We start from the raw sequence: 72089 nt of genomic DNA on the forward strand, positions 1-72089 counted from the left end.
TTCTTTGGAGGTAATACTTTCGTTCTTGGGCTGTATTCTCCTAGATTCTCATTTTGGGGTTGTGTGGGAAGCTTAGTTGTGTGACATCTTGAGTTTGAAGGATGGATCTGAGGTTGCTACCTCAGATCTGGAGTGGAGAAGATCTTAAGAGCATTAAAGCCCCTGTTCTTGTGTTGTTAATGGAGCTATCATGTCCCAAACCTTAGCCCTAATGTGTATTATGCCTAGATCTTCATGGAATCACGTAAAGTTTGCCACTTTACGTGATGGATGGGTTGTAGGAGGTTAGATCTATGTTTTGGATCAATTGCATGGCCTGGAGTGCTTCTGAATTGATTCAGACCGGTGATACTCGGCGAGTCACATGGGTGGACTCGACGAGTTGCTTGAAGATGGCCTGGAACTCGGCGAGTTGGAAGAACAACTCGGCGAGTAGGTTGAAGATAGCCTTAGACTCGGCGAGTCTGTTCTTGGACTCGGCGAGTCTTGTCAAAGAGTCCCGATATTTCTTGGTTGAGTCGAGAATCGGTGAGTCAAGGGATGACTCGGTGAGTTGGGTGCGAGTGGACTCAGAGTTGTTGGACTCGACGAGTCTTGGGGTGACTCGGCGAGTTGGGTCGCTGATTGAGGGAAGTTCTGAGCATAGGGACTCGGCGAGTCATCGGGTTCACTCGACGAGTAGGGTCAATCAGGGGTTGACTTTGACTTTGTCCAAGGTTGACCAGTTGTCTTCCAGGGGTATTTTGGTAATTAAGGGTATTTATTGAATTGAATGTTTCAGTGTTCAGTGGAGGAGTTCGTGTCAGGGTTGGAGCAGCGGGATCTTATCCTTTCAGCCGACAGTTTCGAGGTGAGTTATCCTCACTATATCAACAGGGTCTAAGGCACCAAGGCCGGCCCTTATCGGATTGAGATCCGGGTAGTTGTTATTATTTTGTTGTTGTGATATGCTTACATCCTGAGAGTTAGGACGGTATACGTTAGAGACCTGATTGATATCGGTATCCTGAGAGATAGGGAGATGTTATGCTAATGACCTGTTAGGTCGGTATCCTTCTTAGAGTATGTTATGCTATGTGATCTGCTAGATCGGCTTGTTTGAATGTGAACTGTTATATGATTATATGTTTATGTGTACATGGTTGCTTAGACTGGAGATGGGTTGAGGCGGTCCTGCTTTGTGCTGTAGGCCAAGATACTCAAGGCGGACCGGTTGTTCTGAAGGCCTAGCGAGCGGTCCGGATATGCTGTAGGGCCCACGCGGGCGGACCAGACGTGCCGAGGCTTGGAGAGTGGACCAGGCCGACTGAAGGCCCGATGCGGGCGGACCAGTCATACTGTAGACTTAGAGAGTGGACCAGGTGAGTTGAAGGCCCAGTGCGGGCGGACCAACCACACTGTAGACTCGAAGGACATGACTAGACTCGGAGGATACATCCGGTGGACTGAAGGCCGATACGGCGGACCAGTCACACAGTAGACCCGATATGCATGGCTGTTCTATATTTTGTTATGTTATGTATGTTTTATATGTTATGGGGCGGAAGGAAATATGTTTTGGACCGGAAGGTCGTAGCCTGGAAGGGCGTATATGTGGTTGGTGTTTTGGGGGTATCTTACTAAGCTTTCGGGCTTACAGTTGTGGTTTAATGTTTTGCAGGTTCTTCAGGAAACTGTAGCAAGGCGAAGGCGTGATCGTACCGCTCCTCAGGATTTTGTAGCAATGTGATTCTGGGAATACTCTAAATGATTTGTATTGAAAACCTTTTGTAAACAATTTAATGAAATCGGGTTGTTTTTGAAAAATTTAAATTGGTTGTATTTTTCGGTTGTTACAAGTTGGTATCAAAGCCTTGGTTTGAGTGAATTGGAGGAACACTTGTGTGACTCCAGTCTCAAATTGAGGAGGGTTTTCAAAAGAGAATTTAAAATGGTTTTCAAAATAAGTAAAGGAGGACGCGGAGGTACGATCAGCCGGAGCCAGTAAGTAACCCCAAAATACCATACATGACAATTGTTTTATTGAGCTTTGATAGAACAACATGCTAGAGTTAGGCTAGGGATCTTCAGGATTTCTTGATGTGTTGCCTGATTTATGATGCCTGCTAGCCTAGGGTTTCCTTGTGAGAGATTTCTAGTGTTCCTCTAGTTGTGAGGATAGAGCGTTGTTATGTATATTTGTCTCTAGGGTGTTGTGGAAGTACTTCATACAAATATGGGTAGGTGTGGAAGGTAGTATGGGCCCGTACTACTGAAAGCACATGACCCATACGCGTATCGGGGAAACCATGACCTCTAGGGTTGGGTTGGGAGTTGGTTCCCGGGATAGTGGGAAGTGTCTGAGATTTCTGGTGGTTTATTTTCAGTATGGAGACTTCAGGACACGCTGGGAGTGGATCCGGGTCAGGATCAGGAGCAGGAGAGGGAGTTCCGGGTGGGTCTGTACAGCCCGAGGTTGTCAGTCAGATGAGTACGCACGAGTTGGATGTGAGGATTCGTGAGATCCTGCATGATGAGGTTGCTGCATTGTTTCGGGCTGAGCTGTCGGAGTTGTTTGGGTCGATCAAGACCGCCATGGTGGAGTATTTTGATGAGCGCTATGCGGCTCTCACGGAGACGGCTGTCGTGGCGGCTACAGCAGCTGTAGCAGCGACAGGGGGAGGAGCTAGTACAGGTTTTCAGTATCGGGACTTCGATAATACGGAGCCTCCCACTTTTGATGGAGTTCAGGATCCGATCGTTGCCATGAGATGGTTATCAGATGTGGAGGGATGTTTCTTCACGTGTTCATGCCCTGCTGATCAGAGGGTGTCACACCCCCGAACCAGACGGCGGAAACGTCCGAGGGCTATCGTGACTCATTGAATACCATCACAATGCATATACATGAAACATAACATTATACATCACCAACATTTGGAATGATACAACTGGTAACGTTACATTCATTACATTGTTCAAAACATTACATTCTCAAAAAAATAACTGTTTGATACTACTTAAACCACAGCAAAACGTCATAGAGTACAAATCATCCTTCACCTTATCTGTTACCTGAGAATACAAGTATTTTGAAAACGTCAACATATGAAATGTTGGTGAGTTCATAAGTAGTGTTTGAAATCCAATGTATTGTTTGAAAACCATCAGAAAATCTGATATTTTCTAAAAATAGAATAGTGTAAAAATATGTGATGATCCATGAGTATGCTTGTTTGAATTCTATAGATGTAAGCGTAAGAGTTGTGAAATTCGACCGGTAATTCATAATTGTAATTGTTGAAAACCCTAGGAAAACCCGACGTTTTCCTATCACTTTGCTTTACTTAGTTTGTGTACCGTTGTTTCGTTGCGTTAGAGGAAACCATTGAGCTCCGGAGGCATTGAGAATACAGTGGGTGGTGAAGTGTTGTGACGTGCGTTAATGAAAACGTCCAATCGACAACCTTACAAGCGATCCCTTAGGCATCACTCGTAATTCTTCACACCACTCAATCCTCCCGGACTTGTGTAGTCCCACGACCGGAGGGAAGAAGAGAAGGTGCGAAACCCTCGGTATTTCCCCGCGTCGTTCAAGACCATTGCAATTGCGAAGGGCCCGAAGCCCAACCCGCAATCGTGAGTTACAGACTTTACTAGCAGCACTGAAGGACCCTCGGGGACCAGCAGCATGTTTGCCATTGAAAGTCCTTTTACGTTATGTCGGATCGGTAAAACCCAACACTTCGTAAGAGAGAGGTCTTCGGGCCTTAAGATCAGGTCATTGGGCTAGCTAGGCTCAACAAACAAGATTTTACACTTTTGGGGCCCAAAGATGGTGCGTAGACGTCTGTGCACACTCGCATGTATAGTGACTTCCCAATCGTTATTAGTTATGAATCGTAATGTCGTAATGTCATAGTGTCGTTGTGTTAGTAGTTTCAGATTGTTATTGGTTCGAGACCGAACCAATTCGTTTGACAACGACTTTTGGTATTGTAATGTATTGTATTTCGTCGATAGGCGTGGTACCATCATTTGGTCAAATTGCATGTATTGAACTAGCCTTGAGAATTTTCTGTTTTCAGTCCCTCCTTATTTGTAAAATTTACCCTTTTCACCCCTTTATTTAAAAACTTTCCGGTTTGGTCCTTAAATCAATTTTCTTGACATTTTAACACCAAAAATTATTGAAATAAGTATTTTCCAGCATATTTTTCATAGAAAACAGCTTAAGTCCTTGAAATTGCAGTTTTCTCGGTTATAACCCCTCTTTTTCGCAATTTTTACATTTTTGGCCCAATTTGGAAAATTTTTGCAACTTTGGTCCTTTTTAAATTTGAAAAGCATTTTAAACCTTTGAAAAGTACATGGAACACTTATAGTCCACTGTTTTACAGAAAAATGCAGTTTTGGTCCTCCAAATTAGAAAATTTCGCATATTGGGCCTCATTGGGCCGAAAATGTCATATTTAGCCCAATAAGCTTGGAATTTATGTTTTTAACCCTCCAAATAGTACATTTTCAGAAAATGCATTATGTAAACTGTTTTGACTCATCTCACCCATCAGATTTCGAAATATTTCATTTTAGACCCTTCAACTTTGTATTTTTAACATTTTATGTCAAAAAAATGAGTTTTTAGCCCAAAATAAGTGTTGTCAAGCCATTTGGCTATTTTTCTTAGTATACTTTGCATGTAATAGTATATTTTATGCTAGAATAAAATATATATCTCGGTTTTTAGTATTTCATCACTAGATCTAGCATCAAAATCATACAAAACATACATATAAGCATAGAAATCAACCACAACATACACATAATGATGGATCTACACCTTTGCTTGTATTCTCCCCCACAAAAACTTATAAAAACCGAAAATAAGGGGGTATGAAACTCACCTTGGGTGTTGATTCGGTTTTTGAAGAAAGAATGGAAGAAATGAAGTGATTTTTGGCCTTTGCACTCCTTGATGAAGTTTTCGAGTTTATGGGGTTTTCTAGAGTGCAAGATCACGATTTTTGCATGGATTAGGAAGAGATTTTTGATAAAACAAGGAATACAAGTCATAGATCCAAGCAAAACCTTACCTTAGATGATGATTTTTGTGGAAGAACTTCCTTGAATGTTTCCTAAATCTCGAGATTTTGGATGGAGAAGAAGAAAGAAGCCTTGAGTGATCTAGAGAGAGTTTGTGAGAGATGTGTGTGTGTGTGGGTGTTGTTCGGCCGAGAGTGAGTGGGAGAGGAGAAGAAGAGTGACTTTGAGGTGATGTATGCATGGGTATATGTGATATGTTGCATGGATGTCCTTTAGTTAATAGTGAGGTGGCATGAGAAAGTCAAACCTTTCTCTTGGGCTTGTTTTGGGCCGAAAACATGGAAGGAAAAAGGAAAATTTGGGCTTTTTGCTCCTAAGCCCAATATTAGAGTTAGTCTTAGGTATTTATTGGCCTATAAAATAAAATTGTGATTTTTATGTTTTAATAAGCTAGATTGGGTTAATCATGGATCAAAACTTTCAATTTATTTCATTCTAGGCCCAATATGGCCCATAATATTGAAATAAATGAATGTAGGTCCAATTAGAGCCCAATTAGGGTTCTAAACCCATGATAGTCCAATTGGAAGCTTGTTGGTCCATTTGGATCCAATAAGGAAGTTCTAGTCCAAAATGGACTTAACAAGAACTTCTAGGGTTTCCAATTGTTTGATTTAGTGAATTTGGGGTTTAGTTTTCCATTGAGTAAGCATCATACATGCTTTTGAGTTTTTGATTTCCACATTCACTTGAGTATATAGCTTATATGACACAAAATTTCTAGTTGTGACATCATCCCCCCGTTAGAGGGAATTTCGTCCCGAAATTCTGTTTGAAAGCTAGATTTGAGAAAGCTAGAATAGGTGAGGGTACTTTTGCTTCATTTGGTCTTCGCGTTCCCAAGTGAATTCTGGCCCACGCTTTGCGTTCCACCCTACTTTCACGATCGGGATGCGACTCTGCTTAGTACGCTTCACCTCCATGTCCATGATTTCGATTGGTTCTTCAACGAACAGGAGATTCTCATTGATTTTGATTTCGTCAAGGGGAATGACGAGTGTTTCATCTGAGAGACACTTCTTCAGATTAGAGACGTGAAACACGGGGTGTACACCGTTTAGCTCTATGGGTAGTTGCAGTCTGTATGCTACTGGACCAATTCGAGCGACGATTTCGAAAGGTCCAATGTATCGTGGATTTAGCTTTCCCCGTTTTCCGAAACGTATAACCCCTTTCCAGGGCGAGACTTTTAACAGTACTCGGTCACCGACTTGAAATTCTAAGGGCTTCCACCGTTTGTTAGCGTAGCTCTTTTATCGGTCACGCGATGCTTGCAGTCGAGCTCTGATTTGAACGATCTTTTCTGTGGTTTCACGGATGATCTCCGGTCCCGTTTGTTAGTGTTTTGTCCAACGTATGGGTTTTTGCTAGCTGGGTGTCACCTACTTCAGCCCAACATAGTGGTGATCTACATTTACGCCCGTACAGTGCTTCGAAAGGAGCCACCTTGATGCTCGAATGGTAACTATTGTTGTATGAGAACTCGATTAAGGGTAGGTGGGTATCCCAAGACTTTCCAAAGTCTATCACGCATGCGCGGAGCATATCTTCGAGCGTTTGGATGGTTCGCTCGCTTTGACCATCCGTTTGTGGATGATAAGCGGTGCTCATATCGAGGTTTGTTCCCATCGCCTTATGGAGTGATTGCCAAAATCGGGACGTGAACCTACTGTCCCTATCCGAGATGATAGATGTTGGTATTCCGTGGAGTCTCACGATCTCTCGAATGTATAAACGCGTCAATCTCTCCATCTTGTACGATTCTTTAATTGGCAGGAAATGGGCAGATTTCGTTAGTCGGTCGATTATTACCCATATAGTGTCTAATCCATCCGACGTTTTGGGTAGCTTGGTCACGAAATCCATAGAAATCCCCTCCCATTTCCACTCAGGGATTTCCGGTTGCTATAACAATCCTGAGGGTTTTTGGTATTCCACTTTTACTTTGGCGCACGTAAGGCACTTACTGACGTAGGTCGCGATTTCCGCCTTCATGTTAGGCCACCAATAGTGTTGCTTAATATCCAAATACATCTTATCAGAACCGGGATGAATGGAGTATCGCGTCTTGTGGGCTTCCTTCATGACAACATCTCTAAACCCTCCAAATTTAGGGACCCAAATACGGTTCATGAAATAGTATACTCCATTCTCCTTTGCCTCCAGGTTCTTTTCCATTCCGCGCAATACTTCGCTTGCTCTATTTTCTGTCTTCATGGCCTCTGACTGGGCTACTGCAATTTGAGTGGCCAGGTGTGATTGAATGGTTATCGAGAGAGTTTTCGTACAACGATTAGAGTACTCCTTCCGACTTAATGCATCAGCTACCACGTTGGCCTTGCTTGGGTGGTACTTAATCTCACACTCATAATCATTTAGCAACTCAACCCATCTTCGTTGCCTCATGTTTAACTCTTTTTGGTTCAAGATGTGTTGGAGAATCTTGTGATCCGTGAAGATGGTGCACTTTGTACCGTAAAGGTAATGCCTCCAAATTTTTAGGGCAAAGACTACAGCTCCCAACTCTAGGTCATGGGTCGTGTAGTTTACTTCATGCGTCTTTAGCTGGCGGGATGCATAGGCTATCACTCTCCCACGTTGCATGAGAACGCAACCTAAACCCTGATTTGACGCGTCGCAGTAGACTACAAAATCTTCCGTTCCTTCAGGCAGAGATAGTACAGGTGCGCTACAGAGAGCTTGTTTCAAGGTTCGAAACACGATCTCTTGTTTGTCTGTCCATTTGAATGGTACCCCCTTTTACGTAAGCGAGGTAAGTGGCTTGGCGATCTTAGAGAAGTTTTGAATGAACCTCCTATAGTAGCCTGCTAATCCCAAGAATTGACGAATTTCCGTGGGCGTTGTCGGGATTTCCCATCCTTCTACAGCTTTGACCTTAGAGGGATCCACATGGATTCCATCTTGGCTGACTACATGACCTAGGAAGTTCACGCTCCGCAGCCAGAACTCACACTTGGAGAGTTTGGCGTAAAGTTTTTCTGATCGTAGAGTTTCTAAGACTTGTCGAAGATGTTGGCCATGCTCTTCCTTGCTTCGAGAATAGACGAGGATGTCATCGATAAAAACAATGACAAAGTTGTCGAGAAACGGTCGGCAGATTCGATTCATTAGGTCCATAAATGCGGCAGGGGCATTCGTTAGACCGAAGGGCATTACGACAAATTCATAATGTCCGTAGCGAGTTCGGAAAGCGGTTTTTGGAATATCCTCTTCCCGAACTTTGAGTTGGTGGTATCCGGACCGTAGATCTATTTTAGAAAAATAACTAGCTCCTTGGAGCTGGTCAAATAGGTCATCGATTCGTGGGAGTGGGTAGCGGTTCTTGATTGTGAGTTTATTTAACTCTCTGTAATCGATACACATTCTAAAAGATCCGTCTTTCTTTTTGACAAAGAGCACCGGAGCTCCCCATGGCGAGTAACTAGGTCGAATAAATCCCTTATCCAAAAGTTCGCTGAGTTGGCTGGATAATTCCTGCATCTCGGCAGGAGCCAATCGATAGGGTGATTTAGCAAGAGGAGTTGCTCCTGGAATAAGGTCGATTCAAAATTCAACCTGTCTCTCTGGGGGTACTCCCGGAAGATCTTCAGGAAACACGTCCGGAAATTCACATACTACAGGAATGTCTCGAACATTAATCTCCTCCTTGGTTTTGTCCACCACGTGAGCTAGGAACGCCAGATTGTTCCTTCGTAGATATTTTTGTGCCTTGACACACGAAACGAGGCGAAGGTTCATGCTAGATTTGTCTCTGTAGATTACTAGGGTTTCGTGATTTGGAAGACGAAGACGGACGGCCTTCTCATGGCACATAATTTCGGCATGGTGGGGGCTTAACCAGTCCATGCCGATGATCACATCGAAGCTCCTAATTGACACTGGCATTAGATCTATTCGAAAAACGTGTTGATTAAGAGTTAGGGTACATCCGGTGTAGATTTCCCTAGTGGATTCGGTTTTCCCATTGTCCATTTCCACCGTATAGGCTTCATTTAGCTTTTGGGGAAGTTGTTTTAATAAGTGCTTAAACTTATTGCTTACGAAACTTCGCTCCGCTCCGGTGTCAAATAAGATGCATGCATATGCGTGGTTTAAGAGAAACGTACCGGTAACAACAGAAGGGTCTTGAATAGCCTCACTCTGACCCATGGTCAACATCCTTCCTGTTCCTCCATTTCTTAAATTGTTGTTGTTGGGACATTCTCGGCGGATGTGTCCAGTCTTCCCGCATCCGAAACAGGTGTAGCTAGGCCCTGCACTATTGCCGCTGGCATGGGCGTTGTTGTTGTTGCGAGGGTTGTTGTTGTTGATTCCCTGATTTTGGTTATGGGACGGGTAAGCCTTGCAGTACTTTGCGGTGTGACCCCTTCGGTTGCAAATGGTGCACTGAAAATCCTTGCATTCTCCATAGTGATGGAAACCACACTTGTTGCATTTGGGAAGATTACCGGAATAAGGTTTGGAAGCATTTGAAGTGGCTGAGGTTGGAGCATATGGTGCGGCTGGAACCGATGTGGTAACAGCATTAACCGCCACTTTCTGCTGCTTCTTGGAGGTGTCGGGGCCCTGGCGCCCCTTCCTCTTATTGTTCTTTCCCCTCTTGCCATCTCCTTCCTTCGTCTTCTCAGCCTCCACTGGCTTCTCTCCCTTTTTGTTGTTATGGTCGTACAACCTTTTTGCCAGTCTCTTTGCACTGTCAAATGTTTCGGGGTTTGCAGCTATCACATTCCCTTGAATTGGTGATGTGAGTCCCCAAATGAATCGTTCAATCTTCTTTCCTTCCGAGGCGATCATACCCGGGCACAGCAGAGATAGTTCGCTAAATCTCGATATGTAGGCATCGATATTCACGTTCTGCACAGTGAGGTTCCATAGCTCTTGTTCCATCTTCTGTATTTCGCCCCGTGGGCAGTACTCGGCCATTAACATTTCTTTCATCTCCGTCCACGGCATAGAGTTGGCTACAGGGAGTGTCATGGATTCTACATGTCCGTTCCACCAGGTGAGTGCTTGATCCACAAAAGTGCAGGCTGCGAACTTCACCTTCATGTGCTCAGGGCAGTCGCATATCTCGAATACCGACTCCACCTTTTCGATCCATCGCTTCAGAGTGATCACTCCTCCAGTGCCATTAAAAGTTCGTGGTTTGGCGTTTGTGAAGTCCTTGTAGGTACATGTCTTGGTGGGTCCTTGATTCATTCCATTGTTTGAACTTCCGGCTCCTTGCCCATTGACTCCTCCATTGTTCCCTTGTTGAATTTGCGCAATCGCTGCAGTGACTGCTGCAGATACAGCTGCCTGGAAGGCGGCTGAGTCAACTTCAGGTGGGGTTGGTCCTGGGTTTCCGCGAGTAGGTCGGAGAGGCATCTTTCTGTGACAAAACGGAAAGATGTTGAGGGTATGTGGTTTCGGTGAGGTCGTGATCCTACTGACTAGGTGCATGGTACGAACTTAAACACTACTACCATTGACCAATCAATAATAATATCTCAACACATAGCAATTTGCAATATCGTAATAAAACACGTAAAAATTTATTAATATTATCCGCATTTGATACATGAAAATTTGCTCGTAGGAGCATACATGAGTGATACTAGTTCGACAGCATAACGGCTCTATGAGTAGTGTAGTCACTTAAACATAGAGTCGGGGTACACAGCATATTTCCTAACGACCTACTATGATAAGTCTATCCCTAACCGCGATGAGTTGCGCCCGGAGGTGGTGCCGAGGATGTGGATGCTCCCTGCAGACGAGCCACCAAGCGTTTTGCGTCCCGAAGTCGAGACTCCCACCGAACCTGCCTCATGTGAAACTCTCGAAGGACGTCACGCGTCTCCTGCTCCGCACGCTCGACCCTAGTCCTCAACTGGCGCACCTGATCCGCAGTGTCCTGGGCAAGGTCGCCCGTATTCCGTAACCGTTTCACCATGACTGGAAGGGCTCGATCAGCCGGTCCTCCGTCTCTCAGGTCAAAGAACTCGCGTGACATGCCATACGGGGGTCGCTGTCCCTGCTGTCTGCTCCATCTCCAAAGATCAATACCCCAGGGAGGTGTAGGACCAGTGGGGCCTACGCGATAGGCAGGCACCCTGATCGGGTAAGGGGGGTTGATGACTTCGGACTCCGCATCCGAATCACCCCCTTCTCCATCATCAGCATCCTCCTCGAGGCTTCCTTCATCTTCCTCTGATTCGGCAGGCTCGCCCTCAACTTCGGCCTCCGGTTCCCCGTCAGATTCCTCTTCGGGGTCTTCCTCAGGCTCCTCCTCAGGCTCTTCCTCTAACCATCCCTTGTTCCCCTGGTTAGGGAAGTAGAGGTCTCCAGGGTGATGAAAACCAGCCATGTGGTCTGCGAGAGTGTGTAATTATGTTAACGTTATTCCTAGGATGCTACAATTATCGCATAGATCAAGTAGGCGTTCTCTTTTCGGTGGTAGGGGTATAGTTTTAGATTCCCTAGAAATCCCAATCTCATCAGGACGTGTGTTAGTTTTACTTTGGAGAGAATGTAGTTGATCAGGCTGCATTCACTCCTTGGAATCACTAAGAACAGTTCCCGAATTAACCGAGACACTAGTATTATTTTTGTTTGGTTCGGCGTTATGTTCCTATTCCTAGTGCAGACAAGGGTGTTTTATTTACTTGTTTTGTTCAGAGTTATGTTAGTCCCTCTTTTTGGTTTATAGTTGCATATCCATGTGTGGCTAGATATGCTAGTTCACTATAAACAAAGCTCTGATACCAACCTGTCACACCCCCGAACAAGACGGCGGAAACGTCCGAGGGCTATCGTGACTCATTGAATACCATCACAATGCATATACATGAAACATAACATTATACATCACCAACATTTGGAATGATACAACTAGTAACGTTACATTCATTACATTGTTCAAAACATTACATTCTCAAAAAAATAACTGTTTGATACTACTTAAACCACAACAAAACGTCATAGAGTACAAATCATCCTTCACCTTATCTGTTACCTGAGAATACAAGTATTTTGAAAACGTCAACATATGAAATGTTGGTGAGTTCATAAGTAGTGTTTGAAATCCAATGTATTGTTTGAAAACCATCAGAAAATCCGATATTTTCTAAAAATAGAATAGTGTAAAAATATGTGATGATCCATGAGTATGCTTGTTTGAATTCTATAGATGTAAGCGTAAGAGTTGTGAAATTCGACCGGTAATTCATAATTGTAATTGTTGAAAACCCTAGGAAAACCCGACGTTTTCCTATCACTTTGCTTTACTTAGTTTGTGTACCGTTGTTTCGTTGCGTTAGAGGAAACCATTGAGCTCCGGAGGCATTGAGAATACAGTGGGTGGTGAAGTGTTGTGACGTGCGTTAATGAAAACGCCCAATCGACAACCTTACAAGCGATCCCTTAGGCGTCACTCGTAATTCTTCACACCACTCAATCCTCCCGGACTTGTGTAGTCCCACGACCGGAGGGAAGAAGAGAAGGTGCGAAACCCTCGGTATTTCCCCGCGTCGTTCAAGACTATTGCAATTGCGAAGGGCCCGAAGCCCAACCCGCAATCGTGAGTTACAGACTTTACTAGCAGCACTGAAGGACCCTCGGGGACCAGCAGCATGTTTGCCATTGAAAGTCCTTTTACGTTATGTCGGATCGGTAAAACCCAACACTTCGTAAGAGAGAGGTCTTCGGGCCTTAAGATCAGGTCATTGGGCTAGCTAGGCTCAACAAACAAGATTTTAAACTTTTGGGGCCCAAAGATGGTGCGTAGACGTCTGTGCACACTCGCATGTATAGTGACTTCCCAATCGTTATTAGTTATGAATCGTAATGTCGTAATGTCATAGTGTCGTTGTGTTAGTAGTTTCGGATTGTTATTGGTTCGAGACCGAACCAATTCGTTTGACAACGACTTTTGGTATTGTAATGTATTGTATTTCGTCGATAGGCGTGGTACCATCATTTGGTCAAATTGCATGTATTGAACTAGCCTTGAGAATTTTCTGTTTTCAGTCCCTCCTTATTTGTAAAATTTACCCTTTTCACCCCTTTATTTAAAAACTTTCCGGTTTGGTCCTTAAATCAATTTTCTTGACATTTTAACACCAAAAATTATTGAAATAAGTATTTTCCAGCATATTTTTCATAGAAAACAGCTTAAGTCCTTGAAATTGCAGTTTTCTCGGTTATAACCCCTCTTTTTCGCAATTTTTACATTTTTGGCCCAATTTGGAAAATTTTTGCAACTTTGGTCCTTTTTAAATTTGAAAAGCATTTTAAACCTTTGAAAAGTACATGGAACACTTATAGTCCACTGTTTTACAGAAAAATGCAGTTTTGGTCCTCCAAATTAGAAAATTTCGCATATTGGGCCTCATTGGGCCGAAAATGTCATATTTAGCCCAATAAGCTTGGAATTTATGTTTTTAACCCTCCAAATAGTACATTTTCAGAAAATGCATTATGTAAACTGTTTTGACTCATCTCACCCATCAGATTTCGAAATATTTCATTTTAGACCCTTCAACTTTGTATTTTTAACATTTTATGTCAAAAAAATGAGTTTTTAGCCCAAAATAAGTGTTGTCAAGCCATTTGGCTATTTTTCTTAGTATACTTTGCATGTAATAGTATATTTTATGCTAGAATAAAATATATATCTCGGTTTTTAGTATTTCATCACTAGATCTAGCATCAAAATCATACAAAACATACATATAAGCATAGAAATCAACCACAACATACACATAATGATGGATCTACACCTTTGCTTGTATTCTCCCCCACAAAAACTTATAAAAACCGAAAATAAGGGGGTATGAAACTCACCTTGGGTGTTGATTCGGTTTTTGAAGAAAGAATGGAAGAAATGAAGTGATTTTTGGCCTTTGCACTCCTTGATGAAGTTTTCGAGTTTATGGGGTTTTCTAGAGTGCAAGATCACGATTTTTGCATGGATTAGGAAGAGATTTTTGATAAAACAAGGAATACAAGTCATAGATCCAAGCAAAACCTTACCTTAGATGATGATTTTTGTGGAAGAACTTCCTTGAATGCTTCCTAAATCTCGAGATTTTGGATGGAGAAGAAGAAAGAAGCCTTGAGTGATCTAGAGAGAGTTTGTGAGAGATGTGTGTGTGTGTGGGTGTTGTTCGGCCGAGAGTGAGTGGGAGAGGAGAAGAAGAGTGACTTTGAGGTGATGTATGCATGGGTATATGTGATATGTTGCATGGATGTCCTTTAGTTAATAGTGAGGTGGTATGAGAAAGTCAAACCTTTCTCTATGGCTTGTTTTGGGCCGAAAACATGGAAGGAAAAAGGAAAATTTGGGATTTTTGCTCCTAAGCCCAATATTAGAGTTAGTCTTAGGTATTTATTGGCCTATAAAATAAAATTGTGATTTTTATGTTTTAATAAGCTAGATTGGGTTAATCATGGATCAAAACTTTCAATTTATTTCATTCTAGGCCCAATATGGCCCATAATATTGAAATAAATGAATGTGGGTCCAATTAGAGCCCAATTAGGGTTCTAAACCCATGATAGTCCAATTGGAAGCTTGTTGGTCCATTTGGATCCAATAAGGAAGTTCTAGTCCAAAATGGACTTAACAAGAACTTCTAGGGTTTCCAATTGTTTGATGTAGTGAATTTGGGGTTTAGTTTTCCATTGAGTAAGCATCATACATGCTTTTGAGTTTTTGATTTCCACATTCACTTGAGTATATAGCTTATATGACACAAAATTTCTAGTTGTGACAGAGGGTGAGGTGCGCTCTAAACCTGTTAAGGCTCGGGGCAAAGGATTGGTGGAGATTGACCACGGGGATGTACTCGGATGCGCAGAGGGCTGCGATTTCATGGGATCAGTTTAGAGAGATGTTCAGCACTCGTTATGTTCCGCAAGTCGAGAGGGAGAGGTTGGCTCAGGAGTTCTTGGAGCTGAAACAGGATTCGGAGTCGGTGACGGAAATCACCAGGATGTTTACTGAGAGGGCGATGTTTTGCCCTGAGTTCGCTTCGGAGTAGGCTCAGATGTCCCGATATTTGAGTATGCTAAAGAGAGACATCAGGCAGTTTGTGTCTGCATAGAGGTGCGAGACCTTGCTGGAGTTGCAGGAGGCCGCCAGGCGGCGTGAGTTAGAGATTGAGTTGCAGATGCGTGAGCTGAGGCAATCTCCGGTTCAGTCGCAGCCGGCGACGAAACGGTCTAAGACCGTTGATTCCAGGATGGGAGATCAGGGTAGCCACGTCTGTGGAAAGTGTGGAAGGGGTCATGCCGGAGTTTGTCGGTCCGGTGGAGCATGCCGCAAGTGCGGAAAGGAGGGACACTATGCGAGGGATTGTCGGCAGTCAGTGTCGGTTCGGGATTTGAGGATATGCTATCATTGTCATAAGGTTGGACATTTGAGGGTCAACTATCCACGGCTTGCTGCAGGACCGGTGCAGGCTCCAGTACCGGCTACGTTGAGGATCACAGGTGGAGGTCAGGGTGGAGCGGAGCCCCCAAGGGCTTAGGGTCGTGCTTTTCAGCTTGCTGCTGCGGGTATGTTTCTTTCTGTTGTTTTGATTATTTATGATTATTGTGGAGTATCGTTATCTGCTAGTCTCGTTGGATGGTTATGGAATTGCGTTTCGGGTTTTCGTGTGGTATCCGTTGTTCCTTGAGGGTCTGGCGAGTTGTGTTCGAGATTTCGTTTTGGTATCCTTTGTTCCCTGAAGGATCGATATGGTTATGGATTAGTACTTCGAGCTATTGTGGATTATCTCTGTGAGGATTAGTGGCGGATGCGGCGTTGGTTTGAATGTCAGGTAGCCTCTGCAGTCTGAGGGGTGGATATTTGAAGATTGGGTTCCTTTCGAGCGGGTTGCTCAGTGTGGAAACATGATTTTTATGGAAGTTGTTAGCGCCGGGGAGAAACATTTTGCGTGTAAGTGTTGGTCTTCTGCAAGGTTGCTTTGGGAGATCGGTGATGGCGATCGGTGATTAATTGTCAGTGTCTTAAGTGGGGGAGAATTTGAAATTCTCCGGATGGTCGTTAGGCTTGAGAGGTTGCTTAGCTGCTTGGGGAATTCAACGGTATTTCTTTCAGCCGAGAGCAGGCTCATATGAGTGAGTAACAGGCATGCGGGGCGGAATACAGACCTAGGGCATTTGATTGTGGAAGGCTTGGGAGCAGGCCGGGATCGAGCATGTAAGATGGAGATAGAGTTTGGAACCCCTAGAGGGCTAGAACGATATGCATGGGAGGATTTCCCGAAGAGATAGATCGGAATGATGAATGCTTGTTAAGCGGTCCGGATAGACTGAAGGCCGGTAGGCGTACCAGTCAGGCCAAAGGCTCGGAGGACGGTCCAGTCAGATTGGCTGAAGGTTCTGAGAGTGGTCCAGATTGGTTGAAGGCCTGGGGAGGCGGTCCAGTCATGCTGAAGACTCTGCGAGTATTGTTGGATTGGTTCGAGGACATGTATTGCGTATGTGGCAGTGTGATTACATTGGGAGGTCTGGCCCCGGGTAGCGATCTTGAGCAGTGAAGGTAGTGCATGGGCTTGAGAGTCCCTGCGATGAGAGTCAGAGTAGTGGTGATGTATGGATGTCGGGTACGCTTTAAGGAGGTAGCGTAGCGTGGGGTGAGCACCATAGTACCTGTCATGGTGACAGGGCGGACGAGTGGTTTCCTTGGTAAGGAAAGAGGGAGGAATGAAATTCCGAAACGGAGTGCGAATTCACGGAAGTGAAAGCGGCAGTGTAGAGTTATGATTGGAGTGGTCCGTCGATGGTTTTTGAGTAGTGTGTTTGCGGTAGTGGAATAAAAGCTCATTCGACTTGAGATGTCTGCTCAGGGCGCAGAGGGAATTCCGTAGGCGTAGAGCCAGGGAGAGGGGTTCGGAAGGGATGCAGGGAGAGAGTCTTGGACTCTCAGTGAGATTCTAATCAGGGTTTTGGGTATGTATTAGTGGTTCATCCTGGAGGGATGTTTGAGGATATCATCAGTGTATCGGGTTTTCCAAACCTGAGGGTGCTAGAGCTAGATCACCATGTGTGTGTGATTGCAAGAGGAGAACTCGTGGGAGTTGCTCCGGGATTGAAGAATGGGTCTTTCTGTCGTCATGGAATGGATAGAGTAGGATTCGGATCGGGGATCCGATGGTTCATGGTTTTCTAGCCATATGAGTCAAGTGAATGATGAGAATTGGAGCAGTAAGGCATCATGGGTAATTCTCAGTTGTGAGTGCGACTATCGGAGGGTACAGCCGGTGCCCGGTTTGAGACGGTGGTCAGGACACCGTAAGAGAAGAGAGAGTGAGTTGAGTTTCGTGGGGTATGCTTGAGGGACCTGGTCCGGTTAAAGCCAGGTGGCGCATCGTGGGAGTATTTTTTTTTTGAGTTGAGTTGCCGTAAGCTTCGAGGACGAAGCCTAATTTAAGTGGGGGAGAATTGTAACATCCCGGAATAGCAAGAGTAGTGTTGAAGGGCTAAAAGTGTAAATCTTAAAGGGCAACTCGGTGAGTCCATGGATGGACTCGGCGAGTAGAGTCGCGACTTTGGTCGCGTGACAAGTGACCTACTCGGCGAGTCCAAAGATGGACTCAGCGAGTAGGTGCTGGGCGAAGAAAACCCTAAATCCGGGGAATGAGCCCTATATAAAGATCATTATGTTTCCTCCACAGCCTCCTTGATCCCCCTTGAGTCCCAGAAACCCTAATTTCGTAGAGGAACCCCATTGTTGAGCAAATTGGAGCTTGGAGAGGTGTTTGTTGAAGAAATCTTGAAGGAGAAGAGGCTTGGATCAAAGGGCTTTGCTTGGATTCGAGTTTCATTGCTGTTGGGGCAATCTTTGGAGGTAATACTTTCGTTCTTGGGCTGTGTTCTCCTAGATTCTCATTTTGGGGTTGTGTGGGAAGCTTAGTTGTGTGACATCTTGAGTTTGAAGGATGGATCTGAGGTTGCTACCTCAGATCTGGAGTGGAGAAGATCTTAAGAGCATTAAAGCCCCTGTTCTTGTGTTGTTAATGGAGCTATCATGTCCCAAACCTTAGCCCTAATGTGTATTATGCCTAGATCTTCATGGAATCATGTAAAGTTTGCCACTTTACGTGATGGATGGGTTGTAGGAGGTTAGATCTATGTTTTGGATCAATTGCATGGCCTGGAGTGCTTCTGAATTGATTCAGACCGGTGATACTCGGCGAGTCACATGGGTGGACTCGACGAGTTGCTTGAAGATGGCTTGGAACTCGGCGAGTTGGAAGAACAAGTCGGCGAGTAGGTTGAAGATAGCCTTAGACTCGGCGAGTCTTGTCGAAGAGTCCCGATATTTCCTGGTTGAGTCGAGAATCGGTGAGTCAAGGGATGACTCGGTGAGTTGGGTCGCTAATTGAGGGAAGTTCTGAGCATAGGGACTCGGCGAGTCATCGGGTTCACTCGGCGAGTAGGGTCAGTCAGGGGTTGACTTTGACTTTGTCCAAGGTTGACCAGTTGTCTTCCAGGGGTATTTTGGTAATTAAGGGTATTTATTGAATTGAATGTTTCGGTGTTCAGTGGAGGAGTTCGTGTCAGGGTTGGAGCAGCGGGATCTTATCCTTTCAGCCGGCAGTTTCGAGGTGAGTTATCCTCACTATATCAACAGGGTCTAAGGCACCAAGGCCGGCCCTTATCGGATTGAGATCCGGGTAGTTGTTATTATTTTGTTGTTGTGATATGCTTGCATCCTGAGAGTTAGGACGGTATACGTTAGAGACCTGATTGATATCGGTATCCTAAGAGATAGGGAGATGCTATGCTAATGACCTGTTAGGTCGGTATCCTTCTTAGAGTATGTTATGCTATGTGATCTGCTAGATCGGCTTGTTTGAATGTGAACTGTTATATGATTATATGTTTATGTGTACATGGTTGCTTGGACTGGAGATGGGTTGAGGCAGTTCAGCTTTGTGCTGTAGGCCAAGATACTCAGGGCGGATTGGTTGTTCCGAAGGCCCAGCGAGCGGTCCGGATATACTGTAGGCCCCACGCGGGCGGACCAGACGTGCCGAGGCTCGGAGAGTGGACCAGGCCGACTGAAGGCCCGATGCGGGTGGACCAAGCATACTGTAGACTCAGAGAGTGGACCAGGTGAGTTGAAGGCCCAGTGCGGGCGGACCAACCACACTGTAGACTCGAAGGACATGACTAGACTTGGAGGATGGATCCGGTGGACTGAAGGCCGATACGGCGGACCAGTCACACAGTAGACCCGATATGCATGGCTGTTCTATGTTCTGTTATGTTATGCATGTTTTATATGTTATGGGCCGGAAGGCAATATGTTTTGGACCGGAAGGTCGTAGCCTGGAAGGGCGTATATGTGGTTGGTGTTTTGGGGGTATCTCACTAAGCTTTCGGGCTTACAGTTGTGGTTTAATGTTTTTCAGGTTCTTCAGGAAACTGTAGCAAGGCGAAGGCGTGATCGTACCGCTCCTCAGGATTTTGTAGCAATGTGATTTTGGGAATACTCTAAATGATTTGTATTGAAAACCTTTTGTAAACAATTTAATGAAATCGGGTTGTTTTTGAAAAATTTAAATTGGTTGTATTTTTCGGTTGTTACAAAAAGTGTCAAAATGGGTAAAGAATGAGGAGCAAAGTTTCCAAAAAACATTTAAATTTACTATTCCTAACTTTGAAGCCCAACAATCACTACAAGAAGTATACTCTTTAGCGGCGACACTATTACCGGCGACAAGAGGCTTTATCGGCGACTTTAGATAAAGTCGCCGGTAATAGTGTCGCCGCTAAAGGGTTGTCACCCGAATCCACACTTTCCCCCTCTATTGCATCTCAACCGTTCGATGAGATATCCAATCCAACGGGTGGGGGTGCCTTATCCTGTCTAACCTAATATCGGCGACACAGATGTCGCCGCTAAAGGTTAAAAAAGTCGCCGCTAATAGTCCGCTAAAAATGATGCGGTACCCTTCCCTCCAGTTTGTCGCCGCTATTACTCATTGTCGCCGGTAAAGCCCCTGTTGTCGCCGCTAAAAGTGTCGCCGCTATTGGCTGTCGCAGATAAAAAAAAACGCATGCAGATAACCTCCCTTCTTCATTTTCCTTTCTGTTTACTTCCAATTTCCTTCACCATCTCGCCGATTTCCTCTTCAATCTGCTTCTTCCAAGCAAATTTCTCCCCACATTGTTCCAAGCAAGTGTCTCTAGGTGTGGTTAAAGCTTTGGGATCAATTTCTACCTCCATTTCTTGAAGAAAGGTAAGTTTTTTTTTGATGATTTCATTTTTATTTTGTATGAATTTCGATTTTGTAGCTTTATGTAGTGATTGAATGATAATAAATTGTTCATATTCTTGTTTTTTGTGGTGTTGTTTTGGATTAGAAACAAGTTATTCAATTTTTTGTTTGTGGTTATTGAATTGCAATTAGTTGTATAGCTTCAAGTTGTATTTATATGTGAAATTATGTGAAAATTAGATTGTATATTCCGTATTTGTTTGAATATATGTGAATTTGGTATATATATTCCAATGTATGTGTGTTTGATGTATATGTGGTATATTAGTATTTGGTAGAAATTATATGTATTTGTTATAAGTAGAATGTTATTGTGTGTATGTGAATGTATGTATGTTTGGTGTAAATGTGATATATGATTGTGAAACTTTTGTATTTGGTATAAATAGGATGTTATTATGTATGTATGTGAAATTATGTGTATTTGTTTTAAGTAGGATGTTATTTTGTGTGTATTTGTATTTGGTGTATATGTGGTATATGTATGTAAAAGTATGTGACTTTCACCTTCTTATGTATTATGTAAAACTATGTGGTTTTGGTATAAGTAGGATGCTATAATTGAAAAAAAAAAATAAACATACATTATTTTTATAATTTGAAAAAAAAACACAAAAAAACCTATAAAATTGTTTTAAAACTTATATACAAAAACTAGAAAGCTTCTAGTTTTTACCCAAGCTAACTCCAAATTAATTAACCAATAAGTTATATAGTTAACTTATAATTGGAAAAAAAAAAAACACAAAAAAAATTATAAAATTGTTTAAAAACTTATATATATTTTAATCTCGACGGTAAAAAAACAACACAACAACATAATATGTATGTAAAAGTATGTGACTTTCACCTTCTTATGTATTATGTAAAACTATGTGGTTTTGGTATAAGTAGGATCCTATAATTGAAAAAAAAAAAAAACATTATTTTTATAATTTAAAAAAAAAACACAAAAAAACTATAAAATTGTTTAAAAACTTATATACAAAAACTAGAAGGCTTCTAGTTTTTACCCAAGCTAACTCCAAATTACTTAACCAATAAGTTATATAGTTAACTTATAATTGGAAAAAAAACACAAAAAAAAAATTATAAAATTGTTTAAAAACTTATATATATTTTAATCTCGACGGTAAAAAAAAAAAAAAAAAAAAAAAAAAAAAAAAAAAACACAACATAATATGTATGTAAAAGTATGTGAATTTCACCTTCTTATGTATTATGTAAAATTATGTGGTTTTCTTATAAATAGGATGCTATAATTGAAAAAAAAATACATTATTTTTATAATTTGAAAAAAAAACACAAAAAAAACTATAAAATTGTTTAAAAACTTATGTACAAAAACTAGAAAGCTTCTACTTTTACCCAAGCTAACTCCAAATTAATTAACCAATAAGTTATATAGTTAACTTATAATTGGAAAAAAAAACACAAAAAAAAAATTATAAAATTGTTTAAAAACTTATATATATTTTAATCTCGACGGTAAAAAAAACAACACAACAACATAATATGTATGTATATAAAAAAAGAAAGTAATTTAAATTAAAATTAATTTAAAAAATGCATAAATAAAAATTTTTAATTTATTTTTTTCATTTCTTTATTACTTAATTTTTGTATTATTTTAGATCTAAAAAAAATGTGGATTGGAAAAAAAAAACAATGCTAATTCTGTATACTAAACTCTAAACCCAAAATTATGTTTCAGCAACATCATGTCTATTGATAAAAGCTGGACTACTAATCCATATCGAAACCATCCCGAGTTCCAAGCATGACTCAAAGCTTTTATTGAGAAGTCCAAGTCGCACCTTGATAGTAATGGTAAAATCAGATGTGCATGTGAAAAATGTGATAACCGTTACTTCAAGTACCCGACTGCAGTTGAACGCCATATATTTATAAATGGTTTCAGTAAGGCGTACAAAATTTGGATCTATCATGGTGAATATTTTATTCCTCCAGTCGTCTTGCCAAGTAACGAAATGGCCGATTTAATCAACGATGTGATGTGGGAGTCGAGAGAAAATGATACTCACCACATACAATCTGCCACCCTGGCTTTGTATGAAAGAGTCATCATTCATGTTGACTTTGTTGATTCCAGGACCGAAAGCTCCAGGTAAGGATATGGATGTTTTCCTTAGACCGTTGGTGGAAGAGCTTAAACAGTTGTGGAACTCAGGCGTACGTATTAAAGATGCGACACATTCTTCACGATGAGAGCTATATTGTTGTGGACAATAAACGATTGGCCAGCTCGTAGTAGTTTATCAGGTTGGAGTGGGCAAGGGTATAGAGCATCTGCTACTTGCAATGAAGACACTCATTCGTACCGTGCAACAAACAAAGTCGTATATATCGGTCATCGTCGTTTCCTAGATGCTAATGATCCGTTAAGAAAGAGGTTGGACTTTAACGGGATGGAAGAAACAAGACCCGCTCCGAGACACTTTAGTAATGATGACATACAAGAGCAACTAGGTTGTCTACTAACTCGTAAACCGGGTAAACATCCTGAGCATGGAGGCGGGGAGCCAAAGCGGCAAGATTATGAGTTGAACTGGTCGAAACGAAGCATTTTCTTCGAACTCGAGTATTGGTCTTCTCTACAGTTGAAACACAACATAGATGTCATGCATGTCCAGAAAAATATGGACGAGAGTTTGTTAGGTACTCTCCTAATGAACGATAAAAGCAAAGACACATCAAATGCACGAGAGGACTTGAGAATTCTAAACATTCGGAGAAATGAATGGTTGCAAAAGAATGGTGACAAGTTTCATAGACCCCAGGCAAGATACTCTTTCACGAAATCTAGTCGACAACTCTTTTGTCAATTTATAAAAGAGGTTAAACTGTCGGATGGGTTTGGTTCTAACATTAGTAAGAAAGTGAACGATACCAATACTAACATTATTGGGTTGAAATCGCATGACCACCACATTCTTATGCAACGTTTGATACCGATTGGAGTAAGAGGGTTGTTAGACAAAGATACTTCTACACCTATTGTAGACCTTTGTACGTTTTTCAAGCAACTTTGTTCCAGAACATTGAAGGTGGAGGATATGAGGAAAGCAAAAGTAGACATTATTGCAATCTTGTGCAAGTTAGAATTGATTTATCCTCCGGTGTTTTTTGACATTATGGTTCATTTACTTTTGCATTTACCTGATGAAGCAATTGCTGGAGGCCCGGTTTGTATGAGATGGATTTTTCCATTCAAGAGATATATGAAAAAACTAAAAAACTATGTCAGAAACAAGGCGAAGCCAGAAGGTTCTATAGCTGAGGGTTATGTTGCTGAAGAAGCTTTATCATTTTGTTCAATGTACCTTCGAGATGTAAAGAATCGTCCGGAAAGAAATGTAGATGTTGTCATTGAAAAAACAAAGTTTTGGATGTTTGAGTCTAAATGTCGACCGACCAGCACAACTCAAATCAAAACTCTTAATTTAACGGAAATGCATAACATGGAATGGTTTGTATTGAATAGCTGTGAAGAAGTCAGACAGTATATCAAGTAATTAATCTTATCTCTAACTTTCATTCTTAATTTTTTATTTTATCTTTTTAAATCTATATCTTTTGGTCATCAACATAGGAAATTCAAATCTGAGCATCCCCAAAGTGATGAAAAGAGAGAATTTCGTAATTGGTTTCGTGAAAAGGTAATATAAATTAATAAACAAATTTGTTTCATTGATCTAACGAATACATAATACATATTAATTTATAATTGTTAGGTTCATCAAATGAAAATAGAAAAATCTCTAGAATTCCACAAAGAGTTGTCGGTTCTTGCAATGGGCCCGCAAATGAATGTCTATTCTTACACCGCATGCATAGTCAATGGTGTTAGGTTTATGGTACTTAGTCGTGACACACAACGTACAACACAAAACTCTGGGGTTTTAGCGGTGGGTGAGAAAGGCGAGAAATATTATGGCCAGTTAGAAGAGATTATAGAGTTGAAGTATACACATGATTATTCAACTGTACTATTTCGTTGCAAGTGGTTTGATACACGAACAGGAGTTATTTCTAGTGATAGTTTCACCAGTATCGACACACGACGCGAAGCATACAAAGATGATCAACTCATATATGTGTCACAAGCCAAACAAGTGTTCTACATCAGAGAGCCAAACAATAACCATCGGTGTGTTGTCGAGCATGTTAATCATCGAAGTATTTGGGATCTACCATCGAACGATGACCTTGTTCAAAATGTTGGCAATGTCTCACACGAAAATGTAGACGATGTCGATGTACTTCAAAATATCTCTTCATCCGATGCTCCACTTTTTATCGATTTCAGCATGTACTTTCAAAACATTCCTAGAGTCATTGTTGATGTAGAAAGTGCATCTGAAGTTCCTCCGCCAACTGGTAGAGTCAATGATGTTTCTGATTGCAATACTGATTACGATGACACCGATTCTGACTATGATACCGAAAAAGACACTGAAGGATATGAGGAAGATTCTGATTAGAATAGTTCTTATGTAATGTGTATTTGTAATATGTGTTTGTAATATGAACTTTATTTGGATTTCTAGTTTAAATAGAAATGTTTATTCCTATCTAAATGTTTATTCCTATCTAAATGTTTATTTCTATGTAATGTGTATCTATAATAAAAATTGTATTTGTATATCTTATAATTTTTCAGGAAATGATGAGAGTGTGGCTGTTGTTTATGTTTACCATGGCTGCTGTCATGGGCCGTGGACATGGGGGAGACGGAGCTGAGGACCCACCTTTCCAAGGTGGTAGAGGTCCTGGCCAGCACGAGCAGGACGGTAAGTCTTATCATGAATTTTTATTTACTATTTGGCTTCTCAGACGTTTCTAATAATTTTTAATTACATTTGTAGTTGAGGAACGTGCCCGAAGGAAAGTTCGAGGAAAAGCAAAAAATATAAAGCTTGAAAAAGCAATCTTGCGTAACCAGGGGAAACCAATAGGCATGCAATATGATAGGGATATCACATTTAATCCCGTAGGAGAGGCAGGATACATGTTTTCCCGAGAAGTTGGGAAAACAATGTGGCAGATTGTCCCTTTCGACAAATGGAGTTGGAAAAGAGTTTCCCCTGATATAAAGGACACTGTATTACAACATTTAGCGGTAATTATTTATTTAAATATATTTTATAGGTTTAACTATAATTGTTTTTTACTTGGTTAACTTTTTTTTAATTGTAGACAAAGTTTGATCTCAATCAAATGTACCAGGATGCACAAGCTACTCTATTGACAGAGAGTTTTCAAGCAGCCTTGTTAAAAGGTTTTCGAGAGCGTAAAGCCGACGCAAAAGAATATTTCAAGATGGTCGGAGGGTATGAAGATATCCCGAGAGCATTGGCAAATCCTCCGGATGGTATGCTTGTTGATAACTGGGAGAAGACAGTTGAGTATTTTCAAACTGACGAACACAAAATTGCTTCAGAAAGGAACAAAAAAATCCGTGAAAAGCAAACAACTATGAATCGTGGGGGTTCGAGCTCGTATAGCAGTACTTGCTATAAGAAGGTACCATACGATACATGTAATTATTTATTTAAAATATAATCTAATTTTTAAACTTAAACAGAACCTTAAGAGAGTGGAAACATTTCGCAAAGCTCATACCGATAAGAATGGTGTATTTGTTACTATTGAATCGGAACAACAATATGTAAGTATTTAATTATAATTTTATCATATATTTAAATGTTATTTATACTTAATTGTTACTCACTTTTTGAGTTACAGAATCGGTTAGTTGAAGAGCTGCTAGAACAAACTCAATGTGAAAGTGAGTTAACGCCAACTCAAGAAAGAGCTACGTTCGAGAAAGTATTAGGAGAGCGACGTGGCCACATTAGAGGCATTGGCCGCAAACCTTCTGGTCTCCCGACGATTCCACAGCCTTCGCAACTATCACAACCACCATCACAACCATCACAGGTAAAATAACAATCTACTTTAGCATCGTAAAATGCATGTTGATTTGGTAGTTTTGGTTTTGTGGTGGTTATTTGCTAAAAAGTTTGGTAATTTGGTTTTTGTCCCAAGTGAAAAATATAGCAATGTACTTTGGTTTTCTATCTTACTTTAAAAATAACAATGTATTTTAATAGTTTTTGTTTATGTTTGATGATCTAACTTATAAGTTTATATATATTGTTATTGATTATGTAGTTGAAAAATCTTCGTGCAATGCTCGCCGACCCGGCATGTAGGGATGAACTTTATTTGTTTTTTCAATCCCAAAATAATCAAGGAAACGATGGGAACGACGATGAGGGTATGTAAGAATGAGTTTTATTTGCATATGTTGTTTCGTTTTGCTACTTGGTAGATTGTACTTTTGTTGTTTTGCTACTCGAATATTATGACTTTTGATATTTAATTGTATTTTGGATGTTTGTTTGTAATTTGCATTGACACTATTATGTTTGATATTTAATAGGATGTTTGTTTTGTAATTAGCGTCGACACTATTGGTTTTGATATTTAATCGAATATTGTTATTACCGGTAACACTTTTACTTGCGATATTATCACCGGCAACGAAAATCATTATTTAAAAAAAAATTGAAAAAAAATTACCGGCGACACTTTTGTTGGCGACGCTTTTACCGACGACACCGGTCATTACCGGCGATAACATTATTAGCCGCGACAATAGTCATTAGCGGCGACATACTAATAGCGGCGACTATTATCATTAGCGGCGACAAACTGATCAATAGCGACGAGGCAGTAGCGGCGATTCCGGTGACGTGTCGCCGCTATTAGTATTACCGGTGACTTTTGGGGCTTTTACCGGCGACTTTTGTCGCCGGTAATGGTTTTTTTCCTTGTAGTGAATAATCCTGGAAACAATTCTAATAAAAAAATAACATGTTTACTATTCCTTTTCTTGGGAACTTTAGTGTATATATATATATATATATATATATATATATATATATATATATATATATATATATATATATATATATATATATATATATATATATATATATATATATATATATATATATATATAAAAGGTTGGGCGAGTTGGATTGGTGCATTACTTATAGCTATAGTTATTTTATTTGGGCTCAATGTGATCACATCAAAGGGTTTGGCTAATATGGTGGCAGCTTAAGGCGGCAAAGCTAGGCATGGCTGAAAATTTGAGTGTAGTAAAAAAAAAAACTAAAAAAAAATGAACTGGGCCAATCACGAATTAAAACAGAAGAAAAGGAGTCGTCGATGTCGATTTTCACGCAAAACGTAATCATGAATCAACCCTAGAACAATAAACAAAAACAAGATGATCATTAAACAAATAGTGAAATAACATTTTATTCTTCTCGGTATTGTTTATTAAGATCGATGTATTTGTTAAGTGTTGAAGAACAAGCCCCAACACAACCATCAAATGCTCGAAATAGGTAATGGAATTTAACACGACTAGACATGTTTAATCCTTTGTTTAGGTGAATTTAGTTTGTATGGATACAATCTTTTTATAATAGAATTTAACTTATTTTTCGAACGTTTTTATATTGTTGTGTTTAACAACCTAAAAAGTATCTTATAAACTAACTTTTTGAAAAGTACTTAGGATGTGTTTGGAAAAAGTAGTTATTGGCTGGAAGCGGGTAGCTATTAGCGTGTATCAAGTAACAGGTAACGGGAAGCTGTAACTTTTATTTGTTATATGAGTCTTTAACAAAAGTAGCTGGAAACTTTTGAAATATGTAAAATTACATAAAAACACAACTGATTAAAAATAAATATTTTAAAGGTAATTATGAAATTTGATTTCAAAAGCTTAGTAGCGTTTTGTTAAACGCTACATGAAGTAACTTTTAGATTTGAAGTGTTTTGTTTAAACTAAAAACTAAACGCTCGTACTACCAAACAAAGTTATCAGTTAGCTTTTTAGCTAACAACTAGTTTTTCAACAAGTACGCCAAACATAGATTTAATGTTGTTTCTCTCACCACTCAAACGCTTTGATCGATTCTCCTTTAGATTGGTTAACACCGCGTGATGGCATGTGCCTTTGCTCGGTGCTTTAGCGATTGCATGAAGTTTGTGAGGAAGGCTTCCTTCAGATGATTGAATTAAATTATGTATACTATTTGGAGCAAAAAAAATTTAGCTAGGTTCATGCGTTATCAAGGTTTGTAGAGAAACAAGTACACCAGAAACATGGATCTAATTGCCATTCATAAGTGGCGATGTGACCTTCTGGACTGTAGTTTTGTAATACGTCTTGAGAGTAGATAGCCTTGTTGTGGCTAGGATCCTTCGTTGAGCTCTTTCACAAATGGTGATTTTAGTAAACTTATCCAAATATACAATACATGCATTTCACTCCTATAACGATGTATAATTTTATAACATGAGTGAATTTTCAAAATACAATGTGTTAGTTATATACCAAAAAATACGATGTTTTTATTAAAAAAAGAAAGATGCTATAACACACAAATAAGTAAAATTACTTTCCATTTTCTTGCCTTTTAACCTTTTTGCAAAGTTATACTCGAACATATATTTAAGCCGATACAATAACAACCACTATACCATTTACTGAATATTATATGACATTTCTATATTGTTAGTCACAACAGTTTATTAGAGTACCTAGTATTCCTAAATGACCAAATTGGCCTTTAACCAAGTGCAACTACAACTTGTACATTAAGCATCATATTAGTACCCTAGTCAATTCTATATGACATTGATATCTATGACTTCAGTATTACACGTCATCTGGACACGTGTCCAGGAACTGCCTTATGATCTCTCGCTCATTTGTTGATAGATCAAAATCATCACACGCCAATCTCCCCCACAATTCACTGCTTACGCTCTTTGGGTCATTATCACTTACCTACATCATTTAGGGTTTCAGTGTTTTTTTCTATTAAATAAATATCATTCATTAATGATATTTAATTTTTTTTGGGAAGATAATGGCATAATTAATGAAATGGAAGCAAAATCACACCTGGATATAGTTGTTGACGTGGCCATCCTTGTTGGCAGGAGTAACAAGTTCATGTTCATTAGTTAGCCATTCACCATCCACAATATACTTGTACTCATAACGCCCTTCCTGTATTTTACATAAATGGTCCCTCAGGTTTGTAAAATATTATTCAACTAAAAAACATATCTAACCAGGGGTAATTTAGTAATTTTACACATGAAGCAAACTGGAACCACATGGAACAAACATGCAAGAAATTGAAACAGGGACCATTCATGTCAAAAAATACTTGGGGACTAAACTTGTGACTTTTTGTAAGCCATAGGGACCATTTTGAAATTTATGTAATTTAGTCTATAGATTATATAACAAAGGAGATAATTACTGGTAGATCTTTATGGAGAATCCACGAGCCTTCCTTCTCGTCATATTCCAGTGGAATTTTCTGCAACAAAGAAACAAAGCTAGTAATCATTAGAGTAAATTACACGAATGGTCCCTATAGTTTGGGGTAAATTGCATGTTTGGTCCCTAACTTTTTTTTAACTCAAAAAGTCTACAGTTTGTTTTTGTTGAATGTTTTGTCCCCGTCTTACCTAAAAATATTATATTTCCCTTGATTTTTTAATTTATTTAAATAAAGCAAGGTAATATGAGGTGAAAGTGAAATTGAGGGTGTGTTTATTTAAATAAATTAAAAAATGAAGGGCAAAATAGTCTTTTTAGGTAAAAGAAGGACCAAGCGCGCAATAAAAACAAACAGTAGGGATCTTCTGAAGTAAAAAAATAAATTAAAAATCAAACCTGCAAATTACCCCAAACTATAAGGACCATTCGTATAATTTACTCTAATCATTATGATTGACCTCATTCTATAAAAAATTAAATTAAATATATAACTTTACTGTATTATATTTACAAAAGTATATTCTGAAAATCTAACCTGACCCCACCCAATATCAAGTCCAGATATTTCCACTATAGAAGATTTATCGCCTTTCCATGTCAACGTGACAGGTTTCTTTTTTAGGCCAGTAAGCTGTAAAAAAAAAAAAAAGATCAATCCATGTAGGGCTGTGCAAAAAACCGCACAAACCGCCCGCATCGCACCAAACCGCACCGTATAATGCGGTTTAGAATTTCGCGGTGCGGTTTGCGGTTCATCATTTTATCAAACCGCACTATGCGGTGTGGTTTGCAGTTTGTATTTATAAAATTGCGGTTCAAACCGCACCGCACCGCATGTTATATATATACTTTTTTTTCTTTTTTTTTTGTTATAACTTCAAATCACGATTTAAAAATGATGTATATAAATATATTTCTTACAATAACCAAATATCTATAACGTAACATTAAATCACTATTAGATCAAGATCTCATGGTTTACAAGAATATATAAATTATAATGGCAATATAAAGCAATAACAATGATACTTACAAAACTATAGTAACATGAGTCACAATTTATTAAAAACGATTTAACTCGAAAATTGTATTTGTTTTTATAAAATGAAAATAATCATTTTTTTAACCCGGTCAGGTTTTTAGTTTTTTGATAGATTTAATGTTAAACAACTCATCAAACCCCACAAACCGCATAAACCGCCCGCATCAAACCGCACCGCATCATGCGGTTTGAACATCTGTGGTGCGGTTTGCGGTTTCTAAAATATTCAAACCGCATATGCGGTGCGGTTTGCGGTTTTGACTCGAAACCGCACTAAACCGCACCGCGCACACCCCTAAATCCATGAGCAAACAATTTACCATTAACTAACAATAATATTTCACATAATTTTTGGGTTTATAAATTATGACCAATAATGACTCACAATGTCAGCTGTCGCACTTTTTATAGCATCCACTTTGGGAAAACACGACCGCTTACTCTGCATAGAAATAAAATCAGGAGTTACTGTTACTATTACTGTTACTGTTAATACTGATACCGATAAGTTAATTATATGATTTTAATGTTGATGATAAATAAATTTACCAGTAGAAAAGTCACAGCATCATTTAGCTTATAACCTTGAACCCAAAACATGTATGCCAGCTGTAATCCATAATAACCATAATTACTGATACTGATACTGATAGTGATACTGATAAGTTAAGACTTTAGGTATACCGCGGTTGCAGGAGCTCTTCCAAGGCCAGCGGTGCAATGTATATAAGTTATTCCTCCATTTCTATTGATGGCTTTGTGTAATTTGCTCACAACATATGGAAGCCTCAACCGCATATCAAATGCATCAAAGTCTCTGATTCATTAACTAAGTAGTTAAATACGTTGTGTTTTTATGTATTTTATACTAATATCAAAACCGTATATAAAATGATTTTTTTAGAAGGTTAATGATAGTTTAATGGTTTACTCGGTATAGGAAATACTTTAGTGCTTAAATAAAAAATAAAAAAAAAAATTGATAAAAGTAGATTGTTGTTTTCACTATTAAAGGTGCATTTGGTTGTGAAAAGTTGTCTAGTTTTTCAAGAAAAATTTCAAATGAAAATGGAAATTTTGAAAATGCATTTGGTTGATTCGGTTTTCAAAAAAGTTCCAAGAAAATGAAAACCTTTTGTTTGTTTTCCAAATTGTATGTACATTAGAAAACTGATTTTTACAGTTTTCAAAAATTTTCTAAATTTCTTAAATGAAAAATGAATACGAAAACTCAACTCTGTTTTCTAAAAAACTTTTTGTAGAAAAATAAAAACAATTTTTCACAACCGAACGCACCCTAACTTTTGACCAAAATATGAACTTTAAATGAAAAGGTTAAAAAGAAGTCTATAGAAATAAGCACAATTGGACAAATCATACTCAACCTTATTTCTGCACGCAAGTGTTGAATGTCATTAAAAGTGGATGCATATTCACGAATAGCACCAATATCCACGCTAAAATATCTAAAACAAAACAAGTAAAGGGAAAAAAAAAATGTCCCTCTCTAAAGGGTAATCCTTGAGAAGAAAAAGAAACAATCATGTGTCTATGTAACCTTTATAACTTGATGTAAATAGATAGTTTTGTATTTTAAATATCTTTCGGATACTCAAGATCTGAATCTTGTTGCAAACAATAAATGGTTTTCACTCCAATACTTCGAAGCTTGTCAACATCTTCACGAGTCTACGATATTAATTAATAAAATAAGTCAGAACTCATTTTATAATGGATGATTTATCATATTTTGGATAAAGGAAAATCACCTGAAGACATGACCCAACGATTAAATCTGGAGTAATGAAGTCGTAGTTCATTCCTAGCTCATGTCTATATGTCAAGACTGAAATCAATTTATAAGCAACAAATTGTTTATTAAAACTCTTTTTGATGATAACTTAAAATATAAATAAGGTTCTCCATTAAATCTTTCATAAGATTAATTATTAATAAAGTACACATTACTAACATTATAATTATGAAGGAACTAACCAGCACCCATGGCTTCAGTCATGTTATTACTATAAACATCAGATTTCTCTTCACTCTCTTTAGCACCTTCCATGTCGATAGATGTACTTGAGCTAGGTGTTACCTAAAGAATCAGATGCAAATTAATTGTTTATATCAAAGTATAATTAGTGACACTAAAGTCTTGACACAATAAAAATCGATGAAGAATTTCATCTTCAGAAACTAAAATGAAGTTTACCTTAACTAAACAGCTTCTATGGAGACCAGTAGCATTCATCAAACGCTTTTCATATTGATTTGTCTAAACGTATAAAATTACAATCACGCTAAATTAATCGATAGTGATAAACATACGTTAACACATATAATCTTAAGTGGAAATGGAAATGGAGTTTAATTACCATCGTATTGACAAAACATGGATGAATTGCAGATTGAATTCCGAAGCTTTGTAACGACATAACTGAAATCAATCTGAAAAAAACTCAAAATGTAAACAGATTTGTAGTAATTATTCGACGAATTAGCACTGATTATTAGTGAAATTGAAACAAACCTTGGGAGATTTTGAAGGCAATTCATGTTGGAGGTGTGTAAAGTGGAAGAAAGAGAACAAATCTGAGAAGTGGAGTTGTGGAGAGTGAGAGAGAGAGGAGAGGGGGAAGTTAGATTTTTTATGGGGATTGTTTATATACATCGGTTTGGTTACAAAAAAGGGTTTGCCTTTACCAAGATTCTCTAAAATGCCATTCTCTGTTTACCTTTATCGGAGCATGCCACGTGTCACTGGGGTTATTTCCAAGAGGTGGTCACGTGCTACCATGTTTAATCGCTCAACGGTGATCGTACTCCGTCTCATGAAACAATAAAAAAAGTTGGATTTGATTTACTTGAAAGCAATCTCAGTTAACTTTATTTATATAACAAGAATTTTATTACATATACAAGGGATGAACCTTTTGATAGGTGGAGCACACTAAAATTTTCTTGATAGAAATAGTAACATGCGAACAAAATTTAAAGTTCCAATTAATTTAGATAAGAGAGACCGGTGTATATATTACTTTTTTTTTTTAAGTTCACCTCTTTTTTATACTTGTTTTTCGAATTGTTTTCAATGAAGTTTTGGATCTTAACATTAATAAGTGTTTTTTGTACATATAAATCAATGCGCTTTATTTATAAAATCATCACCGATTTATTATGCAAGTCTCCGAAGTTTTATCATGAATAAAAAAAACATCTTTCAATTATTGTAGTTTCGACCGCGACAGATAAAACAAGAGTGAACTTTAATATATTGGAAACCAAAGGAAATGAATGATGTTTTCTTGTTTCCACCATCAATAAAATTTTGCATCATATATAAAAGAGTCCTAATAGACCTCAAATTGATCATCAAGTTTCACTCTTTCCATGAAGATATGATTGTTAATCTTGCGATTATGTTTTTGAATTCGAGTTCAAGAATTATGTTAAAATCTTGCTATGAATCGATTATTTGTACATGTTTGAATTATGTTTTTGATGTTAAAATCTATTCTTGATCTTAAAATCGATTCTTGCTATTTTAAAATCAATTGTGTGTGGATTCAAGGTGTAACTATACTTGTAGATTAGTGTTTAATTTTTGGTTTTTGAATCTTGTTATATTAAAATCGATTCTTGATGTCTGAATCTTGTAGAAAAGTGTTGAATGATGATCAATTGTCATTTGTTACTTGTTTGTGTTTGAGTCGTATGTACAAAAACAACTTTTTCTTTTACAATTTCGAGTTTTTTTATAGATTTTTTTTTCTCTAATTTCTTCATATAATCTTGGAATGAATAGATTGTTTTCCTAGATTGTAGTCATTTGGATTGACTATTTTTTAGGCTAAAAATAGCTTAATTGGTTAAGATTGACCGAGTTATTTAGCCCTAAAAAGGGTTATAAGGGATATTGGTTAGTATTTCCGTTTTTTGTAAAAAAATTCTTCAACTTTAAACCATTATAAAATCTTTATATGAGGTCAAATGAAGTGATTTTTTTTTAAGATTGTAGTCATTTGCCTTATCCACATTTTAGCATAAAATATAGCTTATTTGGTTAAGTTCGGTCTGTGTTATGCAACCATAAATATGGGCTTTTAGAATTGTTGTATAATATTTTAATGGTTTTTAGAAAATTTGTCCAACTTTGAACAATTATAAAATCGTCATACGAACTCAAAATGAGTCGATTGTTTTTCCAAATTGTAGTCCTTAGAAATATTTCTCTAGCTAATTCCCAGTTCTACCAAATAATGGTGTAAATTCTTTTTTTTTTCAGCTTAATTCTCTTTCTCTGCATTTCCATTCTCGACTGTAACTTCATTTCTCTCTACCAAACATAGTACCAAAACGTCTATTCTTAGTACTAACTTTTGTTGTTGGAAAATCATGATCGTTTGGTTAAGAAAGCCATTTAATCCGATATGCACTTCTTATTTCATCCATTTTATTTGGATGATAATATGTCGAGTATGAAGGAAGATCATTAATATCAAAATTAATTCTTACAGTAGAGTGTGAAACTTGTAGTTGAGACTTTTTCTTCCACCGATTTCATCACTGTTATCCATATTTGATTTTTTTTATAAATCCAATAAAACTATAAAATCACAATTAAAGAATTAAAAATTTCACAATTTCACCAACAACTTGACCAAGTAGATTAAAATAAAGCAAGCAAATTGAACAAGTTTAGTAAAAAACAAAAGCAATACTTGTTTTAAGAGAGAGAGAGAGAGAGGCGGAGCAGGGGTAATATAATTTTTTACTGCATAATATATAATATGTTTTTTTGGGGGTTCGATGTAACGCCTGCAGATTCGGGCTAATCAATTTAAAGACAATAAACGTTAAAAATGACTTTTTGATAGAAGATTATTTAGAATAAATAATCTTAACTAAAGTATAGTATATGTCACAAAGATTATGTACATACAAAGAACGCTGAAATCCGACTTATAACTAAGGTTGTTGAGTATATAACCATAAACGCTTACTTTGGATAATTACATTACCCCAAGCTTGGCTTATTCAAGCCCAAGGCCCAATCCGTAGGCCCAAAGTCAACTGTGAGTCAAAGCCCATCATATGGCCTAATTTTCCAAATTGGGCCCAAGCCTATACATGGTCTTATTCTAAGGCCCAACATCATATAATCATTAAGGCCCAACTATGGTCCAACTATGGCCCAATTTTCCAAATTGGGCCCAACCCCTTACATGGGACTTACCCTAGGCCCATTAAATTATTTTAGTCCATATAATTATTCTTGGATGGCCAATTAATAATCCAATCATCAAGGCCCAATAGAAAGGTCCAACAATAAACCCAAGTGAAGTTAGGGTTTCACATAAATTGCCGATTAGGGTCAAGTTTCCTACTTAACCCATTAAGGAATTATTCCTCTAAGGACTTAATCCATTAAGTCAATCATTCTTCAAAATAAGTCATATGGTGTGATTGGGCTTAATCACACAATTCCATTCCAATGGCCCAAATGTGGGTCTCAATAAGTCCAAGCCCATAATCCCAAATTAGAGTTTTCACATGAAATGATGATTAAGGTTCAGTGTTTCTTTCTTAACCCATTAAGGACTTAATTCGTTAAGTCCATTATGCCTTACGCTAGTTTGCCAATGATCCTTATTTAATATTCCAAGTTATTAAATAATTCCCGTGTGTCCCGATTAATTCCCCAAATTAAGATTTATTGGCATTAGGGTTTTCCAACACAAATACTAGCCTATTATTAATTTGTTGGACTTTTAGGTTATTTAGGGCTTTATTGGGCCTATTAAGCCCACTAGAATATCATTGAGCCCATTAGGATTTTATTAGGGTCCATTAAGCTTTATTGGGCCCATTTGAGCTACTTTGGCCCATTAGGGTTTCAAGCACCCTAAACGAATCAAACTCACAAATTAAGCACACCGCCACCCGACACGGCGGTCGGTGGCGGCAGCCACCACCATACGATGTTGGTTTGATTTTTCCTTTTCATTATTTCGACACTATTACAATTACAAAGTAAAATATCCAATACTACATACTCACACTAATGCGGTGGTTGTTCTTGGTATTCCAACTAGACAAAGCACACGTACATAAACTTCAGATTGCATCCAACACTCTAACCACCCACCTGGTGGCTCAAGGTGGTGGCAACAACACCAAAACGGCAGTAACAATAGCGGTTATGACGGTAGCCACCACCTCACGGTGGTGGCGGTGGTTTCTTCTTTGTCCCCAACCAAGCAATCATACACACGCACTCGTAATCAAGAACTGGACACCGAATCACTCCCAACCCAGCCACTACGGTGGCATGTACCGATCGAAAACACCAACAATGGTGGTGTAAATGTTGGATTAGTGTCTAAGCCAGTAACCATATTTGGTAAATACTTGACCCGATTGTACATGGTCCTTTTGGGTTGCCTTCACCAAAGCAACTTGACTGGAGAAATAATAAAGAAAGAGATTATTATGATTTATTAATATGTTATAAGAATAATATATTAAAGGAGAAATCATATTTGTTTAATTAATATTGGTCAATAATTAATTAAGAATTAATTTTGTGATCAAATGTAATTAATTAAACTGGAGGGGCTGAATTGTAATTATGTGATAGTTACAAAATAGGGTAAGGATTATCCTAAGGATAAGTTGGATGAATTTAAGGTGATAAGGCCTTAGAATTCGTCCATGATAAGGATTCAAGGCTTATCTTATGGGTTGCTTGGTGGGCAAGCAACTAGATAAGGATAAGGACTGAAACCCTATCTCTACACCTATATAAACTCCCCTTTGGCTCATGATTTCGTCCATACCCTCCCAAGGCTTCTTAGGGACGAATTTTTATACCTCTCATCTCTCTCTATAGCCTCTCCATTTGCAATTGGTGTTTGTGAGCCATTAGAGGCACTACACTTGTGGTGCGTGCTTTCAAGACTTAGGGTTTGAAGATTCAAGTTGTTATTACAATATAACAACAAGAGGTATGTAATCTAACCTTCTTGGTTAATTTCGAAAATAGCAATCATCTTTAGGGTTTTATTATGTGTTCATAATGTTGTGTATCTAATAGTGAAAACATAGATCCAATGCTAGGGTTGCATGTACACATAGGATTGTTTGTATAAAACCCATCAGTGGTATCAGAGCCATTGATTATTTTGTTTTCAATTAGTTTATACAATTGTATGAACTTGACATATTAGGGTTTATTGCCAATAAATCCTAGGAGGCTATAATTTTCGAGATTAGGGTTTACAAACCCTAATTTGCAAGAGTTTGAATAAGATCTTCAAATCCTTTCCTTAAACCCTTAAATTTCGAAATCTAGGGTTTGTTTTAATCCCTTGATTTTCGAAATTAGCCTCCTCCCCAAGATAAGATCCTAAATTTTAGGGATTTGGATTATCCCATATCTTGTAATTATCTTCTAATTGTTATATATGGTAATTATAGATTTTGCATTATCCTAACCATAATTTCGAAATCTAGAGAGATAATTAAGGGATCAGGATATCTTAAATGTATAAATGGTAATTATCCTCATGATTTAGATAATCCCTTATGATTTAATAATTAAACTAATAGTCTAATTCAAGATAATTATTAAATCAAGAGTTTTAATATTTAAAATTTTAATTTACATGGCATAAATTCGAAATTTTTTTAAGAGAAATTAAAACTAAATTGTTTTGAAAAGTTTCAAAACTTGCCCACACGTTTTGGAATTTAAATTTTGATTAAAAGTTTAATTTTGATGCATATTTAAATTCTAAACCCTAATGTTTTGAAATGTTTCAAAACTTACCCTCAAGTTTTGGAATTTAAAAGTTGATTAAAAGTTTAATTTAGGAATGTTAAATTCTAAAACCCTAGTATTGTTTTGAAAAATTCAAATCACACCCTTATGGTTTTATTAATTATTTAAGGTGTATAATTAAAAGAAGTTTAATAAATCCATAAAAGTTTTGGTGTAACATCCGAAAAATACAACCAATTTAAAATTTTCAAAACAACCCGATTTTCATTAAAATGTTTACAAAAAGGTTTTCAATACAAGTCATTAAAGTATTCCTAGAATCACATTGCTACAATATCATGTGGAGCGGTACGATCGCGCCTTCGCCTTGCCACAGTCTCCTGAAGAACCTGAAAAACATTAAACCACAACTGTAAGCCCGAAAGCTTAGTGAGATACCCCCAAAATACCAACCACGTATACGCCCTTCCAGGCTACGACCTTCCAGTCCAAAACATATAAAACATACATATCATAACAGAACATAGAACAGCCATGCATATCGGGTCTACTGTGTGATTGGTCCGTCGTATCGGGCCTTCAGTCCAACGGATCCATCCTCCGGGTCTAGTCATGTCCTTCGAGTCTACAGTGGGGTTGGTCCGCCCGCATCGGGCCTTCAACCCACCTGGTCCACTCTCTGAGTCTACAGTGTGACTGGTCCGCCCGCATTGGGCCTTCAGTCGGCCTGGTCCACTCTCCGAGCCTCGACACGTCTGGTCCGCCCTCGTGGGGCCTACAGCCTATCCGGACCGCTCGCTGGGCCTTCGGAACAACCGGTCCGCCCTGGGTATCTTGGCCTACAACACAAAGCAAGACCCGCCTCAACCCATCTCCAGTCCAAACAACCATGTGCACAAAACATACATTCATATAACAGTCATAGTCAACAAACCGAGCAAGCAAATCACATAGCATATCATTACCCTAACCGGGTTACCGACCTAACCGGTCGCTAGCATAGCATCACTCTGTATATCGGAAAAACTGACCTTAGCAAGGCCTCCTAGCATGTACCATCCTAGCTACCAGGATGCAGACACATCAAACAATAACATAATAACCATAACCGAATCTCAATACAATAAAGAGCCGGCCTTGGTGCCTTAGACCCTATTGATATAGTGAGGATAACTCACCTCGAAACTGCCGTCTGAAAAGATAAGATCCCGCTGCTCCGAACTCTAACACGAACTCCTCCACTAAACATCAAAACATACAACTCAATAAATACCCTTAATTACCAAAATACCCCTGGAAGACAACTGGTCAACCTTGGACGAGTCAAAGTCAACCCCTGACTGACCCTACTCGCCGAGTCATCCTGATGACTCGCCGAGTCCTTATGCTCAGAACTTCCCTCAATTAGCGACCCAACTCGCCGAGTCACCCCAAGACTCGTCGAGTCCAACAACTCTGAGTCCACTCGCACCCAACTCACCGAGTCATCCCTTGACTCACCGATTCATCGACTCAACCAGAAATATTGGGACTTCCTCGACAAGACTCGCCGAGTCCAAATAGACTCGTCGAGTCCAAGGCCATCTTCAACCTACTCGCCGAGTTGTTCTTCCAACTCGTCGAGTCCCAGGCCATCTTCAAGCAACTCGTCGAGTCCACCCATGTGACTCGTCGAGTACCACCGGTCTGAATCCATACAGAAGCATCTCAGGCCATGCAATTGATCCAAAACATAGATCCAACCTCCTACAATCCATCCATCACGTAAAGTGGCAAACTTTACGTGAATCTAACGAGATCTAAGCCATATTCACCTTAAAACCAAGGTTTGGGACATGGTGGCTTCACTAAGCACTCAACCACAGGAACTTTAATGAACTCTAGGCCTTCAATATTCCAGATCTGAGGTAGCAACCTCAGATCTATCCTCCAAACTCCAAAACATTCCAAGACATACTCCCCACAAACCCCAAAATGATGAAACTAGGAATGCACAGCCTAAGGATGAAGATATTACCTCCAAAAGATGCCTCAATAGCAACCAAACTCGAATCCAAGCAAAGCCCTTTGATCCAAGCCACTTCTCCTTCAAGATCTCTTCAAACAACACCTCTCCAAGCTCTAATTTGCTCCACAAATGATCTCTCCATGAATTTAGGGTTTCTGGAACTCAAGGGGGGATAAGGGAGGCTGTGGAGGGGTATAATGCTCTTTATATAGGGCTCAACCCCGAAAATTAGGGTTTTCACCATACAGAACCTACCCGCCGAGTCCATCCTTGGGACTCGCCGAGTAGGCCACTTGACACGCGACCATGACCGCGACCTGACTCGTCGAGTCCATCCATGGACTTGCCGAGTCATCCTCTAAAACTTACACTTTTAGCCCTTCAACTCTACTCTTGCGATTCCGGGATGTTACAATTCTCCCCCACTTAAATTAGGCTTCGTCCTCGAAGCCTACGGCATCTCATCTTCAAATTACTTCCCACGACGCGCCACTTGACCTTGACCGAACCAAGTCCCTCAAGGTACAACCATAGAACTAGAAGCTCACTTTCTCCTTCCATACGGTGTCCCCATCACCTACTCAAACCGGACACCAGCTGAACCCTCTGATAACCACACTCAACAACCGAGAATTACCCATGATGCCTTACTGCTCCAATTCTCATCCTTCACTTGACTCATATGGCTATAATGCCACGAACCATCGGATCCCCGATCCGAATTCCACTCTATCCATCCCATGACGACCGAACGACCCATTCTTCCATTTCGGAGCAACTCCCCCGAGTTCTCCTCTCGCAATCACACACACATGCTGATCTAGCTCTAGCACCCTCACGTTTGGATAACCTGATACACCGTTGATATCCTCCAAACATCCTTCCGGGATGAACCGCTGATACATACCCAAAACCCTGATCAGAATCACACTGAGAGTCCAAGACTCTCCCTCTGTATCCCTTCCGAACCCCTCTCCCTGGCTCTACGCCGCGGTATTCCCTCCGCGCCTAGAGCAACATATCAAGTCGAATGAGCTTTTATTCCACCGCCGCAACACACTACTCAAAGACCATCGACGGACCACTCCAATCATAACTCTACACTGCCGCTTTTACTTCCTTGAATTCGCACTCCCTTTTCGGAATTCCATTCCTCCCTCTTTCCTTATCAAGGAAACCACTCGTCCGCCTAGTCACCATGACAGGCACCATGGTGCTCATCCCACGCTACATTACCTCTTTAAAGCGTACCCAACATCCATGCATCACCACTACACTAACTCTCATCACAGGGACTCTCAAGCCCATGCACTACCTTCACTGTTCAAGATCGCTACCCGGGGCCAGGCCTCCCAATGTAATCACACTGCAACATACGCAACCCATAACCTCAATCCGATCCAACAATACTCGCAGAGTCTTCAACATGACTGGACCGCCTCCCCAGGCCTTCAGCCAATCTGGACCACTCTCAGAACCCTCAGCCAATCTGACTGGACCGTTCTCCGAGCCTTCGGTCTGACTGATATGCCTACCGGCCTTCAGTCTATCCGGACCGCTCAACTAGCATTCAACACTCCGAACCATCCCTTTGGGAAATCCTCCCGTGCATACCGTTCTAGCCCTCTAGGGGTTCCGAACTCTATCTCCATCATACATACTCGATCCCGGCCTGCTCCCATGCCTTCCTCAATCAACTGCTCTAGGTCTGTATTCCGCCCTGCACGCCTGTTACTCACCTATACGAGCCTGCTCTCGACTGATAGAAATACCGCTGAATTCCCCAAGCAGCTAAACAACCTCTCAGGCCCAACGATCATCCAGAGAATTTCCAATTCTCCCCCACTTAGGACACTGACAGTTAGTCACCGGCCGCCATCACCGATCTCCCCAAGCAACCTTGCAGGAATCAACACATGCACTCAAAATGTTTTCACCAGCGCCAACAACTTTCATACAAATCACGTTCCCATGCTGCACAACCCGCTCGAAAGGAACCCAATCTTCAACTATCCATTCCTCAGACTGCAGAATCTAACTGGCCTTCAAACCAACGCTGCATCCGCCACCAATCCTCACAAAGATAATCAACGATAGCTCGACGTACTAATCCATAACCATAACGATCCTTCAGGGAACAAAAGATACTAAAACGAAATCTCGATCACAACTCGCCAAACCCTCAAGGAACAACGGATACCACACGAAAACCCGAAACGCAATTCCATAACCAACCAACGAAACCGATAACAATACTCCACAACAATCATAAATAATCAAAACATCAGAAAGAAACATACCCGCAGCAGCAAGCTGAAAAACACGACCCTAAGCCCTTGGGGGCTCCGCTCCTCCCTGATCTGCACCTGTGATCCTCAACGTAGCCGGTGCTGGAGCCTGCACCAGTCCTGCAGCAAGCCATGGACAGTTGACCTTCAAATTTCCAACCTGATGACAATGATAGCATATCCTCAAATCCCGAACCGGCACTGACTGCCGACAATCCCTCGCATAGTGTCCCTCCTTTCCGCACTTGCGGCATGCTCCACCGGACCGACAAACCCCGGCGTGACCCCTTCCACACTTTCCACAGACGTGACTACCCTGATCTCCCATCCTGGAATCAATGGTCTTAGACCGTTTCGTCGCCGGCTGCGAATGAACCGGAGCTTGCCTCAGCTCACGCATCTGCAACTCAATCTCTAACTCACGCCGCCTGGCGACCTCCTGCAACTCCAGCAAAGTCTCGCACCTCTGCGCAGACACAAACTGTTTGATGTCCCTCTTTAGCATACTCAGATACCGGGACATCTGAGCCTGCTCCGAAGCGAACTCAGGGCAAAACATCGCCCTCTCAGTAAACATCCTGGTGATTTCCGTCACCGATTCCGAATCCTGTTTCAGCTCCAAGAACTCCTGAGCCAACCTCTCCCTCTCGACCTGCGGAACATAACGAGTGCTGAACATCTCTCTGAACCGATCCCATGAAATCGCAGCCCTCTGCGCATCCGAGTACGACCCCGTGGTCAATCTCCACCAATCCTTTGCTCCGACCCTCAACAGGTTCAAAGCACACCTCACCCTCTGATCAGCAGGGCATGAACACGTGAAGAAACATCCCTCCACATCTGATAACCATCTCATAGCAACGATCGGATCCTGAACTCCATCAAAAGTGGGAGGCTTCGTATTATCGAAGTCCCGATACTGAAAACCTCTACTGGCTCCTCCCCCTGCCGCTGCTACTGCTGCGGTAGCCGCCGCGGCAGCCGTCTCCGTGAGAGCTGCATAGCGCTCATCAAAATACTCTACCATGACGGTCTTGATCGACCCAAACAACTCTGGCAGCTCAGCCCGAAACAATGCAGCAACCTCATCATGCAGGATCTCACGAATCCTCGCATCCAACTCGTGCGTACTCATCTGACTGACAACCTCTGGCTGTACAGACCCACCCGGAACTCCCTCTCCGGCTCCTGATCCTGACCCGGATCCACTCCCAGTGTGCCCTGAAATCTCCATACTGAAAATAAAACACCAAATCTCAGACATGTTCCACTATCCCGGGAACCAGCTCTCATCCCAACCCTAGAGGTCATGGTTTCCCTCATACGCGTATGAGTCCGTGCTTTCAGTAGTACGGGCCCATACTACCTTCCACACCAACCCATATTTGTATGAAGTACTCCCACAACACCCTAGCGACACACATAACATCGCTCTATCCTCACAACTAGAGGAACACTAGAAATCTCTCACAAGGAACCCTAGGCTAGCAAGCATCATAAATCAGGCAACTCATCAATAAATCCTGAAGATCCCTAGCCTAACTCTAGCATGCTGTTCTATCAAAGCTCAATAAAACAATTGTCATGTATGGTATTTTGGGGTTACTTACTGGCTCCGGCTGATCGTACCTCCGCGTCCTCCTTTACTTATTTTGAAAACCATTTTAAATTCTCTTTTTGAAAACTCTCCTCGATTTGAGACTGGAGTCACACAAGTGTTCCTCCAATTCACTCAAACCAAGGCTCTGATACCAACTTGTAACATCCGAAAAACACAACCAATTTAAAATTTTCAAAACAACCCGATTTTCATTAAAATGTTTACAAAAAGGTTTTCAATACAATTCATTAAAGTATTCCCAGAATCACATTGCTGCAAAATCATGAGGAGCGGTACGATCGCTCCTTCGCCTTGCCACAGTCTCCTGAAGAACCTGAAAAACATTAAACCACAACTGTAAGCCCGAAAGCTTAGTGAGATACCCCCAAAATACCAACCACGTATACGCCCTTCCAGGCTACGACCTTCCGGTCCAAAACATATAAAACATACGTAACATAACAGAACATAGAACAACCATGCATATTGGGTCTACCGTGTGACTGGTCCGCCGTATCGGGCCTTCAGTCCAACGGATCCATCCTCCGGGTCTAGTCATGTCCTTCGAGTCTACAGTGGGGTTGGTCTGCCCGCATCGGGCCTTCAACCCACCTGGTCCACTCTCTGAGTCTACAGTGTGACTGGTCCGCCCGCATCGGGCCTTCAGTCGGCCTAGTCCACTCTCCGAGCCTCGGCACGTCTGGTCCGCCCTCGTGGGGCCTACAGCCTATCCGGACCGCTCGCTGGGCCTTCGGAACAACCGGTCCGCCCTGGGTATCTTGGCCTACAGCACAAAGCAAGACCCGCCTCAACCCATCTCTAGTCCAAACAACCATGTGCACAAAACATACATTCATATAACAGTCATAGTCAACAAACCGAGCAAGCAGATCACATAGCATATCATTACCCTAACCGGGTTACCGACCTAACCGGTCGCTAGCATAGCATCACTCTGTATATCGGGAAAACTGACCTTAGCAAGGCCTCCTAGCATGTACCATCCTAGCTACCAGGATGCAGACACATCAAACAATAACATAATAACCATAACCGAATCTTAATACAATAAAGGGCCGACCTTGGTGCCTTAGACCCTATTGATATAGTGAGGATAACTCACCTCGAAACTGCCGGCTGAAAAGATAAGATCCCGCTGCTCCGAACTCTGACACGAACTCCTCCACTAAACATCAAAACATACAACTCAATAAATACCCTTAATTACCAAAATACACCTGGAAGACAACTGGTCAACCTTGGACGAGTCAAAGTCAACCCCTGACTGACCCTACTCGCCGAGTCATCCCGATGACTCGCCGAGTCCTTATGCTCAGAACTTCCCTCAATTAGCGACCCAACTCGCCGAGTCACCCCAAGACTCGTCGAGTCCAACAACTCTGAGTCCACTCGCACCCAACTCACCGAGTCATCCCTTGACTCACCGACTCATCGACTCAACCAGAAATATTGGGACTTCCTCGACAAGACTCGCCGAGTCCAAATGGACTCGTCGAGTCCAAGGCCATCTTCAACCTACTCGCCGAGTTGTTCTTCCAACTCGTCGAGTCCCAGGCCATCTTCAAGCAACTCGTTGAGTCCACCCATGTGACTCGTCGAGTACCACCGGTCTGAATCCATACAGAAGCATCTCAGGCCATGCAATTGATCCAAAACATAGATCCAACCTCCTACAATCCATCCATCACGTAAAGTGGCAAACTTTACGTGAATCTAACGAGATCTAAGCCATATTCACCTTAAAACCAAGGTTTGGGACATGGTGGCTTCACTAAGCACTCAACCACAGGAACTTTAATGCACTCTAGGCCTTCAATATTCCAGATCTGAGGTAGCAACCTCAGATCTATCCTCCAAACTCCAAAACATTCCAAGACATACTCCCCACAAACCCCAAAATGATGAAACTAGGAATGCACAGCCTAAGGACGAAGATATTACCTCCAAAAGATGCCTCAATAGCAGCCAAACTCGAATCCAAGCAAAGCCCTTTGATCCAAGCCACTTCTCCTTCAAGATCTCTTCAAACAACACCTCTCCAAGCTCTAATTTGCTCCACAAATGATCTCTCCATGAATTTAGGGTTTCTGGAACTCAAGGGGGGGATAAGGGAGGCTGTGGAGGGGTATAATGCTCTTTATATAGGGCTCAACCCCGAAAATTAGGGTTTTCACCATACAGCACCTACTCGCCGAGTCCATCCTTGGGACTCGCCGAGTAGGCCACTTGACACGCGACCATGACCGCGACCTGACTCGTCGAGTCCATCCATGGACTCGCCGAGTCATCCTCTAAAACTTACACTTTTAGCCCTTCAACTCTACTCTTGCGATTCCGGGATGTTACATTTGGTTTACAATTAAAAGTATAATTGTTATATTTGACCACCTAGTATTTTTAAAGTGTAAAACACACCCTATACTATATATAACATTAAAAGTCTAACATTATATATATATGTATAAGTAAAGTCAGTCTTACCGTTAGTAGGCCTCATTCATGAAGCTGGTCTATAAGGGGTGTTTAAGGAAATTGCCTATAAAATGGTGATTAAATGGGTATCCACTCTTACTGACCGCACTCTTGACTATTGGAGGGTCGTTAGTCGAACGGGTAGGATAAGAAAAAACTTTCCATTATAAGTATAGTGAAGTACAAAAGTAACTAAATGTTTTACAAATTCCCAATCTTAGTTACTTAGGCAAAAGTGAATTGATGCAATTCCATGAAATTACACTTTGTGCCCTTGCGAAGATGTTAGTGGAGTGTGTGTGGTTTACCGGCACACTAAATGGTTCTAAGCAAAGGTAGCAAAGGGTGACTCAATGTTTGTCATAGTTCGGTGGAGCGTGTGTGGTTTACCGGCACATCGAATAGGCGACTGTAACATGTGAGGGTACCATGTAAGTTTGCATGGTTATTCACACCCGCTTTGTGATCCTCGGCATTCCAGTCACAAACAAGAGGGGCATATCGAGATTTAAACATGCCATTGAAAGTTCAATGAATCTCAAAGGATCTAGGAGTTTTCATAGATTTAAAACTTAAATTTCTTTTTCTTTTTTCGTGGTGGAAATTAGTGAATCGTCATTCACTTACCTTCAAATATTCTGCAATTAGGGTTACGGCATCCCTCTCCCGAGTTGTGGAATATTATGTTGGGTCCTAGCCTTAGTATTTAATTTGGGTGATTTACTAAGGACTCAATCAATCAACTAACTTGAATTTGTTTCTCCCGGTTTATATATCTCAAAGTTCAACAAATATGGTCTTCCCAAATCCCGTGGAACAAGCATTCCACATGAAGATGGTATTCCATGATTTGATCGAGGAACAAGAAATCATGTTTCGCTTCCTCCACCTCCTCCAATTGTTCTCCCTAACCCACAAGATCGAAGAATTGAAAGGTTCAATATCACTAAGGCCCTATTGGAAATGAAACATGAAGATGGTAAATCCGTGTGTGCCCACATTCTAGGAATGAAATCACACATCAATAGGTTGATTATGTTGGGTGTGTAATTTCCCGATGAGTTGGCTGTGAGCTGGGTTCTGCAGTGACTCCCTGAATCATATAATGATTTCAAAAGAAAGTATTATATGATGGATCATGACGATAACCTCATTGACCTAACTTACATGCTCATTGCTGCTGAATCAGAAATGATTTGGCGAAGCAATGGAGCGTATTTGTTGGGAAAGACAATCGACCATGCTTTCGAGGACGTTCTAAGTGAAGCGAACTACGTTTGCTGCCAAAAGAAAGGGCGTTGGATAGAAGTCTGCCCCAAGAGTCTGAAGATTCCAAAGATGGGAGAGTCAAAGAGTATGGTTGTGCTTCAGGTAAAAATCTACTATCTAACTCCATTAAGTTCCTATTCGTTGATTCTTAATACAATGTGTGATAAGATCGCATTTGAATGTTTTGCAGGATCGGTGAAAAGAAAGGAAGCTTGATGAAAGAGCAAGATGAGTCTAATCACAAAGAAATGGATCTCGGTCGCATGGACTTGAAGATTAGATTTTGAGCTTATATATTTATGATAGAATTGTTAGGACTATTCGACTACATAGTTTTCAATGGATTTTTCATTGTAAGGACAAATGTTTTCCGCTGCTTTTATAAATAAAATAAATTTTGTTTGACTTATTTATTTGTTTATTTCCTTGCAATGAAATCGTTATGAAAATTGATGTTTACATATTTCTACAATGAATGGATATGATTCTTATTTATAGAAATGTCGAGAATTTACTAAATAGGGAGAGTTTCTCATCGCCCAAATTTCAATTGGACAGAAATTTGGAATCACGCAACTTGGTTGTATAATGAATGAGAAATTTCATATTTGGAAATTCGACTAATTTGTTGACAAAGTGTCAAGTGAAGGACTAGGAGATCGAGCACACAAAGTTGTGTGTTGTTCAAGTCCACCATAAGAGTAACAAAGATATTTGTCATGATTTACTAAAGGTTTAGTAAATATGATAAGATTAAGCGTAATTCGGAATTGATTAAAAAAGGTTTAAATCAATGGCAGAACGAATAAGAAGAATCAAGTAGGCAGAAAGATAAAAGGTTCTCCATTCTAAGAAGAAGGGAGAGTACCTTTTATGTTTTATGATAGGTCTTAATGATTAAGAACCATATCTCAAATGATCCTCTAAGTGAGTCTTAGTACAATTGTATGTTTAAGATGAGGAATCAAGAATTGAAGAAATGGTTAAATCAAGAAGTCAATCATACTTCGTTCCAAAACAAGTCTTAGAGTTAAGATTGTGACAATGAGTGACAAGTATTAAAAGGTTTATAACGTTCATCAAATGTGGAAAGTTGTGATGTCTTGGATAAGACAAAGACCAACTAGGACCAATTTATGAAGTGTTTTGATAAAAACTACACTAACTCTTGAATATTTGTTTGTCAAGAAATGTTTATTGACAAGAGAATCTTATATGTCAAGGAGTGAGTGGGAGTCTTAATGGTCTTGAAAGGTTTCAAGAACAAATCAAATAAACCTTATCGATCATCACTAGCACACGAGTTGAGGTTAACAACCTATCGTGTTGACATTATTTTGTTTCTGTGCTGTTCCAATTGAGTTAATTATGCATGTGAGTCCTATGAGTTCTCATTTGAATGCATAAAAGGCAAGGACCTTGATCAATGGAAAGTACATTGATAGGAAAAGGTGAGTTGCTTAACTACTTGGAAGACATGGTGGGCAGCCGTGCTACCATAAGGCAAGAAATCAAGATTAAGAAAGTTCGGTTCATATGAGTTTGAATTTGTTGTAAACCTTGGTTTTAACAAATTCACATGGATAGGAACACATACACCATTTAAATCTAAGCGTCATAAGATTTCCTCCTTCATGAAAATGATTGTGAGAAAATGTTTTCACTAAGAAAGATTTTAAGAAGATAGTGATTGTAAAATTGCATTCTCGAATTCGATTATGGTTACGGTATCCCTTTCCATGATTTGAATTGTGAGGTTTGGCAATTAGTCTTAATTGTTTAGATACACACATGAACTATCTAAGGCAAAGGTGTATAAGTTCAAGAAGCATTGATAAAAGATTATCAAAGCACTAAGTATTAGAAACATGAACTTAAGAAATTCAATAAGTATTGTTTTTCTAAAAGTTAAGCTGTTTCTGAATACATGTCAAAGCTAGTGGGAGCATAAGTGTTATGTTTTATAATAATCATCATGATAGTGGGATCATAAATGTTATGATGTATGATTATTAAGGAACGTATTGCAAGTTGGAAATATTAATTATAGAAAACAAGAGTTATACCTTGCAAAGTCGTAAGGGTTGTAAAGTTGTTATGCTATAATTAAGGGAGAGAATATTATGCTTCGTTTCAAATCTAAAGGCTAAGGTTGAGAAATGTTAATAAATTTAGTCAAAGGTACATAGTGTGTTCTTAAAATATCGATTATGATTACGGCATTCCTCTTCACAATTCGAATTTTGAGAACATAGCAAATAAAACATTATGCATCGTGTCCCATACGCTTCGGGTATAGTGTCGATTGCAAATGCTTTAATATTTGACCATTCTAAAATTTTCCAAATGTCTAGCGCATTTAGAGGGAAAAGGGACTAGAATCGGTTTTGAATAAAATAATTAAACAACTATCAAAGGACAATCCAAAGTTCGACGAGGATTGGTTGCTTGTGAGTAGTTGGAAGCATGGTATTGGATGGACCATATCGACATTATTATGAATAGAAAAGATTATATTAAGAATGAGTTGTCATATGGAAAATATGGAAATGTTTCCATATTGGATGGACCATATCGACATTATTATGAATAGATAAGATTCTATTAAGAATAAGTTGTCATATGGAAAATATGGAAACGTGTCCATATTGGGAATTGAATATTGAAAATCTATGTCTAGATTAGAAACATTTATGCAAAAGGATGTTCAAAGGAATCTAACTTGAGTGAGAGACATCATATCTAAGGAATTGTCTTGTAACAATCTCCGATAGAGGACTTTGTAATATCATTGGCAATAGTCTTTGTGACTTTAGTGCAGTGACATTACGAAAGGATCATTGCATAAAATGTTAGAATCTAGCATATTCTATAAGTAGCAAGAATTTGATATTCTTTCACTTATGGAAAAGGATTTGGAGTTGTGAAATGAGAATGATTGGAAATGTGTTCAATTTGATCTATTTCACAAAGAAAGAACCATAGGTAAACATTGTGTGCATGCTAGGAGCATGGGACAAGTATAATAATTCAAGTAAGAAGTCGATTACCCGAAACAAAAATAATGAGTAATCAATATGGTGATAAATAAAAAGTGTTTTATTTATTCTCAAAGGTTTGAGGCCATATGGGATTAGTATTATTGTTGTGTTTCACTTTGCATGTTTTGACTTCCTGAATAATTTAATTGGTTTTAAATAGTAAAATTATTCAAACGGGCCACAGATGTTCATATGTTGGAAGTAGATATGAATGAAGACTGTCGTGAATTGGTGTGTAGATTGTATAAAAGAGTATTAGACATAATGTTTGCTGCAACGTTCATCAGTGCTTATTTGAGAATTGGATTAAACCCACGCTCACTTGGATCACTCCATGGATTGTGTCACACCCCAAAACCGGAACGGCGGAAACGTTCGGGGTGGAGGACGTCATGTCAAGTATCACGAGATATGTATATGGTAAGCAAGTAATGAACAACCATTTCATTTAGAAAGAAAGTGTTTACAATGTATGTGTTCACAAAACATAGAAGTCATAAACAAATAACAAAACAAGACTAGAAGCTATAATGCTCCGTCTTCTGAAGTCCCAGCACGAGCACCTGACTAATAGTCTCCTGAGAATACAAGTTATTTGAAAGAGTTGATCAGCAATTAAGCTGGTGAGTTCATAAGATTTTAGTGATGTGAGTAAGCTGTAAAATGTGGAAAAAGTATATGTAAAAGTGATGTAAGTTGTGAGTTCTGTTTTGAAATGATCGCCTGTTCCTCTAGAAAATCCTATATTTCCTACTTTAATGGAAGTTACGTAAAATAACACTACAAGCCTTTCTATGCGTACTAAGTGGGTACAAATTATATATACTTGGAGTAAACAAACAATCGATTGTACGCATCTGCCCTCAACTTACAACCCAACGGGGTACAATGAGTAAGGCGGATAGCACACATTCCATTGGTTGTTAGATCGTTGTCATATGTAACCATGGTGTATTCACTTGTTACTCATGGATTTATTTGTAATGGTTCCTTTATATCTAATGGAGAGTTCCTTTTAAGAAAACCTATATTTCTTATAATAAAATATTGACTATGGTGATTACTTTTATAATAACTTCGTTTATACTGCTATATATAATTTGATATCAGGTAGTTAGTAGATTGGGTGACTAACGGGAACAGGACATACAGCGAAGAGCACACATTCTACTAGCTGTCGGATACTAGTCTTATATATAAACATGGTGTATAAACTAAGGTATTATAGAGTTAACTCACTTAAAGTCTTTAAAACTGTACTGGCTTAATAAAATGGATTAAGCCCTTAACTGGGAAATCGCTAGTTTTGTATATCAAAAGTACTGACTTTGAAATAAAAGTTTTGTACTAGAAAAACTGTGCATTGACTCTGTGTCCTATGACCTGGTCCATACCTGGTACCCTTATGATGACTTAATGTATACTAAGCATAAATATATATATTTTCGGGTAGATAATAGATTGTGGGATCTCAGTTCAAGACCCCAATCCAACGAGAACAGGCAATGAGGCGGGGAACACACATCCTATTATCTATCGGAATCTATTAGCATATATGTATCCTATAGTGTATGCATTAAGGAATCATAAGATTAGCATTATGGTCCTAACTTTTAAAAGTAGCCTTCTACCAAGACTCGATTGTTTTGAAAGCAGTCTTCTACCAAGACCCTACTGTTTTGAAAGCAGTCTTCTACCAAGACTCTACTGTTCCTTTGTCAACTGTAAAGTACATTCTCCCTAGTTTATAACCTACTTCGATTAGAGAATAGATCAACCTTCAAGTGTTACCGACACTTTATGAAAGTAATGGGAGAAAGTGAGTACCCTGATGTCGTTTATAATGACATACGGAGGTACTATCAACCTAAAAACATATGCGTGTTTTATTACGGTCATAATGTGAAAGCTAGAACCCCTACTAACCCGCTCTCATGTATGGAGATTGAGGGAACCACAACGCGACCCGAGCATATCCATGCAAGCCGTGTAATTCACATTAAAGTTAGATCCTATCTGCGTATTATCATGCTATAGCAAATTTACTTGTTTGTTATGTTCTGTTCTGGTATTGTTTGATTCTCTTCACTGTTTGTTATGTTCTGTTCTGTTCTGTTCTGTGTGTGCTTCATTGTACAAGAAGTAATGAATAGCATTCTCCTAAACTATACCTATAATAGTTTACTAATGTTCTAACTGGACTGATACTGAAAAGACTCATTTATCTACAAAGTTATGCTTATACTTTAAAAATGGAGTTTTATATAACTATAAAGTAACATAACCTTTAGAAGAGTTTTAAAATGTTTTAACAACTTATAAATAACATAAGTAACATTTTGAAAGAATGATTAACAACAAATAATTACACAATTATCATTGTGTTCAACTTGTATTCCCCCCCCCCCCCCTTAAAACAATTAAAATAGTTAAAAGATTCATTACGGGGTATGAACTCACCTGATGTGGGTGATTCAAACGGGTATGCGCGTATGGATGAGAAGTTCCACGAATGAAGTTCCGAGACACAATAAATCCTAAATGATATTTAAGGACACATAATGACATGAATATAGTGTTTATAAACAACTATATGAAAGGAAACACTTTCCGGGACTAGGAAACACCTTCCGGGACTAGGAAACACCTTAACCAAGTGTTGGAATCACATGTGATTCAACCTAGGAGGGTATAAAGGCACTTAAATGATTTTACTACCATGAGTTCATGGCCCAAGGGAGTTTACGGCCGTAAACTCATGGTTACTCATGGGTTATTGCTAGTTTGAAGTCTAGGGAATTATTTAGGGACATTAGCTTTAAACTAGGATGAGAAAGACCACATCTTTTGGCACTTTTGGGGTGTTTACGGCCCAAATGAGTTTACAACCGTAAACTCATGGCCAAATATGTTTATGAGGGTCCTAAAGGTCATAAAGAATCATTCTAAATTCATGCCTAAGCCCTTGGAAGTGTTTGTCGCATCAAAACACCTCTACTTTGAGTTTACGGCCCATGGACCATTTGGTCATGTGTTTGCGGCCGTAAACACTTATGGAAGATGATATTTTGGTTGTTTTGGGTCCTAAACACATCTAGGTAAGGTTCTATGCTTGTCTCTTGGGCTATGGAAGGCATTTAGGGCAATTTGGCACACTAAAATGGAGTTCACGGCCCAAGAACTTCCTTGGCCGTGAACTCACTTTTGGTCCTTGTTTTTAATTGATTTTGATGCCTAAACATGTCAATGTTTGTCCCATGTTTGGTTTCCAAGGTCTAGGGGTCATTGGGCACACTTTGGCCCTTTAAATGGAGTTTACTACCCAAGGTGTTCTTGGGCGGTAAACTCACAGATCTTGGTGTTTTCCTATGATTTCTAGTGTATTAAGCATATATAAAGCTTTAGAACAACACTAGATAGAAGTACTCACGTTCCGGAACAAAAGTCCGAAGATCCTTGAGAGAGAATTTGGCTTTTCTCTAGTTGGAATTGTAACTAATGAATAATTTGGTTCAGAATTCTATATATAGTCCTGGGATTTTTGGCAGAAAATATTTTATTCCCGGAAAGAACTCTAATATCATAGAGTTTTGGAATAATAGAGTTGCACAAGACCTAAGTGCAACCTCTTTCCTGATATCCACTTAAGTGTAAATCCTGAGTTGCTCAAACTTGTCCCAAAAGTTTGAAAGTTAGCAGCAATAGGCTTGGCTTCTATTGAAGTGGATGGTTTCACTGAATGGAAAATTTTGAGTTGTCACAGATTGTATCACGAGTGATTGGTGAGACGATAACATCTTATATTCTTGAAACCGAGATGTGTGAGTTGTATCTTTCCAATCGGTTGCACATTGATAATATGTAAACGCACTAGTAACTTGGTGTCATAAAACATATTATTGCGTGTGATTTGGTGAGTGAGTGCAAGCGAGCATTGAATCAAGGTTTATCCATTCCTTTTATCCGAAGTAGGATAAAAGCGATATCTTTGGGCCCCTCGATGATTTAGTGATGACAAACGTAAATGCTCAGCCGGGCTAGGGTAATTTGATTTGTTCAATTAGTTGGTCGTCGTAAATCGGAAATCGAGAAGCAACACATAGACTAAGAGAATAATTTCAATCAATGTCTCGTGTCTATACAATATCTAGAATGGAGGAATATATGATCCCTTATCTGAAGGACACGTTACTGATAAGATCAGAGTTTGACAGCGTCTTTGAGAGCTATGATTGCAAATCGAGGTGTACTTACATTTGTAGTTACTAGAATTATCTAAATGGGAGACTGTTGGATTAGTGTCTAAGCCAGTAACCATATTTGGTAAATACTTGACCCGATTGTGCATGGTCCTTTTGGGTTGCCTTCACCAAAGCAACTTGACTGGAGAAATAATAGAGAAAGAGGTTATTATGATTTATTAATATGTTATAAGAATAATATATTAAAGGAGAAATCATATTTGTTTAATTAATATTGGTCAATAATTAATTAAGAATTAATTTTGTGATCAAATGTAATTAATTAAACTAGAGGGGTTGAATTGTAATTATGTGATAGTTACAAAATAGGGTAAGGATTATCCTAAGGATGGGTTGGACAAATTTAAGTTGATAAGGCCTTAGAATTCGTCCATGATAAGGATTCAAGGCTTATCTTGTGGGTTGCTTGGTGGGGAAGCAACTAGATAAGGATAAGGACTGAAACCTTATCTCTACACCTATATAAACACCCCTTTGGCTCATGATTTCATCCATACCTTCCCAAGACTTGTTAGGGACAAATTTTTATACCTCTCCTCTCTCTCTCTATAGCCTCTCCATTTGCTCTTGGTGTTTGTGAGCCATTAGAGGCACTACACTTGTGGTGCTTGCTTTCAAGACTTAGGGTTTAAAGATTCAAGTTGTTATTACAATATAACAACAAGAGGTATGTAATCTAACCTTCTTGGTTAATTTCGAAAATAGAAATCATCTTTAGGGTTTTATTATGTGTTCATAATGTTGTGTATCTAATAGTGAAAATATAGATCCAATTCTAGGGTTGCATGTACACATAGGATTGTTTGTATAAAACCCATCAGTAAAACCACCGGCAGCCCCTGCCGACATAAACTATTCCAAATCACAGAGAGAACGAAGAGAAAGGAGTAGATCAGTGGGTACAATCATTACCGAGAACTTCGTATCCACACCCACGCCTTGCACAATGGCAAACATTGCTCGTTTCACCGAAGGAGGGCAGTGACAACCCACTGCTGGCATCCTCGTGCTGCTCTTCGTCATTGGCAGCAGCTTCGCCATCGATCTTAGGTGCGGTGGACTCCAGCTTCAATGTCAAGGAGGCGGCGGTCGGACTCAACAGGCCAGGTGGTGGCCAAGCTTGTCTTCATCAATGGTGGTGGCTAGTGAAGCATTAGGGTTAGGCGTGTTTAGACAAAAATGGGAAGGAAGGGAATGATGGGTTTAAGTCTCGTGTTCCTTTCAAACTTTCATCCTTTTAACAAGTTTAGTCACTCCCCCACATAGCCTTTCTAACTTGAGTCTAATATTTACCCTTTCTACCCTGGCTTTGGAATGCTTCTTCAAATTAAATCCGATAATTACCATCTAGACCCTCAACATTAAAATCCTTTACACCTTAGGTACAAAATTTATCAAACAACCCTCAATATCATAATTATGCCATAATCAACCCTTCCACCTCATTTCCTTTTAAATTAAATCCAAACAGTTACCACGGAACCCTTGTCTTCATAAATATTTACAAACTGAGTCCGGAACTCAAACTTTTCACCCCTGACTTCTAAAACTGTGCCAATTAACTCCTTGAAACCAACACCCTGCATATATGATTATTTGTTTTAGGTCTACGAGTCATTCATTAATTTATTTATTTGTTTAATAAATAAACAGGGTTTTACAACTCTCCCCCACTTAAATTAGATTTCGTCCTCGAAATCATTCCTTACCAATCCTTACATACCAAGCCACTCTAGTAACATAGTCATCATCATGGGCACGCCCTAGGCTTCCCAGGGTAGCCATGACCAATCCTTGTAAAGCGCTAAATTCGCAAGTGTTGAATTCCTTGCAACAAGACCACATGTACGGAGATGGTCTGAATCCCTGAAAGACCACTCCTACTAAATTATTACTGATGAATCTAGTCGGTTCATCCCTCAACTAACTACTTAACTTCTGATAGCATGTGGTTCCCACCATAAACCTGGGTCACAACCCAATTACCTCTGCAGATCACTTATTCTCAGCTAAGGCTCAGCTAATCCCATTGTGGGCGACTTGGCACTCCCCAATAAACCAGCTATTCCGTGCGCATATGCAACTAAAACACACATACTATCACTACCCAAACGTTGAAGCTACCCGAACACTGAACTGCCTGAAGCAGTATACGCTGCTACATTGCTACTTACCAAAAGCTATCGAGACCTCCTGGGTCTCAATTCGCTTGCCAATCCTTTGAAATACTGGGTTTCCACCCGGCTGCGGAGCCAAAGGACTCCCTACTTATTTGCCTCACACGACTTCTGAGCGAAATCGTTCTCTGGAACTAGTTGCCACTAGTTATCAAGCCACTATGGCTCTAAAAACCCTCGATCTAACCAATCGGGTCCATGCGTCGAATCCTGTCATCATTAAATCCAAAACTAAGATTGATTGCTACCTGACCAATGGTAGCCTTACCTCACACGTCCTGAAGCAGTCCATTGCTTCTCTGATCTCATAACTGTAGTGACGTCCCTACAGTCTCATTACTAGCTTAACCAGATCTAATCCGTTTTGGTAAATCCGAAATCAAATAAGTGGGTTTCCATATTCTCACTACAACAACAAAACGGGTTGGTAAAATTGTTCCTTTCCCTTCCTAACAACGCACTCATGCTATCTACTAACCTAGTGAATGCTACGGCTACACCCGCAGACTCACAACACTCTATCGCTATCTGGCTGCTAGTGAATGCTACGACTACCCCCGTAGTCTTACAACACTTTCCAAACTATCTGACTGCTAGTGAATGCGACGGCTACCCCCGTAGTCTTACAACACTTTCCATACTACCTGACTGCTAGTGAATGCTACGGCTACCGCCGTAGTCTTACAAAACTTTCCATACTACCTAACTGCTAGTGAATGCTACAGCTGCCCCCGTAGTCTTACAACACTTTCCATACCGGTCGAGCACGCACTCGACCAAACACACAACTGAGCTTGAATCCTAACCGGAACTCTAACCTAGTTCCCGAAAACTGCTATCACGTGACCCCATTGTATCAGTACCGTACTCAAGCCCATGATCAAAGCATCACCATAAACCACAAAATCATCTACACCCTCTAGCAGGGTGAGAATTGGTGCCTCGTACAACCGTTGTCTAAGAGCCTCGAAGGCTGCCTGCTGCCCAGGCCCTCAACGAAAGGCCACCGATTTCTTGGTCAGTCGGGTCAAAGGAACCGCAATCTTGGAGAAGTCCTGTATAAATCTTCGGTAGTAGCCCGCTACACCCAGGGAATTTTGAATCTCAGGTGGAGACCTCGGAATCTCCCACTGCATCATGACCTCTATCTTGGCCGAATCAACTAGAACACCCTTCTGGTTGACAAGGTGGCCAAGGGATTGCACCTTGCGCAACCAGAACTCACAGTTGGAGAACTTTATAAAAATCTCTCCCCCACTTAGACTCGACTAAGTCTTCACATTACATGAGAATTGAAGGATTTCTAATCCTTCTCGCTTTCTAATATCCCACTGATGACAACCTATGCCTGCCAATGCTAGCGTTTAATCACCGATTAAACCTTGAGATCACCCATCCTTGGAAATATCGATGACTACTCTTGGACTCTGATCCAGTCTGACACCTCAGTCCATCCAACATGCTGCCAATTGAAGACCTTAATCTTCACTCTAGCTGATGAATCCTTGTTCTCATTTCCAATCTTGCAGTACCACTGAACTCTAACCAACACAACCCATGCGAAAACACAATTATCCTGAACATGCGATGACCAACCACTCATGTATCTAACATCCTCGACTGACACTACCCTCTTCCTGTCACCAGTTCCGTCCTAGCAACGGTAGTGCCTTGAACTCCAAAGTTCATCCATAAACAATTACCGACCATACCTGAACAATGATAGAACCTCTAAACGCTGACTTCATTGGAGAACAATCACTCCAACCCTGATCGAGTATCCTCTAAATAATACTCCTGCATAGATCTCGACAAAGATCCAAAATGATAACGGTATGCGCGGAACCCACTCCGCAAGACGCATCCCTCTTTGGGTTCATTAAGGACCTTTCGGCATGCAGGATGGCATATATGATCCTTGATAACCCAAACACTAGCAGGAAACAGACCCGAGATCTAACTTCTCCAAACTTATTCATAACTCCAAAGCAATACGCATTCCCAACATCCAACTAGTAGCAATAGAAGATGACATATCCGCAACATCTGGAGGAATACTAATCACGTTCTGCTGACATGATCAACCATGCTACCCTAAAGTAGCCTAAACTCTCGGAGCGGCAAACTCCCTTGTACACTGTCCTGTATGTGCTGCACTAACTCCGGTCCTGATGGCCTTTCACCCGATGATTAGAAATCATGGGTCTCTTTCGGGGACCTTCTGCTAAACACACCTGGCATGACCCTCTCCTTCCAGGGTGTTCCAAATCGATCTCGCATCTTCAACTTCTTGGAAATCATATCCCTTAGGGTCTAACACCCTGCCACGCTCACTAACTCACTTGCCAATGGCTGAGCTGCAACAACTGGAACGTCCTCTGTCCCCAAACTGGGTCACAAACTCTTCCCTGAAGCTTCTTAGATTCTCCAAGACTCTCACTGATTCGAGTATGGATCCTGTGCTTTCAGTAATACGGGCCCAATACTACCTTCCGCACCTATCCATACTTTCCTCAGCAATCCTCCCGGATCCTCCAAGTCACTTCCTCAACTGGTACACCCAAGTCTAACTGAGCCTTACTACTAACTCACTAAAATATATCCTAGGCTTCCCTAGGTTCCCGAACTCACCCAGTCCTCAGCTGCCGAAGGATTCCCAGTAATGTCAACTAGCTACCTCATGAATATAGCGACATGCAACATAGATCAGATAATCCTTCAAGTAACAGACTCATCCCTATAACGGTTAGACTCAAACGAGAGCTGCGCAATAGGGTCAAATCTATCACTCTGAGATTATCCAGCCTGTGCCAGATGTGACTTAGCATATTCACTTAATAGCTAACTCACATTACTAAGAGACCCACAAAGCACAAAGCAAGCAGCATTCAGACAACGGAAAATCTAACCATCATATTCCAATCAAATCATTTTATCCTCTAATCAGGAATCTGTACATGCAATTAAAAGGCTCATACAATCAGGCATAACCTAAATAGGTTATCCTATCACTGACTGATCAGTACTAGCATGTAAGTCTACAAGCACATATAATAGGCATATAAGGCATCCTCCTAGATCCTTAGCCCTAATCTAGCATGCAATTCTCATAATCATATCGTAACATAACATATCATAGGATGTATGGGTATCTTGGGGAAAACTTACTTGAGCTCGGCTGATTGCACGCATCACACACTTTGTTCTTCTCAAAGTTCCTTCTCTTTTCAGATTCCTTTCAAACTCCTTTTTTATAAAATGGTTTTACTTTTGAAACTTTTCATACCAAGCCCTTAGTTTGAGTTCAGACACACCCGAGAGTATGTCCGAGTCCCTCAAACCAAGGCTCTGATACCAACTTGTAACATCCCAAAAATACAAGCTAAAAATTTCATTTTTAAATATGTCATTATAAAACCAATAGTGTAATAAAACATCTGTAATATCATGTCATGTCAAAACCAAAGTAGAAATAATCAAACGTGTTATCATAAAATAATATCAGAGTGTAATCCCAAAGATCTCCTGTGGGGAAAACCATAGTGTGATGCGTTGCGATCAAGCTGAATCCTTTCCTCTAAACACGAAGTACCTGAAACCAAAACTGAAAACCGTAAGCACAAAGCTTAGTGAGTTCCCCCATCATACCACATACCATACAATTACATAACATACAAATATTGTCAGGCAATTCTGGGTGCCCGACCTGCCCCTTCGGTCCTCTCGACCGGATACTGTCTAGGATATCTGGGAGCTGGCCTCCCCTTCGGTCCTCTCGACCGGATACTGACAAGTATATCTGGGAGCTTGCCCCCCCTTCGGTCCTCTCGACCGGATACTGACTAGCATATCTGGGTGCTGGTCTCCCCTTCGGTCATCTCGACCGGATACTAACCAGTATATCTGGGAGCTTCCCCCCCCCCCCCCCCCCCCACCCACCTTCAATCCTCTCGACTGGATACTGACTAGCATACCTGGGTGCTGGTCTCCCCTTCGGTCCTCTCGACCGGATACTAGGGATTATTTCATCCCCTACTACTACCACATAACACATATATTTCATAATCTATCTAGCATGGCTGGGCATGACTGCCCCTTCGGCCCTATCGACCGGTATACTGGGGACTATCTCCCCCTACTGTCACTAGCACATTTCATCATATCATACTAGCACATTAGCATATCACAGATAGTAGAAATCCTAGATGAATATCACAGAGACAAACATCTATCATACAATCCTACTGGTGGGTCGGCATTGTGGCTACTGGAAGGTAACTCACCTCACACTGCTGAAGTCCCGTAGACACAATCCCACACTTGCTGAAGTCCCGCATACTCGACCCCAGCTACTGGCTGACAGATTCCCGAACTGTCAACACCAAAATAACACCCAATTAATAATTGGGTCCTAATACATAACCATAAACACTTACTTTGGATAATTACATTACCCCAAGCTTGGCTTATTCAAGCCCAAGGCCTAATCCGTAGGCCCAGGGTCAACTATGAGTCAAAGCCCATCATATGGCCTAATTTTCCAAATTGGGCCCAAGCCTATACATGGTCTTATTCTAAGGCCCAACATCATATAATCATTAAGGCCCAACTATGGTCCAACTATGGCCCAATTTTCTAAATTGGGCCCAACCCCTTGCATGGGACTTACCTTAGGCCCATTAAATTATTTTAGTCCATATAATTATTCTTGGATGGCCCATTAATAATCCAATCATCAAGGTCCAATAGAAAGGCCCAACAATAAACCCAAGTGAAGTTAGGGTTTCACATAAAATGCCGATTAGGGTTAAGTTTCCTACTTAACCCATTAAGGAATTATTCCTCTAAGGACTTAATCCATTAAGTCCATCATTCTTCAAAATAAGTCATATGGTGTGATTGGGCTTAATCACACAATTCCACTCCAATGGCCCAAATGTGGGTCTCAATAAGTCCAAGCCCATAATCCCAAATTAGAGTTTTCACATGAAATGATGATTAAGGTTCAATGTTTCTTTCTTAGCCCATTAAGGACTTAATTCGTTAAGTCCATTATGCCTTATGCTAGTTTGCCAATTATCCTTATTTAATATTCCAAGTTATTAAATAATTCCCGTGTGCCCCGATTAATTCCCCAAATTAAGATTTATTGGTATTAGGGCTTTCCAACACAAATACTAGCCTATTATTAATTTTTTGGACTTTTAGATTATTTAGGGCTTTATTGGGCTTATTAAGCCCACTAGAATATCATTGAGCCCATGAGGGTTTTATTAGGGTCCATTAAGCTTTATTGGGCCCATTTGAGCTACTTTGACCCATTAGTGTTTCAAGCACCCTAAACGAATCAAACTCACAAAGTAAGCACCCATACGGTAGTGGTTTGATTTTTCCTTTTCATTATTTCGACACTATTACAGTTACAAAGTAAAATATCTAATACCACATACTCACACTAATGCTAACACACACCCAAAAACATGGTGGTTCATGGTGGCGGTGTCTTGGTATTCCAACTAGACAAAGCACACGCACATAAACTTCAGATTGCATCCAACACTCCGACCACCCACCTGGTGGCTCAAGGCGGTGGCAACAACACCAAAACGGCAGTAACAACAGCGGTTATGACGGTAGCCACCACCTCACGGTGGTGGTGGTGGTTTCTTCTTTGTCCCCAGCCAAGCAATCATACACACGCACTCGTAATCAAGAACTGGACACTGAATCACTCCCAACCCAGCCACTACGGTGGCATGTACCGATCGGAAACACCAATAACGGTGGTGTAAAACCACCGGCAGCCCCTGCCGACATAACGTATTCCAAATCACAGAGAGAACGAAGAGAAAGGAGTAGATGAGTGGGTACAATCATTACCGAGAACTTCGTATCCACACCCACGCCTTGCACAATGGCGAATGTTGCTCGCTTCACCGGAGGAGGGCAGCGAGAACCCGCTGTTGGCATCCTCGTGCTGCTCTTCATCGTTGGCAGCAGCTTCGCCGTCGATCTTGGGTGTGGTGGACTCCAACTTCAACGTCAAGGAGGCGGCGGTCGGACTCAACAGGCCAGGTGGCGACGGAGCTTTTCTTCATCAATGGTGGCGGCTAGTGAAGCATTAGGGTTAGGCGTGTTTAGACAAAAACGGGAAGGAAGGGAATGACGGGTTTAAGTCCCGTGTTCCTTTCAGACTTTCATCCTTTTAACAAGTTTAGTCCCTCCCCCACATAGCCTTTCTAACTTGAGTCTAATATTTACCCTTTATACCCTGGCTTTGGAATGCTTCTTCAAATTAAATCCGATAATTACCATCTAGACCCTCAGCATTAAAATCCTTTACACCTTAGGTACAAAATTTACCAAACAGCCCCCAATATCATAATTATGACATAATCAACCCTTCCACCTTATTTCCTTTTAAATTAAATCCAAACAGTTACCACGTAATCCTTGTCTTCATAAATATTTACAAATTGAGTTCGGAACTCACACTTTTCACCCCTAACTTCTAAAGCTGTGCCAATTAACTCCTTGAAATCAACACCCTACATATATGATTATTTTTTTAGGTCTACGAGTCATTCATTAATTAATTTATTTATTTAATAAATAAACAGGGTTTTACACGTTAATAGGAACTGGACGATATAAAGATAGACGAAAACAGACATCGGATGACAAAGTTATGAATTTTTAACAGACTTTTCATGTCTAAGCCTGTTAAAATATAAATTTAATAATAAAGTCAAAACTTAGCCGACGGAGTCTAAACGAAAGTTGTAGATCGCATCGCTACCTACGCGTGGATATAAAGAACATAAAAAACGGAACTCGTATGTGAAAGTTACAGAATTTAGAAGTTAATTAAGTTCTGGATTGATGTGAGGCTGACACATGGCAAGATCCGGACCCTCTTTTTCTCCCTGCGGCTTCGCATGCGATGATGACACCTGCCCCTCGTATGCGCAGCGTAAGGCTTTGGACGCTCTGAGTACTGAGTAAGCCCAACGTACTCTAAAGTTGCGCCTAACATACTCTGAGGCTGCAACCTATATATAGATGTGAGGATTACCCCGAAAAACTCACACCGATCCCATTCTTTCTCTGTCAATTACCTCTCTTAGCCCCTCTCATTCCCTATGTGACAACCGTTAAATTTTCGTCAACAAAAGTTAACAAGGGTCAACAAAAGTCAATTGTGCGTATATTAGGTCAAAAAGGCGAATTGTGATTTTCATAACATCCATAATGTATTATCAAATATTATAATGCTACGTACGCTATTTTGAATCCATTATTGAAGAAACGTTTTTATTGCTATAAATAAACTACGGTAGAGTAGCAATTCAATAAAACACACAAATATTGTCAGGTATTGGGTAATATTCATGACACGAGGTTTGCATGTTCACAAAGCCATAACATGTTGCAAACATCATATGATTAAGCATTTAGCTTGATACTCCGGTAAATTACCAGAAAAGATCATACATCAAGAAAATAGAAATTATCACGTTTAACGCTCACATTTTATACGACAAATTTGAGAAAAACAATTTAATCATAAGGTGTTAATATTATTGTTAATAATATTAAATAACAATATTTTTATTAGTTATTAAACCTTACCAATTTCTCAAATCCCACCACACTTTTATAAAAATGTCAAACTTTTATAAAAAGGGCTAGGCTTTTATAAAAAACCATATAAGAAAATTATATCTCTCCTCTTCCAACATATCTCCCCATATCCAACACAATCATACCATCTTTGTGTTTTATAATCAAAACTAAACATACTTTATATATAATAACATAAAGTAAACTCTACTCTGAAATTTTATATTCAATTGACCATAACCCTAAATAAACAAATCAAAAGAACTCTCCATGCTACTTCCCCATGCAAGCCACCCCATCCCTCCTCCCTCCCTTATAAATTTCGGCCTAAAACCCCTTCCCCCCCCCCCCCCCTCACTCACTTCATCTTCAAACTTACTCTCACTCTCTCTAAACTCTCCAAGCACTCTCTAGTTGATTCCAAGCTTTTTGGCAAGTGTTTAGCAAGGATTTTTGGTAAGTTCTCTTCATATTTTCGAGATTTCTATCTTTTCCCTACCATCATCTTTTGGTTATCTCATGTTCACTCTTGAAACAAAAACCCTAGGCAAGATCTTGAAGTTCAAGGAGGTGTTGTCTTCCAAAGCTTGATTCCTACCTCATACTTCTCACCATTTCTTTCCATCTTCTAGGGAAAGCACAGAAGATGAGTTCATACCCCCTTTTCTACTAGTTTTCACTCATTTTACACTTTTGGGGGAGGTTACATGCCATGCAAACAAAATACATTTTAGACAACAACTTTACAAAAAGGTCGTAGATATAATATATGTTGGATAAAACTTTTAACCTTTGGGTAATACCATTACATGTTGTTTGTGTTCTTTTTATGAAGATATATACATATATTCTTGTTTTCAAAGAAATCACACAAGTCTCGTTCCATTATATGCACAAGTTTCTAGTACTAAGTCTATTGTATGATGGATAATACATTTATCCATTGGATAATATTCTTACACATTGGATATACACAAACTAACATGTTTACCAAAATTCTAGTTTTGAAAGATTAAAACTTTGTGTTTACACATTGGATAAAACCATTATCCCTTGGATAATACCATTATCCATTGGGTAATACTATTATAATGGAATAGTTATATTTACACATACAAAGGGGTTTCATTACACAAAAACATAAACTTGTTAAAACAATTATGTGAGACAAAGTCTTTTCCGTACCTGCCAGAGTACACACTAAAGTCCTGAATTATAACCATAATCTCGATAATAGAGCATGATACTTGTGTATAGATATATACGAAACTGACAATTCCGCACCTAAGCTTCTAGCTATAGCTAGACCAGCAGGTCTGGGGTGACAAATGTCTAACATTCTAACACCTGAAGAATGTCGCAGCAGGCTAACTTTGGTTTTAGCATGGTTGTAATTAATCACATGGGAAATCAACGATACATTTAGTATACGGGGCAACATGCATTCAAATGGTTTGATATAAGAATACGACTAAGTAATACTACTTTAAGTATAGAATTACTTATACATTTTTGGTCTTAAGGTTTTTAAGACTACAACTCATTTTAAAGGAAATATTGGATTTTCTGGGAACAAACACAACATTTTTAAGTATGGTTATTTACTTGTACACTACTTTTATAAGTAAGGTTATTACTTATACACTACATGTATAAGTATGGTTATTACTTTTACACTACATTTTTAAGTATGATTATTTACGTATACACTACTTTTATAAGTAAGGTTATTTACTTATACATTACATTTATAAGTATGGTTATTACTTATGCACTACGTTTATAAGTATGGTTATTTACTTATACACTCGATTTTTGGATTATAAAAATCACATGACAAGTCACACTTTTTATAAGTTTAGAAGTTATGGGAACTTTTATTCTATAAATGCTTTTGGATACATACTAAACGCATACATTCTTCTTTTACACTGAAGACGTACAAATACAAAACATTTTACAAGGATACGATTTTTACACAAGAAAAAATATCGGATTTTTCTACAACTGAACTCTTATGAACTCGCCAACTTTATGTTGACTTTTAAAACGACGTGTAATCTCAGGAAACAATTAAGCTCGGGTTAGTGGAGCTACTTTTGAAGACAAGACACCAAATATCATTACGAGAACTACTTTATTTGATAACATTCAAACCTTTCAATGTATTTTGATACTAAGTAACATTTGGGTCATGTAACTGATATAATCATATGATATGGTGGTTGTTTATGTACTTGTGTTTCAATGGATACAATTATTGTGATACTATGATCATCATTCCACCCCCAGACGTTTCCGCCATCCGGTTTGGGGGTGTGACACCCTAGCACTTCCCAAGTGTTAGAGGCAACTCCCGGAGCACTATAAGGCTCTGAGAAAAAGAGCTTTTGGCTTAGAAGTTCCGCCCCCGCAGAGTCCCGCTCCTAGCTAAACTCCATTGTAAGTGAGTTATACTTAGCCTACTTTAAGTATAGCTTATGTTTAAGTTCACTATCGTTATTATGAACCTATACATGAACTAAGTATTATAAATTATGCAAAGTGTTATTATAATACCTTTTAACTACTCTCGGTACGGGGAATCTGGTTTGAAGGGTCGCATAGGGTTGTTGGATTTCAGAACAACTTAAATGCCTAAATGGTCTTGCCCTACGGTGTTTCAAGTTTGGCCCATGTTTGTACATAATAGTTGAAAAATATTGTTTAACACTTACATAATACAAGAAAAACAATATTACTCGTAGACCTTGATTTAATGATAAATCTAGACTAATAATTAGTCGCAATAAATAATAGACTAAAATCTAGTGATAATGATACTAGGTTTCATCGAAGGATAATAAAATTGTTAGAAGCGAAGCACTGCCCGAGTTTGGAGTCATCACTTTAACAAGTGAGTGCATAATTAATTTCATCTTACACATAGATATGAAGTATTTAATATAAATTACGTGTTATATGTGCATATTACCTATGTTCTTGATATATATGCTAGATGAACAAAATATACATGTTTTATTCAATTTAAACTGTATATGTATTTTATACCTATAAATATGATGGGTAAATATGGTTAGATGAAAGAATATATAGATGATGAGAGGTGAAAGATGATGAGAATCCTTGGCCTTAATGATGATCCAGTCATCTAATAGAGTATAGATGACGACCACAGACTATTCTAGACGATTTAGTGGAACGCTAGCAGGCTCGTAACATGTAGGTGTTTTTGAATTACGTGTTCACCAGATGTACTCTAAAAACATGGTAGCTATGGACATAGTGCCTTACAAATGAACGTTGGCAACTATGGATTTAGTGCCCTATAGACGAACATTGGCAGCTATGGACTTAGTTCCTAACATATTTCATCGGCAACTATGGACTTAGTGCCTATTAGATAAACCCTGACAACGATGGACTTCATGCCTATTCCTTAGGACAATCCTTAGGAATAATATTAAGGAATAGATGATTCTTAGGGAAGATACTTAAGAATAAAGAAGATAATAGGGATGGGTAATTAGGTTAATTGTTTGATGATTAAACGTAATAATTATATTATTTTGGTTTGAAAATCCTATGTACTTAACAGGTTACCGAACCTGACCTACTCAGTTTATTTGTATCATAGGTGTCAATACGAAGCTACATTACACTAAGAGATTAACATAGATGTAAATCATTAGTGTAAATGAATGTAAGGTCCATTTATGCTTATGTTTATGTATTAACGATGACATCCCAATGTTTTAATATAAACAAAATATATTTCTTCGGAAATACTTTGATAAAATCATTATCATGTTTTCTGGGAACATATTCCGCAATATTATTCTTTAAAATAGATACTCTGCTTTTTAAATAAGCATAAATAAAATTTTTAAAATAACCGTGAAATTGGGGATGTCACATTCAAGTTAAATGGGTTCGGGTTAAACGGGTTCAATTTTTTGCAATTTAGAGAGACTATATATAATTGCAATTTCAGTAGTTGAATCTTACATTTGGTGAGTGGTGCCTTAATTATTTCAATGAAACTCCTTATTATCAAATCTAATTGTCTTTTGAAAAGATTTGAACAATTCAATTAAAAACTTAATTTCAACAATTCAGCTAAAAACTTAATTTCCAAGTTTCAACTAAAAACTTGATTTCAAGTTTCAACAATAACTAACTATTAACCCTAAGTTTCTAATGACAAAAATTATAGTTATAAAGAATATGCATTTCATGGAGAAATCATAAAATATTCATTTCATTTCCATCATATACTTTAAATTCTATTTTTAGTAATAAACTTCTCTAACAAGGAATAGCTAATTTCAAGATTAAATAAAAACTTGATTTCAATAACAAAAACAAGTAATAACTAAGTATTAATCCTAATCAAACAAACATAATTGCTAACTTATAGTTTTTTCAAGTTTTCAATAAAATGAGAAATATTTGAAATAACCCTAAAAACAACTTAAAACGTACTTGTTTCAATCTTGTAGGCGGACAGGGAGGTTCCCAGAGCTATCAGACTAATTATTAACATAAGTTTCTAATTAAATGCCTAATTGCTAATTTTATGTTTTTCAACACAATGATAAATAAGAAAATTTAAAATAATCTAATAACTATTAACAATAACAACCTACTTGTTTCGTTATGAAGGGGTAGGATGGGATTGGGGGGGGGGGGGATCGCTGAAGTAGACGTCGCCTAATAGGAGGTTGCCAAAAGATGAGGTTTTTGCCAGCACGAGGTTGGGAAATAAGAAGGTAGTAAACAAAATAGGAAGGGGTGCAGTAATCAAGAGTGTATTGTGCTTCCTATGTTTCCCTTTCCGATTTTGAGCAACAATTAAATGGGCTTCTAGTTCTACCTTCTCTGTTTCATGACAAAACTACAAAAATGGTCCCTGTGGTATTATTTTTCCGGGTTTTGGTCAAAACCTTAATTTTTTTGAATTGGTGGTTCTTTTGAGCTAGTTTCATTGCGTATTTGGTCCTCCGAATATTGAAATGGATGTAATACGCTTGGGTATTTATTTTCTATTTTTCTTTCATTATTTTAAAATTTAATACCTATTTATTTATTTTAATATTTAAAAAATGTAAGAAGGGTCTCTCTCTCTCTCTCTCTCTCTCTCTCTCGCTCTCTCCTAAAACTTGTAAACAAAACCCCTTTTTCGAACCTTGATTAACCCCAAATTCAAAACCAATTTTTTGATGACAATGAAATTAAAAGGTCCTCGATGATCTGGGTATGCATCAAGAAACAATTCCAGAAATGATTTCATTGATTGTAGAACATTATGTTGGGTATAAAGCTAAAGAAGGTGAGTAGCTTAACAAAACCTGCAATGTTGTAGGAACATTTTTCAAGCTTCCATGAATGTCGTCGACTTAGTGGGTCTCAACTCTTTTCTCAGTTTCTTATAATTTGTCTTCTATATAATCTAAGTTCTATTTCTTCATCTTGACATTAACATTGTATCTATGTTACATAAATTTAAAGATGATGTTGTTAATATTTCTACTCTAGTTGCTTTAATTGATTGTAACGCCCCATTTCTGGTATTTAATTTAAATAAATTATCTTCATTTCTAAAGGGGTACTCGACGAGTCTGTAGCCCGACTCGTCGAGTAGAAACGGGATGATCACGCGATTTAAGTTGGCTACTCGGCGAGTCCATATGCTGGGACTCGGCGAGTCTGCCTGTCTGGATGCAGCCCTAATTTCAAGGGTTTGCACCTTATTTAAACACATTTATGCGCCCCAAACAAGCCTCCATCACCCTTAGAGCGTCCCTTACTAAACCCTAGCCTCCCTTTAAGCTTTGTGGAGTATTTCTCATCTTGTGAAGGATTTTTGGTGCATTTTGAAGTTAGAAGAAGAAGAGAGAAGAGAAGTTTTCAAGAGGAGCAAAGGAGATCTGAGTTTCTTGTGTCATTCCATCCTCCATTAAGGTATAAAGCTCGAATTTTGACTTGTCATCATGTAGATCTTCTTAAAAGCTTGTTAGTGTTGCTTTTGAGCCATTTTCTAGACATTGAGGTCGATTTATGGGAAGTTAAGATGAATAGGTTCAGATCTAAGCATTTCTGGACTCCTTGAGCTCAAGGTTGCCACCTTTATTGAGCTAAACACCCATTCCAAACCTAGATCTCCTCTTTTAGCTTCTTATTGGGCATTTTAGCTTCTTATGTGCATGCATGAACGTAAAGTTAGAAACTTTACGTGTGAAATCAGTCCTAGGAACCCAGATCTATGTTTTGGATGCGTTGGAATCAAGAAAAATCGACTGTATAGTAATGGTATGCTTGGGACTCGACGATTTGTTCTTCAGACTCGGCGAGTCGAATCGCGAGTCCCCGGCTACCCCGATTTGAGACTTTAGGGTGAATCAGTGAGTGGGAATGAACTCGGTGAGTTAGAGTTTAGATCTAGTGATGAAGGGACTCGGCGAGTCTATGCCCTGACTCGATGAGTCCGGTAAACTAAAAGTTGACTTTGACCAGGGGCACAATAGTCATTTTACCTTGAGGACAGTTATCAGTACCTGATCTAGTGTTTTTGAGATTTGTAGCCGGTGAGTTCCGGAGCACCAGTTAGCCAGTTTTAGAGTCAGTGTCTCCGCAGCCAGCGTTACGAGGTGAGTTTCCCTTCAGTAGGAACGGGTCTAAGGCACCAAGTCCGGCCCGTAGTAAATTTA

The 72089-nt window shown here is 39.4% G+C and overlaps 2 protein-coding genes and 1 long non-coding RNA gene across 4 annotated transcripts; 1 reads left to right on the top strand and 2 right to left on the bottom strand.

Annotated features, from left to right (window-relative positions):
• Nucleotides 1-22609: 22609 nt before the first annotated feature.
• Nucleotides 22610-24889, top strand: LOC145016557 (uncharacterized). Its single transcript, XM_078974835.1, has 3 exons — nt 22610-23916; nt 23998-24044; nt 24159-24889. Exons 1-3 carry the CDS (start codon nt 22610-22612, stop codon nt 24887-24889), a joined length of 2085 nt encoding a protein of 694 aa, XP_078830961.1.
• A 4064-nt stretch (nt 24890-28953) lies between these two features.
• On the bottom strand, nt 28954-33495 carry LOC145015706 (phosphoglucan phosphatase DSP4, amyloplastic-like). 2 transcript variants are annotated; one of them, XM_078974178.1, is made up of 14 exons: nt 33366-33495; nt 33211-33283; nt 33048-33110; nt 32828-32930; nt 32602-32678; nt 32445-32521; nt 32218-32298; nt 31517-31649; nt 31382-31441; nt 31218-31274; nt 30326-30421; nt 29768-29827; nt 29401-29508; nt 28954-29283 (listed from the first exon to the last, which is right to left on the bottom strand). In XM_078974178.1, exons 1-14 carry the CDS (start codon nt 33389-33391, stop codon nt 29152-29154), a joined length of 1146 nt encoding a protein of 381 aa, XP_078830304.1. In that variant the 5' UTR covers nt 33392-33495; the 3' UTR covers nt 28954-29151. The 2 variants fall into 2 exon arrangements, with proteins under 2 accessions (XP_078830304.1, XP_078830305.1); XM_078974179.1 differs by lacking the exons at nt 33048-33110; nt 33211-33283; nt 33366-33495 and having other exon boundaries at nt 32805-32930.
• A 29637-nt stretch (nt 33496-63132) lies between these two features.
• On the bottom strand, nt 63133-63956 carry LOC145017767 (uncharacterized). The gene is made up of 2 exons (XR_013666658.1): nt 63637-63956; nt 63133-63563 (listed from the first exon to the last, which is right to left on the bottom strand). It is a non-coding gene; the product is annotated as an uncharacterized LOC145017767 (long non-coding RNA).
• Between the last annotated feature and the right edge of the window lie 8133 nt (nt 63957-72089).

Source organism: Lactuca saligna, chromosome 9, assembly GCF_052625555.1.
Source record: "Lactuca saligna cultivar CGN05327 chromosome 9, ASM5262555v1, whole genome shotgun sequence".
Taxonomy (NCBI): Eukaryota; Viridiplantae; Streptophyta; class Magnoliopsida; order Asterales; family Asteraceae; genus Lactuca; species Lactuca saligna.

Coding starts and splice junctions, on each gene's coding strand:
- LOC145016557 (XM_078974835.1), top strand. CDS start 22,610: ATGAGAGCTATATTGTTGTGGACAATAAACGATTGGCCAGCTCGTAGT. Junction 23,917..23,997: donor GAAGTCAGACAGTATATCAA/GTAATTAATCTT, acceptor TCATCAACATAG/GAAATTCAAATCTGAGCATC. Junction 24,045..24,158: donor TGATGAAAAGAGAGAATTTC/GTAATTGGTTTC, acceptor AAATGAAAATAG/AAAAATCTCTAGAATTCCAC.
- LOC145015706 (XM_078974178.1), bottom strand. CDS start 33,391: ATGAATTGCCTTCAAAATCTCCCAAG. Junction 33,284..33,365: donor TGCCTTCAAAATCTCCCAAG/GTTTGTTTCAAT, acceptor AGTTTTTTTCAG/ATTGATTTCAGTTATGTCGT. Junction 32,522..32,601: donor TCGTTGGGTCATGTCTTCAG/GTGATTTTCCTT, acceptor TTAATATCGTAG/ACTCGTGAAGATGTTGACAA.